Source organism: Canis aureus, chromosome 1 (assembly GCF_053574225.1).
Source record: "Canis aureus isolate CA01 chromosome 1, VMU_Caureus_v.1.0, whole genome shotgun sequence".
Taxonomy (NCBI): domain Eukaryota; kingdom Metazoa; phylum Chordata; class Mammalia; order Carnivora; family Canidae; genus Canis; species Canis aureus.
Genome location: NC_135611.1, coordinates 46,806,861 through 46,878,949, shown reverse-complemented (window position 1 = coordinate 46,878,949; position 72,089 = coordinate 46,806,861). Strand labels below are relative to the sequence as shown.

The 72,089-nt window shown below is 39.4% G+C and overlaps 2 long non-coding RNA genes across 9 annotated transcripts in view; one reads left to right on the top strand and one right to left on the bottom strand.

Moving 5' to 3' along the window:
• The window catches only part of LOC144314259 (uncharacterized), a 6,660-nt gene extending 4,462 nt beyond the window's left edge, over window positions 1–2,198 (top strand). Inside the window, exon 2 of the long non-coding RNA XR_013380083.1 lies at window positions 1–2,198. This exon is cut by the window's left edge and continues 1,900 nt beyond it. This is a non-coding gene — a long non-coding RNA (uncharacterized LOC144314259).
• Window positions 2,199–18,799: 16,601 nt separating this feature from the next.
• On the bottom strand, window positions 18,800–51,098 carry LOC144314199 (uncharacterized). 8 transcript variants are annotated; one of them, XR_013380031.1, is made up of 5 exons: window positions 50,949–51,098; window positions 41,407–41,505; window positions 26,807–26,861; window positions 21,483–21,664; window positions 18,800–19,218 (listed from the first exon to the last, which is right to left on the bottom strand). It is a non-coding gene; the product is annotated as an uncharacterized LOC144314199 (long non-coding RNA). The 8 variants fall into 8 exon arrangements; XR_013380018.1 differs by having other exon boundaries at window positions 21,483–21,623; XR_013380030.1 differs by having other exon boundaries at window positions 18,800–19,215; window positions 21,483–21,623.
• Between the last annotated feature and the right edge of the window lie 20,991 nt (window positions 51,099–72,089).

Here is a 72,089-nt window from a genome sequence, read left to right as displayed (position 1 = left end):
ACTTAGTTTTTAAACACACCTTCTCAAGAAAACAAAATAAAAGCCTCTCAGAGTTTCATTTAAAAATCCATGGCTTCATAGACAAAAACAGGGACTGTCAGGGGTCTGTTAGAAAGTGATGAAACAGGTTCACATTTCACAAAAAAAGCACAGTTTGAACCAGAGGTGATAATTCTGTTGTATCACTTGCCTCAATTATCCTATATGGCCACGCTACCATTATTGTTTCCTTTGATGAAATAAGGCCCTTCAGAAAGTAACAGGTACATTTTTCCCGACGAAGTCCTTATTTTTACACCTCTTGTGTAATTTCAAACAATGATGACAACTTTAATAAGTCGCTCCGACCGCAAACCAACGGAGGTGAAGACCCGAAAGCTGGCAAATGGCCACCGTGCCCCTGCCGCCACCGTCCCACCCACGGCTTGCCCTGAGCCCTCCTGTTTAGCCAGAAGATTACCCGTTATTTTCTTAAACACTCCATTTTGGCGACAAAAAGGTTTGGTTTGTTTTGGGTTTGGGTTTTTTTTTTTTAACTATATGAAAATACTAATATTTAAATACTCCTTTTGAAGAAGTTTTGGGCTCCGAATAAAAGACTCTTCAACTTGCCCACTTCAAGAGGATTGAGCCAGATGGTAGTTGAAGAATGCCACAGCTCTGTTCTTTTTGCCTCATCGTCGTCGTAGCCCATCATTCTGTTTGCTTTCAGATTAGTCCCCTTTTACTATTCTGGTTATTTATTCGATAACTGAAACTATCACGATTCACTAACCATCATATTCCTCAGTATTCTTTATGTAATTTGGAAGCAATTTAGAATAAAGCCCTGTCAAGGTTTTACAAATAAGAACTATTAGAGAATAAGGCTTTGGATACTTGCTTTCCTTTTAGATTTATGAGAAATGCGATGAATGGAGCTAATGGGATTTCCCTACTGATCTTGGGCAGGGACTTTAAAAAGCACTAAACAATTGTCCTTTTCACTTCTCTGATTTAGATGTTAGCAGTGAATAACTGAGTAAACGCAAGATATGGGACATAGCATTTGATTTGAAACAACTATGCAAATTAACAGTGGTCCAAAAGTTTAGGAGGCAAACAATTAGAATTTCTTTTCAATTAGAATTTGAGAAAAAATCTAGGCAAAAATACTTTAAATAAATTTGGGGACTCTGACGGATAGTAGCACCATTGTACTTAGTAAGAACAGTATAGCATGGATAATAAACCTGGATGGGAATAAACTACACTTATTTCACAAATTTATCTTGAACCTACTTTGTGACATGCTTTGAGAATAAGAAGATAATTATTATTATCTTGGCCCTGTCCTCAATAGGGGAGACAAACGCAAGGCTGCCCTGAAATATCATAGAGGGTTTGGCTAATAAAGAAGCAAGCTCAGACTTCCCCACCCAACAACATTCCCTGCAGCTATGCCTTGTTGGCAGCCACCAGCCAGGCACCTCGCCCTAATCCTCAATCTGGCACAGTTCAGACATAACACTGGGAACCCACCACCACCACTGTTGGGGCTAGACTTCCAGAACCTTAAATCAAATTTACCATTAAGGTACTAACAATTTCTCTCTCAAGTCCTTAAAAACATAGTAACTTCAGTGAAATACATTAAAAAACACCTTATTGGCATTTTAGAACGTTGTACTTTTTGTCTTACATTTGACCATCCACATTTTGAATGCTGTGTAATAAATATTTTTACTACAGCCTAGATTAGAGATTTTCTGTTACTTTTAGACAGATATGTGCATGATGACATTTCTTTCATTTTATTCCCATCAAAATCTTATTGGGCACCTACAGGTGGGCACCTACAGGTGCATTTCAATACTCTCTCCTTCTACAATTATGTCATGTCACATAATCATCTGTATGGCCTCTATCACTGATAACCTGCTGTGTGGATAAAGACACTTTATAGATAGCTCCACTATAGTTCTTTTAAGTAACTACTTGAGAAGTAAACCTATTTGAGATCATGTATAATAATCAAGAATACAAAGGTAAGTCATTTGGAGAGCAAAACACCTTAATTTTCTGGAAAGAAAGATTTTAGTGACTTCTCTGAGGCCTTTCTGGGTCTTTCTCATATGTGATTAATTGCTTCATAGTACACATAAACTTAGAAAGTAAAACTACTCTTCAAGCACAATAAATTACAAACAACTCGTGCATTGATGTAGTACATGTGTGATTATTTTTTAATTTTATTTGTTTGAGAGGGGGGACGTGGGGGACAAGCGGACTCCTCACTGAATGCTGAATCCCACACGGACTCCATCCTGCAACCCTGCTATCCAGAGATCATGACCTGAGTGGAAACCACGAGTTGGACACTCAAGTAACTGAGCCACCCAGGAGCCCCAATGCATGTGTGATTTTTATTCTACCCATTGCTTTGTCCCCAGTCCATTAAGACAGTCAGTGGGCACCTTTAAGGGTAAATTATTGACAATTGCCTGATTGTTCTGGTAAGGGACAAAGGACGTGGTTATGTGCATCCCTACACAAAATGACAATTTCATTAAGAAATTTGCTTATCAGTGCATTCCTCTAAAAACATCCGAGTTGTTAAGCATAAATCTTTTTTTTCCTCTCTCCCTAAGTTAAAGGAAATTTTCACATTGTGGTGTGTTGCTGTAGGCCTTAAAATTCAATGGGCCATCCTTGACATCTACTCTGACCCTCAGATGTCTCCTCTCTCAAGCCACACTTCTCTCTGGTGCTGGTGACCTGCTTTCTCAAGGACCTGTGTGTTAAGTTTTCCCTCCTCCCAAAGTGTAACTCACAAGGAGCAGCTGGGAAGGTGGCCTCTTGGCTCAGCCCCATTCATTCAGCAAGTAACTGCCAAGTGCCTACTCTGCACGGGCCCAGTGCTAAGCTCCGCAGCCATCGCAGTGGGGTGGGGTGCAGAGAAGGAAAGGGGGGACTTCCCACATTGAGTGAACCTGCTAGACAAGTGATCACACTAATGAACGTATCATTGCACAGAGATAACACGCTCTGAGGAAAGATACAGAGTTATGGGAAGGCAGTAAACGAAGAAGTCTGACCAAGGCAGGGCAAAGATGGCTTGGGCTGAAAACTGCAAGGTGGGAGAAAACCAGAGAAAGAAGGGAAAGGGCATCCCAGACACCAGGAGGCCAGTGGGGTAGACAGCAGACTGGGTGCCTCTGTGCAGGTTCCGGCAGCCCAGGTTGGTCGGAGCTTGTACTCCAAGATCAGGGCTCTAAGTAAGTGTAGCATGTGAGCAGTGGGCTGACATGACTGCATCCAGTCACAGAACCCACTGACTGCTGGGAAGAGGTGGAGCCAGAGCAGAAAGGATGTGGAATAGGGGACTGTCTCAAGTCCAGGCTCACCTCTCAGGATGGGGAAGCTTGACCACCTTCATTTCTTTAGGCTCCCAATGGATTATGATAAGAAGAAATACTAAGGATCATAAAAATGCATTTATTTTAATGTTTACAATTTTGTAAGTTTTATTTTTTTGAAAGACCGAGTAAGCGGGAGAGAGAGCACACATGACCAGGGACAGAGGGAGAGGGAGAAGCAAACTCCCCCCGTTGAGTAGAGAGCCTGACGCGGGGCTTGATCCCAGGACCCCAGGATCATGACCCAAGCCTAAGGCAGACAGACACTCAACCGACTGAGCCACCCAGGCACCCCTTAATGTTTACATTTTTTTAAATGTAATGTAGTCAGCCTCTAAAACACAATGCAATATCCTGATGCGCTTTTTTACACTTAGAATAATTCTAGGACTCATTTTTAATTAATTCATAGTGCCCTACAGCCGAGTGATCTGTTGATAGACTACAAGTTTAAAAACAATTTGATGAAACTCTTTTCATCTAGTCATTGTATCTCTAGGAATAAATGTATAACTTTACTTGGCGACAACACCAAAGGCGAAATTGGAGACTGTAAATGGCTCTCTGGGTTATCTGTCATGATGAAGCACAGTCCAAGTGAGAGATGAGAGATGGTGAAGTTGGATAAAGACAGGAGGGACCATGGGGATGGAGATAAGTGAACTGACCCCAACGGGTCCCCCCACTTAAGAATGTGCAGATTGTTCACTGCTCAAGGGCAACCAGCCAAGGAGATGAGTGAGGGCTGCAGTCCAGCCAGAATCTTACTTGCCACTCATTGAGTCCTGGCACGGGACTGAGTCCACTAGAGGATGGGATGTTTTTTTCCAATTCACATGAAGCATAAATGCATGCTTGCAGTGGGCCTCCATGGGACAGATGGTGAGGAGAGGCATGGGAAGACTTGGTAATAGTTCAGATGTGTTTGTGAGGTGATGGGAGGCTCAGGGCCTTCTCTCTCACCACTTTTTCCTCCACCTACCCCTTCCTGGCCCAGTGTATGAAGCAGCTGGGAACCCCAGCTTGTATCCCCACCATCCAGTCCACTCCTGTCCCTCTATCCTACCCTAATTTTCTCTATACCACTCCCTGCCCTCCCCACCCCTGCACTGCTCAGATAAGCCAACATTTCTCATCATGGAATCTCAGACCTAGAGACAGCGCAGAGTTTTGAAAATCCATGCAGTGCTAAGATTTTGTGGCCTGAGAGCCTTCTCTCGTTTCTAGGAATTTGTGAGATTGAGATGATCCTTGGAAAACTCTTTGAAACAAATGAACCAGGTGAGTCAAGACTTCCCCTTCCCAGGGCCTCCTGTTTGCACAGCATCAGCGGGTGCCATGCTTGTTGCCCTCCATCTAACGGACGCCTTCGTGCAGTATGACTGTTTGTTCCCTGGAATTGTGCAGTGTGGCTCCCCTGATCGTCTCTATTTGCCAGAGGCCAAGGCTATCATTTGTAGTCCTTGAAAGGAGGTGCAGGAAGAAAACAGGATCCCAGGTTGGGAAATGGCCATGCCCAGGCCCAGGCAGTCTCCTTGTTTTGTGTGGATTTGGCTTTCTGCCTCCTTTCCACAGCTGCAAACCTTGGGGCAGCCACCTCGCATACCTGAAGGAGGAAAAGGAGACGCAAGCCCTGGGGTGAGGGCAGTGTTTAGAGCAACACGCATGCCCTCCCTTCTTCTCACTCACTTCCCTATCTAAGGATAGGGCATCAATCTAGAAAAGGGAAAACCTCAGGCAGAAATAGTTGCATGTATGTATGTATGTATTTATTTATTTATTATTTATTTTTAGAAATAGTTGTATTTAAATCAACAAACCCAGCCACTTCTAAGCTGCTTTGAGTTTTATAGTTACTATTGCTAAACATGTATTGTGTCTATACTGTGCCCTGCACTTCACATAGATACAGCAGAGAAGCAAGTGCCCTTACCCAACATCTGTTCTCTTTACCCAAAGCCCCAATTTATAACTGGGCACATGACCACCTGTTTAAAAAAAAGAAGAAGTCTACATTTCCCAGATGCCTTGGAGATAGGTGTGTCACTCTGTTTAACGGGAGCTCTGATGCTGGCTCAGTTACCATCTGCCTTCAGACTTGGTTTATGAAAGAGAAAAACTTCTATCTTCTTCAAAATAACTGATGTTTTTTGCTTTGTTTGGGATTTTTTTCTTTTTTTCTCTTCCCTTTTTTTCTTTTTAAGTAGGAAACAAAATCTAAACCTGATCTAGTGCATATGATTTCTCATACAATTCTCCTACTTCGAGAGCTCAGTAAAGCACACACACCTTGATTTCATCCTGCAGAAAACACAGGAAATAACAGTGCCTACTTCACCGGGCTTCTGAGGATTAAATAATGTTTGCAAAGCTCTGAGCACAGTGCCTGGCAAAAGGGAGGGGTCAGATATTATTATTTTATTAAGCCCTTTATGTCTCACTGGCTAGGTTATCAGCTAGGTTATCAGTCCCCACCTTCAAGTTTCTCTTCTACCTTCTACCATATTCAGAACAATCCAGGACCCACAGTGGGCTCTTAGCACTTAATTGTTGAAAAAACTCTGGGGTTGAACACAAACATCTAAATAAAATTATTCACATGCGTTTTCAAATTAATTGTTTCTTTCAACGCAGAGAACTAATGTAGCTTAAGGAACAATACCTTTATGTGGCTAGTCATTTTGAATCTTTTTTTTTTAATTATTTTATTTGAGAGAGAGAGAAAGCATGAGTAGGAGAGAGAAAGAGGAAGAAGCATATTTCCCACTGAGCAGGGAGCCTGATGCCATGAGGGGCTCAAATCCCAGGACCCTGAAATCATGACCCGAGCCAAAGGCAGACCCCTAACCAACTGAGCCACCCAGGGACTCCTTTTTTAAATCTTTTTTTTAAGTTTTGTGGCTAGTCCATAAAGGAAGGACTCCTAACTTCTTTTCTCTTTTCTTTTCTTTCTTTTTCTTTCTTCTTTCTTTCTTTCTTTCTTTCTTTCTTTCTTTCTTTCTTTCTTTTTCTTTTTCTTTTTCTTTCTTTTCTTTCTTTTTGTTTCAAAGGTGTAGGAAGTTTTTCTTAAAAGGTCAAGTTGACCTATTATGGTAATACAAGTTGTAAGCTATATTCAGAGGGCTACCACTCTGAGAAACTGATTTCCCAACTTCCTCTCTAGGTAAGACTTCATTACCCTTGCAGGCTAAAAGAGTACCACATGGGTGGGACACCTGGGTGGCTCAGTGGCTGACCATCTGCCTTCAGCTCAGGTCGTGATCCCAGGCTCTTCAGATGAATCCCGCATCGGGCTCCCCTCGAGGAGCCTGCTTCTGCCTCTGCTTCTGTCTCTGCCTCTCTCTGTGTGTGTCTCTCATGAATAAATGAATAAAATCTTTTAAAAAAATAAAGGAGTATCACATGAGCATGAGATTTGTAACTAGAGAGAGTTGCCTTGAATATGTTTAATGCTTGAGTCCATCACAGTAAGTCTCAGTCTATACTAGTTTAGCATGGTACTTGTTTATAAACAACATGATTATTAGCGCTGATTCTGTGAGATTGGTTTCCCACTGACCTCAACAGAAACAATGCAAATATTCACCCTTTTTTAAAGCATAGTAAAACTCCTGTGGTTTTTGAAGCCAGACCAAGAACACATGTAGAAAAGCCCATGGATTATTTTAAGTGAACTTATTTTTTTATCTCATTAACTTTGCACCATATGCTGTTTATTTTTTATATCCTGCATATGCTGAAAAATGAAAATAGAGCAGGCCACTGTGCTTCATTTGGGGCACATAATTACGAGGATGACATACACAAACTGGGAAGTTCAGAGAAAAACAAAGACAATTAAGAGGACTTTTTAAGATGACTTTAAAGGATTTTTAAAGCTCTATATGTTCCTTAACTAAGCAACCCAGGAGGCAAGCAGGAAAACTGCTTCCCAGCACATGAAAGGAGTGTTACCTCGGGGTAACAGCTTCCCGATCTGGAGAAAGAAGTTAGACTCACATCACAGTGCCGTATTTTATGGGCTGGGCAAATTTTGGCAATTTACTTAACTTTTTGGGTAGCAGAATGTACATGAGACACTAATAAATATTTGGGGGCACCTGGGTGGCACAGTGATTGAGCATCTGCTTTTGGCTCAGGGTGTGATCCCGGGGTCCTGGGATCGAGTCCTGCATCAGGCTCCCTGTAGGGAGCCTGCTTCTCCCTCTGCCTATCTCTCTACCTCTCTCTGTGTGTGTCTCTCATTAATAAATAAATAAAATCTTTAAAAAAAAAAACTAGATATCTATCTTGCATGTTTTCATGGGTTTTTCTTTTTGGGGGGTTTTGGGGGTAAGAATTAAATGAGAAAGTATATATATATATATAGTATATATATATAGTATATATATATACTATATATATATAGTATTTGACATGTTGCCTGGAATTAAATAGGTAAGTAGGGCGTGAGTGTGTGCTTAATTTCTAAATAGAATAGGTATCTGTCATGTGATTTCAGGAAAACCAGGTATACTCCACTCAATCCGGAACATTTCTTCTGCTACCTAATTAACATTTCTCCATTAAAAATTTATGGATTTATTCCTTTCTTTAAAGGCTCCATGCCCTAACAAAATGCAAATATGCTTCTACCACCTAATACCTGAAGATTTGTCAGCCATTCACACCATATTATGAATATATTTTGAATACATTCCTGAAGGCCTGCTTTGTTTTTTGTGTGTTTTTAATTTTTATTTAATTTTTATTTTTCTTGAAGGCCTGCTTTGATGCAGAAGAAGAGGAAAGGAGAACCAGGCCAACAGGACCAGAGAGAGGATGAGCTGAGGCAGGACCCAGTACAGTGAATGGGAAGGCTGTGAGGCTGGGGGAAAATTCTGTTTACAGCACAGCAGAGCACCCCCTTGTAAACAGCCCCACCTATTCACAAGCTAAAAGTATGGAAAGGAAAAAAACATTGAAAAGGTTTTCTTTCCATCCTGACAGTTCAGGCTTCTGGGTCCTCATCCCATTTCCTACAGGCTGGAATCTCAGGATTTGTCATCCCTAGCTCTGTTACAGTTAATCCATGGTAGATGAAGGTTAATCCAAGGTAGAGACTACGTGAGGAAGAGAGAGGGGCGTGCAGTTTGGAGGTGCTTTTCCAGCCAAGTCATTCCATGATTCTGTGGCTAGATGGGGCATGATTCTGTGGTGTGAAGCATTTCTACTTCGGAGGTGATAATGAAGCACAGTGAACCTCTCCACTACCGAAGAAAATTGCTAGTACTGAGGCTGGAGCGAGGGCAGAAGTGAAGGAGACTGCTGGCCTCCAGGACCCCCATCCTGCCTGTGGGCCCTGTGGGACCCTTTTCTGGTGTTTTTTGGTTTTTTAAGGAATTCATTTACTTATTCATGAGAAACACAAAGAGAGAGGCGTAGACATAGGCAGAGAGAGAAGCAGGCTCCCTGTGAAGAACCTGATGCAGAACTCGATCCCAGGACCCCAGGATGATGCCCTGAGCCAAAGGCAGACGCTCAACCACTAAGCCACCCAGTCACCTCCCTTTGGGACCCTCTGGTTGTGATAACAAAGAATGGGGGTGCACAGGGTTAAAATGTACCTCATCTGGGGTGGTTGCAATGGAGAAGAGGACAAAGAAGAAAGAAACTGGGGTGGAAGGGAAAGAGGGACAGGAACATTATTAGGGAGACTTCTAGAGACAGCCCAACACACTGTTACTAAAAACCTCAGTGGGTCTGGGGGAAAAAATAATGCTGCAAATTATAATTTATCCTTTGACACATTTATCATTAACTAGGCTAGACCATCTTACTAAGGTGAGATCATTCATGGAAGTTATAAAAATTTTAGGTTCAAGGTTAAAGGTGTAGAATGACCTTCCTTGCTGACCTTCCATAGGTAAGTTCCCTGGACAGTTGATCTGCCTGCCTCCACTTTCTTTCATAAGTCCTGCTGTATTATGATTTTTTTATGTCACCTGGCCACTGGAAAAAGTTCACCTATGATTCCTAATGGCCTTTTTCTTTCTAGGAAAACTCTTGAGTTTTTTCTTGGCTTTCCTCTGCTTCAGTCTTTTGGAAATACATATTGAAATCTGAAGTGTGGTGTCCTATGATTTCCATTCTACACCTGTTTATTGGTGCCAGGGTGAGAGGTCTATTTAGACCAGCTAAGCTCTTCTAAATACCAAGCAGGAACAAAAAACCTCAGGAGTGTGGGTGCAATGGGACATGGCATGGACACAAGGCCCCAAAGCAGTACATATTGGCAGAGACTTCAACTTCCTTCTCTACAAAAGGAGGCAAGTGAACCAGTTGGTGACTACTTTGATGGCTCTTCAGATCTCAAAATTAGCTTTTTCTTTCTCTGACTTCCCTAAGACTGCTCGAGCCTGAAACTTCCCCATGCTTCCTTCACCAGTGTCTCCTCCTCCTAGCCACCAGCCCCTGACCCCTGAGGGTGCTCCTGCTCCCCTGCAGGGCCCTGTCCCTGTGGCCAGCCAGCTCATCATGGGGACCCTGGGGACAGCCCTGCCCGGTCACAATGGTGTCCTCTCTGCTCTGACCTACTATTGCCAGTTTCTCAACTATTCACAGTTGCTCACTGTGCCTTTGTGTAGCCATTCCTTGAATGTCCAGCCACTTCTTCCAGTGTCTGGCCCCCTCCATTACTAATTCCTTACTCCCACTGGGCTCTCTCTCTCATTCCTCTTGGACTTTGCATTTACCACCTTCTGTACTCTTTCCCACTGCTTCATCAAAAGCTACTGTCTTTCAAAATTGAGTTCAATGTCACTCCCTTTGTGAAAATTTCCTGGTCCCAATTTTCACATCCATAGTGGAATAGTCACCTCTGAGCTACAAAATGAACTCATGGACATCACTACTTTAACCCTTAGTATGTTGTAAATATTTGTCAATGTTTATGTCTCCACCCCTAGATTGAGTGCTCCAGGAGGGCACCCCACAGTTCTGTATATCCAGGACCTAACATGGGTCCTCGTCCTCTGTTAGCATTAGTTGGATAAATAAATCATCTCTGCAGTCAGAGTGCTAACAGGGTCACATCCCCTTCCTCTGAAGATGGCACTAGCTCCTCTGATGCTTCCTGAACAGTCACAAAGTCCCTCTGCATGAGAATGTATCCTTAGTAATCAACCCATTATTCTGAGGAAATGAAGCAGAATCGTTGTCTGCTTGACAAGCATTCTTGTCAGATATGGGCAGCGAGTTCAGAAGATCACCTGATAGAACCAACCATATTATCCCAAAGGAAGTGCCAGCCACTCCTGTTCATCTGAATGCACTTTCTGGTGGTCGATACAAAATGAGAAAGTGAGACAGCCTCCCTTCCCTTCTGCAACAGGGAGTGCATCAACATTCTGCTCGTGGAGCTAGGGAACATCCTTCAGCATGACCTCCTCAGGGTCCCTACTTAACAAATGGGGAATTTTGCCTTTAGTCATTATAAAAGAAAAGTTCCCCACTCCATGTAACAAGACTCAAAGACTTAGCAACAGCCATCATCATGGATGCTTCAGTGATTTTCAGCTATCTGTGGGGACATATGTCTGGAACAACATGGGGAAAACAAGATTTTTGTGGAAAAAACCATCCATATAATTTTAAACTAGCATGAGAAAAGACTTTGTGGCCACCCTATAGACAATTTTTTAAAGATGCTATAACTAAAATACATTGTTGCCAAATCTTTCTCACTATACTTTCAAAGAGCTTGGGATTATTAAAATGACTAGATATAGTTATTCACTATTTCTTTATACTATAAAAAATTAGTATGACTGATCTAAAACTAAGCTCATCATAGTTCAATTGAGATATATTTTCCAAAAAAAAAAAAATAGAGAGAGAGATAGAGAGATGTACTTTCTGGATACTTCGGTTTAACTTCTCATTTTTTGCTCTTAGGTGGCATGCAATCTTGGCATTGTATTACTCTGTCAGGATCCTATTTAATTTCTTTGTTTTGAAAAGTTTTAAATTTACAAATTTTGGAATATACCACATATTTAATTTTCTCAGATATGTGTTAATTTGATTCCTGGCAGCCCCCATATGAAACTTCCCCGCTGAAAGTAGCTAAAAGTTGAGCAGCAGGTGTCTCATAGGGAACAGGAACATTTTCTCCAGCGCAGAGAGGCAGGAGTTCCAGGGCACCTGGGACTGTGTTTCATCTGTTCTAGTTGTAACCACCAAGAATGTCCTTTATGTTCATAAAAACACTTCATGCTTCTCCAGGGGTTTACTCAAAGCCATTTTTAATGATCTGAGCATACATGAAAAAGATGTATCCTTCTATATCAACACTTACTAAATTTACTGAAATTTATTGAAAATAGCCTGAGCCACTCCTCCACAGACTCAAGGCTGGGCTCTCATGGTTATTCTTGCTCTGAGTCTGTGAGCTATACTTCACATAAGTCTTTAAAACTTCTTTCCGTGGCATCCTACGTGTCACAGGCAATATTTGTGAGGCAGCGGCTGGCGGGCTCCTGGTGGTCAGGAAACGGGCAGGGAGATGTTTTAGTCAAGGCCAGGAGGTCAGCCTGAGGTTGGTGGAGGGAGACCCAGGAGGTGTTGGCAATGCAGAAGCTGGAGGGTTCCCAGGAGCCAGGACATCAGTCAGGATTCTAAATTCTTCATCTTACCTACACCAGCCAGTTTAATTCATTACATCCAGAATGCTTCAGGTTTTGGAATACATAACTAAGCCCGTATAGCTAAACACAAAATATTTGGGCCTATGGTGATTAAAGGGGAAAAAAAGAAGGAAGGAATAGGAACATTCCAAATAATGAAGCATTACTTAGTGGGGCCTTTAATAAAAGTCCAATTCACCCTTCGTTGGACTTCAAAATTACAACCTTCCCACCAGCTTGGTAACAATCTAAAAGTCTGACAGCATGCTGTGCTGGTGAGGCTGTGGGGGAACAGGAATTCTCATATATTGTTAGGGTTAGCAGAAAATGGAAGTTCTTTTGGAAAGGTTTGATAATAATGAACAAAACCATCAATGAACTTACCCTTTAACCAGCCACCGTACTTCTAAGCATCTATGCTATTGGTACCTTGTAAAAGTACAGATGACAACCATCTGGGATCGTGCCTTGTGACATTGTAAGAGCAAACGATTAGAAACAACCCAAGTGTTCAGCACTAATAGGGCCTTTACTCCAAATAACTCGGGACTTCCACACAGCAGAGTACCATGCAGCCATAAAAGAAGACAAAGATTTCCATCTTTTGGTGTAGAGAAATCTGCAGGACATATTGTCAAGTAAAAAATAAAATAAAACAAAATATATAGTGTGCTATCTTTTGTATAACAGGCAGGGGGAGTAAGAATATGTTTACATAGTTGTTTACATTCTTGAAAAGAAACACTGCAAGGATAACTATCTGTAGGGGGTGGTTATCTATAGGGGGTGGAGGAGGACAGAATGGAGAGGACAGTGGAAGCGAGACTTCCTGTGAAAATCTTTCCATAGAGTTTTGGTTTTTGATTCAAAAATGTATGTTCAAAAGTAAATAAAACTAGAGTTGAAAAAATTCCATTCATCTTCCCCAGCTGGTGTAGCTCCCTCTGGCTCAAGGACCAATCATCACCTACTTGGGAGTGGAGTGGTAGATTTCAAGAGCCACGGCCAGATGCTTTAGACAGGACATCAGTTCCCCTCTGCTGCTGTCCTCTAGGTCTATGCTGGACCTTGTAACTGAGGTCAGGTGGCATTTTACACACCACATGCTAACCACATGCTTGTCTTGTTTTCCTGGGATTGGGCTCAGCCATTGAATCCTATTATTCCATCCTTCTGAGTTGGGGGCTCCACTTTGCTCCTACCGCTAAAGCAGGTTTATCCCTTCACCCTCCCTTGGCACTGAGTCTGGTCTCTCAAATCTTGGCTGCCTGCTATGGCCTTGGTACTCACTGATGACTATATTTGACGCTGCCTGCCTATCTGGATTGTCAAATATGAGTTTCCTTCTTATTGAACATCCCCTGACGCCTGACACCCACCACCTACCAGAAGTACTGGGGGAACTATAGAAATCTAAATTCTAAAATCTCTAGCTGGTCCACATTTTAGGGAAGGCCCATGACCATTGGCCATGTTCTCTGGAACCTCCTGGGTGAAGCTCAAAATGCTGCACCTCTCCTAATTTCCCAGGCTGAATTTGGTTCTGTAGCTTCTGCCCAAGTCAGCAGATGAGTCAAATTCCAGGGCTGGACACTGCCAGGCTGTTCTAGTACACTGTAGTTACACCTTTCATGCACAACTAAGCCACAACATAGGAGCCACTTCCTTCCTTCTCCCAGATCAGGACTACCAATAATTTGGGAATGGAAAATGCTAGATTTATAAAAAAACATTATTTATGTTTGATTAGACTTTACTAGGTTCCGTTCTTTTTTCCATCTCTTTTCTTCTTTCTTCTTTTTTAAAAATAAACTAAAAAAAATAATTTCTAAGGTATTAGGAAAGTTATTTATGAAAGAGATGTTTATATTCCATTGAAAGTTCCTTTGTAGAAATAGTCTTACACATTTCATAACAGTGGCAATCTTCTGTTCTATACAAAATTTGTTTAATTTTAATTTTTTTAAGATTTTATTTTTAAGTAAGCTTTACACCCAAAGCAGGGTTCGAACCAACAACCCCGAGATCAAGAGTCTCATGCTCTACCAACTAAGCCAGGCAGGCACTTCCAGAATTTGTTTTCATAAAATTTATTATAAAGGCTTTCGAAGGAAGCATGGGCTCTGAGGGAAATGTTCAAATAATACACTGAGTGATTTTTTATGTGACCTTTGTGGGGAATAATTTAGATTTTTTAAAACCTTCAAATTAAGAATATTTCAGTTTATCCATATTGGCAAATCATTTAGGGAAAAACATTATTGGAGTCTAAATAATTTAGAATTACTGATCATTTGAATAGGTACAAGACTAAAACTAAATATATTCATTGACAAAGAGAATCAAAAATCATCCGGCACGGACACACCCACACCCTCCTCAATCTCCCTCAAATACACATACAACATTCTCACACCTCAAGACACATCGCACATCCCCAGATATACCCAGAAACAAACATACACAAATATCATTAGGAAATTGAAACCATGGACATTTCAAAAGTTATCAGTCCAACAATCTCAAGGATATTTGAACTTCATCATAACTAAAGATTAAGGAATTGAGATTGAGGAGGATTGAGGAGTTGAGTCAGGAGGGAGAAATATCTTCCTGTTCAGAAGCATAAAAGAACTAATATTTGTTTATTATAGAACATAGGGCCTTTCCTGACACCATTTGTTGTTCCATTTATTGCATTTACTTGAAGAAATAAAACAGCATTAAAAATATTCAAGCTTTAGGGGCACCTGGCTGGTTCAGTCAGTAGAGCATGAAACTCTTGTTCTTGGGGTTATGAGTTCAAGCCTCACACTGAATGTGGAGATTACTTAAAAATAAAAACCTTCATAAAAAATATTCAAGGGGCACCTAGGTGACTCAGTTGGTTGCGCATCTGGTTTTTTATTTCAGCTCAGGTCATGATCTCAGTGTTGTGGGACTGAGCCCCATGTTGGGCTGTGAACTCAGTGTGGGGTCTGCTTCAGATTCTCTCTCTCTCCCTCTGCCCCTCCCCAACCCACGCTCTCTCTTCTAAATATATCTTTTTTTTAAATGCATTAAAAAATATTTAAGTTTTAGACAACTTTAAATTTGTTTTCCTCATTTAATCTGAATTGGTGATGCTTTCTAAAGACAAACATAAAATAATTTTAGAACTTTGTGCAACTTTCCCCCTACTTAACATAGATAGTTGAAAGTAAAATAATTTTTGAGCTGTACAGTAGTAAAATGATATCCTAACCCAATTTTCATTTCAAAATTAAAATCACCTTATAATATTTTCAAATAATCAATATATTACATAGTCATTGTATGAAGTCCAGGCAATAAAAGGCTTTAATAGAAAATCAAAATCAGGGGCAGCCTGGGTGGCTCAGGGCCTCCTGATCCTGCAGGCCCGGGATCGAGTCCCACATCCAGCTCCCAGCATGGAGCCTGCTTCTCCCTCTGTGGCTGTCACACTCTCTCTCTGTGTCTGTGTTTCTCATGAATAAATAACATCTTTTAAAAAAATAAAAAGAAAAGAAAAATCACCCGTAATTACACTTAATGGAGAGCATTTATTTAAATGTTGCAGGGATGCCTAGTGGCACAGTCAGTTAAGTGTCTGACTCTTGGTTTCCACTCGGACGGTGATCTCAAGATCGTGAGACGGAGCCCGGCACCATGCTCCGAGCTCAGCACAGTCTAAGGCCTCTTTCTCACTTTCCTTCTGCTCCTCCCCCCAAGTCTAAAATATATAGAATCTTTTTTTTTTTTTTTTTTAAATATGGAGGTAGGGATCCCTGGGTGGCGCAGCGGTTTGGCGCCTGCCTTTGGCCCAGGGCGCGATCCTGGAGACTCGGGATCTAATCCCACGTCGGGCTCCCGGTGCATGGAGCCTGCTTCTTCCTCTGCCTGTGTCTCTGCCTCTCTCACTCTCTCTGTGTGACTATCATAAATAAATAAAAATTAAAATAAATAAATAAATAAATAAATATGGAGGTAAATTTGGGGGTAAATCAAGACTTCTTCTACCACTTCTGGTTCTAGCAACATGAAAAGGCTGATGTGGACACTCTCTAGGATAAAATATAATAAACAAAATAAATTACTGCTACACAGATAAATTACATTTTTAAAAATAGATAATTGAGTCAAGAAGGAAGAAAGGGGAATTCTCTGGTAGCTGGAATTATAAAGTTGGGCTGATGGAACCAGCACCTAGAGAATGGAGGTTGTGATATAAACCTCATATGAAGACAAAAGACATGGCCTTGGGTCCACTCAAGATGAATATCTGGAATTAGGAGGGTGAATTAAGGAAAAGCTCTTGCAAAGTTGCTTAGTCCATAAAAATGGCACTAACAAGAAGTCCAATGAGGAAAAAGAGCAAGGCATCTTGTAATAGTCAAGGCTTTGAGTCTGAAAGAAAAAGAAACATCTCTTCTGAGATAAGAAATTAAACCATGCCTGAGTGTAGGATTGAATTTTATGCTAGTCTTTTAGGACAAGAATTCTCAGCTGACACACTAACAAAAAGTTGGGCAAGAAAAACAAATTTGCTCAAGGCCCATGAAAACTCTAGGACCCTTGCAGAACCAAAAATTAATCCACATATCAGGACAAATCTACAATCTCCCACAGAAAGGACCATCACTGCTTAAGATGAACTCACAATAAAAAATTACAAACCATGTGAGGATATGAGGATGAATCAAAAGGTTCAATAATCAACAAATCATAGAACTATTGATAATTGAACACTCTTAAAAGGTACTAGAAACATTACTATGTTTAAGATTATTAAAGAGGTAAAAGAAGGAATTGAAATAATGGAACAAGAAGACAATATGAACAGAGAATAAACAGATTTGAGCCAGGACCAAATTATACTCTTGGAAATAAAAGATTAATTCATTCAAATTAACAACTCAATGAATAAATCATGTAAAATGGTCAACTGAAAAACAGACCTGAATAAACCACCTGTAATACAACACAGAGATAACAAGAGAACAAGAGACTTTCTGAGACATGGAAGACAGAATGAGAAGTTCTAATACATACTTCTAAAAGAAATTTGTAGAGACATTCACAGCGATAATGGGAGAAGAAAAATACTGTTATAATTCACATGTTGTATGGTTGTTTTATGTAGTAAACCCAAAATTATCCACACAGAAATTATTAGCATTGGTAAGAGTGTTAATGATATAGACACAAAATCAATATACATCTTTCTGGAAATTTTCATGTTTTCTATTTTCAATTTAATCCTCCTAAAGTTAGTGAAAAGCATCTCCTTGTCTTTTTTACCCCTGTTCCATCTAAACTTGTGACACCTTTATCAATTTCATGATATTTATCTATGCCTTTTCTCTCTCTTGAGTAGTCACACCAGAGTTTATCTATTTTGTTAATCTTTTCAAAGAACAATATTTTGTTTTTCTTGAGTCTATTATTTAACATGATTTCTGTTTAATCAATTTATTATTTATACAATGGCTATTTAATTGGTTTCTGCTCTTTTGTTTGTTTGTTTGTTTCTGCTCTTTATAGTGTTTTTTATTCTACTTCCTTTGTGTGGGTTTTCTTTCCCTGTTATTCTTCTTTAACTTTCAAACTTGGAAACATAGCTATTTAGTTTTCAACCTTTAAGTATTGAGGTTACATATTTTTCTCAGAGTACCATTTTCCTCTATCCAACAATATGTCTTTTGTATAATAAGTGAGATGGGAGAAAAGAACATATACATATAAAAATAAACACTGATAAGGTACATAATTAGAACTTACACCCTTTCACCATATCATGTACAAAAATCAACTCTAGATGAATTCATGAACTATATATAAAATACAAAACTATAAACATTTAGAAGTCAATATGGGAGAATACTTTTATGATATCAAGGATATAAACATTTTCTTATACAAGAAATAAAAACTGAAAGCCACAGAGGAAAAATTGACAAATTTGGCTACATTTAAAATAACTATATCCATTTTATCAAAAGCCACCATAATGAGAATGAAGCGATCAGCCACAGACTAGAAGGAGATTTGCTAAATATATTTTTATATACAATATATACTTGTTAAATATGTTAACTATCAAGGGATTAGTATCCTGACTATGTAAAGAATTCTTATAAATTAATGAGCAAAAACAAACCAATTTTTTTAAAAAGACCAAAGGAACTGCACAAGCATTTTATAAAAAATATAAATGGCAATAAACGTATAAAATGTCACTCAGTCTTATTACCAATCAGAAAAACACAAATTAATTCTATTATGAAGAACCATTACATATCCAAAAAATTGGCAAATATTCAAGCCTAAAACTATCAGGCATCAGCAGCAATGTGCAACAAGGCAATTTGTCATATAGTACTGATGGGAATGTAAATTAGTACAGTCATTTTGGAAACCAATTTTGCTTTATGAAGATATCCATACACTATGACCTAGCAATTCCACCCGTAAGTATAAACTCTAGAGAAACTATCCATTTGCAGGAGGTGTTTATGAAAATGCTTAAAGTAGCTTTATGCCTACTAGTAAAAAACTAGAAATAAGCCAATGTCCATTAACAGTTAAGATGGGTAAAATGTGGATGATGGAATACAATACAGTAAGATTAGGAATAAATTATAGCTATCTTCAACAACTTAGTAAAATCTAAGGAACATAATTTTGAGTGGAAAAAACAAATTGAAAAATAGATTCACCATTAGTCCACTGATTAAGTTTTAAAACATGCATAACAATTTATTTTTCTTGTAAAACTACTAAGAAAACGAACAAGTGATAAATCGTAAATTTAGGATAAGAGTGGCCTCTGAAGGGAGAGGAAATGAGTAGGGTCATTAGCAGACATTCACGGGAAGAATCACTAAAAGATGTATTTGAGTAAGAAGGAAAAAAGACCAGAAAAGATATGAGAAACACAGAGGAGAGGTAAGCAAAGAAACTGGCAAACCTTTTTGTAAAACTAAAAAAATGGGTAGGGGTGCCTGGGTGTCTCAGTCGGTTAAGTGTTCAACTCTTGATTTCAGTTCAGGTCATGATCTCAGGGTCGTTGAGATTGAGCCAGCATCAAGCTCTGTGCTTGGTGTACAGCTTGCTTAAGGTTCTCTCTCTCCTCTTCCTCTGCCTCACCCCTACTAAAAAAATTAAAATTAAAATTAAAATTAAAAAAACAGAGGCGGACCCATGTTTTGTGGCACCTAAAGCTTGCATAATTTGGGGAACACATTTTAAGAAAGGAATACTAAAGTATTAATAGAAAATTAGGTACACAGTTTACATTTCTGGGATGCCTGGCTGCTTGGGTCAGTGAAGGATCTGACTCTTGATCTTGGGGTTGAGTTCCAGACCCATGTTGGGTGTAGAGATTACTTAAAATATTTATTTTTTGTGTTTTTTTTAACCAGTTTTTAAATGTTATTTAAATTCAATTAATTAACATATAATGTATTACCAGTTTCAGAAGTAGAGCTCAGTGATTCATCAGTCTTATATAACATCCAGTGCTCATCACATCACGTGCCCTCCTTAATGCCTATCACCCAGTTACCCCATCCCCCACTCCTCTTACCTCTAGCAACCCCCAGTTTGTTTCCTATATTAAGAGTCTTTTATGGTTTGTCTCCCTTTCTGATTTTGTCTTGTTTTATTTTTTCCTCTCTTCCCTATGATCCTCCATTTTGCTTCTTAAATTTCATATAACTGAGATCATATGACACTGTCTACTCAGACTTATTTGGCTTAGCATAATACACTCTAGTTCTAGCCACATGGTTGCAAATGGCAAGATTTCACTTTTTTGATGGCTGAGTAATTAATATTCATATATATATACCATATATATATACACTATACATATATATATACACACACACACACACACACACACACGCACATACATACCACATCTACTTTATCCATTTATCTGTCAATGGACATCTGGGCTCTTTCCATAGTTTGGCTATTGTGGACATTGTTGCTATAAGCATTAGGATACAGGTGCCCCTTTGGATCACTACATTTGTATCATGGGGTAAATACCAAGTAGTGCAATTGCTGGGTCATAGGATAGCTCTATTTTCAACTTTCTGAGGAACCTCCATACTATCTTCCAGAGTGGCTGCACCACCTTGCATTCCCACCAACGGTATAAGAGGGTTCCCCTTTCTCTGCATCCTCACCAACATCTGTTGTTTCCTGACTTGTTAATTTTAGCCATTCTGACTGGTGTGAGGTGGTATCTCATTGTGGTTTTGATTTGTATTTCCCTGATGCTGACTGATGTTGAGCATGTTTTCATGTGTCTGTTGGTCATAAAATAAAATCTAAAAAAAGGGATGCCTGGGTGGCTCAGGGCCTGATCCCAGGGTCCTAGGATCAAGTCACACATCAGGTTCCTTGCAAGAAGCCTGCTTTTCCCTCTGCCTATGTCTCTGCCTCTCTCTGTGTGTCTCTCAGGAATAAATAGATAAAATCTTTTTTAAAAAATCTTTTTAAAAAAAGTTTACATTTCCTTAGAATGAGAACAGAAATCACAACAAATAAAAATTTAAATAGCAGAACATGGTGGGGAAGAAAGAGAGGGAGGCAAACCATAAAACAGACTCTTGGCTATAGAGAACAAACTGGGGGTTGTTGGAGGGAAGATGGGTGGGGGATGGGCTAGATGGGTGATGGGGATGAAGGAGGGCACTTGTGATGAGCACTGGTGTTGTATGTAAGTGATGAATCACTAAACTCTACACCTGAAACTAGTATTATGCTGTATTTTAAAATTATACTGTGTGTTAACTAATTGTAATTTAAACAAAAACTTGAAACAAACAAATAAATAAATTGCAGCTACATGCTACAAAAACTCACAAAATCCAGGAATGTAATACAATCTTTAATTATTTTTGTTATAATTTCACCTCTTCTATAATACATTTCATTCTGTACATTTTTTGACTGCATACTCTTTGCTCATCTCTTAATGTGACAAGGACTTTTAAATATTGTCCTATGTAAAGAGGATGAAAGACACATCAGTCTTCTAACACAGTTGGCCAAAATTTATTCTTTTTTAAAAAAAAAAAGTCAGTCATAGTTTAGAAAAATTTATTTTAGCTTCACATTCATTATTGGTAATGGAGGAAGGCTTCAGATAACTCCAGCCCTTTGATCTCACTGTCAGAGCAAGCTGTTCAGGTCGGCTGGCTTTCACCACACCTAGCATCCCTCCCACCCCTACCTTGCCAGGGCAGTTCTCAGCAGTGGTGTGTGCCAAGTCACATGACCCTCAAGCTAAGAGCCAAGCAGTGTCGTAGTCAGATTCTTCTCACTGAGGAAGATTCTGATGTTCCATGGGACCCACGGAGTGCAGGCTTCCATTGGGAACTGTTGTCCAATGTCCACCCACCTCTCCTGCAGCTCCAAGACCACCACTAGGATGAGAAATGACCTCCAGACCAGCAAGACTACATTCTTCCACTATCTTGGGGTGTTGCTTCTTCCTGGTTTCATAGCCTGGGGAGGGTCCATCAAGTTAAGAGTCCTGCAGCTGAAATATTAGCTTCATGGGAAATCAGCATTTAGCAGGAACTACAGAAAATAATATTAACAAGAACAGCAGTAATAGTAATAATTGTTAGAGAAACAATTACTTCCCACTCATATATCCATTGAAAGAAATTCTACTCTCATCTCCACAGTGCTAACATAAGAACACTCATAACTTCTTTCTGCTTACTTAACCATTCCACCCAAAGGCAGGAGAATGGGAAAGTTTAGGAGGCACAGCTCACCATGCTTGGCTCAGCCCCGCTATTCTCTCTCCTTTCAGATCTGCCTGCCTCCACAGAAGGAACATTCTGGTCTGCCTGGGTCCAGGTGGTGAATAACCAGCCTTATTAGGGAGACCTGCTGTTGTCTCACTGTGCCATGGGGGGCTAAGTCCATCTAATTCAGGAATAAAGTATCAGCAAGTCCATCTGGCCACAGATCTAAAATCATTTTCTCTATCAGCTTTATCTGAAATAAAGCTAATATTATATTTCTCATCTTCCACCTCTAATTCCTGCCTTTCTCCCCCTCTTTCTCCATATTGGTTCTGAATTTCAAAGAGGAAGAGAAGTGCTATGTGTGGGATACTCTACAACTCTAATAATGAAGGCTAATTTGGGGATATTTTTAAAAATAGGCGCCACCAGGGGCATTTGGGTGGCTCAGTTGGTTAAGCATCTGTTTGCCTTTGTCTCAGGTCATGATCTCCAAGGTTTTGGGATCAAGCCCCTCATTGGGCTCCCTGCTTAGCGGGGAGCCTGCTTCTTCCTCTCCTCCCTGCTCATGCTGTCTTGCTATCTCTGTCTCTCTCTCAAATAAATAAAATCTTAAAAAACAAAACAAATGAAACTAATAAACTAGACAACAATAACATGGGAGAAGAGAGAACAGAGCTATTAATTAAATGTAGTCTTTCTTGGGCAGCCCCGGTGGCTCAGCGATTTAGTGCCACCTTCGGCCTAGGGCATGATCCTGGAGACCGGGGATCGAGTCCCATGTCGGGTTCCCGCATGAGCCTGTTTCTCCCTCTGCCTGTGTCTCTGCCTCTCTCTCTGTGTGTCTCTCATGAATAAATAAATAAAATTTAATAAATAAATGTAGTCTTTCTTAAGTCAAATGCAGCATATTCAAAATTTAAGGGTAGCCTCTAACAGAAATAAAATATGTATCTTTTAGAACACTGAAGAAGGAAAAGGGAACAAAATCAATCCAACTGGAATCAGTAAAAACCCAAACAACAAGAAAAAAAATGTTAAATAGCACACATAAGATGGTGGAGATAAATCCATCAGTAATCCTAATAAGTGGAAACATTAAATTCAGCTGTTAAATAGCAGAAATTATCTGAATTGAAATACAAATCCTATATGTATGCTCTTTGCAAGCATAAAAGGGAAGAATGCCCAAAATGCGAAGTAAAATTATGGAAAAAATACACCAAATATTAAACAAATGAAGGCAAAAAAGCAGTATTAATCAGATGAAATAAAATTTAAGGAAATAGGGGAACTTAGCTGGCTCAGGTGTTAGAGCATGCAACTTTTTTTAAAAAAGATTTTATTTATTTATTCATGAGAGACACACACACACACAGAGGCACAGACACAGCCAAAGGGAGAAGAAGGCCTCATACAGGGAGCCTGACGTGGGACTGGATCCCAGGACTCCAGGATCACACCCTGGGCCAAAGGCAGCGTTAAACCACTGAGCCACCCGGGCTGTCCTAGAGCATGCAACTCTTGATCTCAGGGTTATACGTTTAAACTCCACACTGGGTATAGAGATTACTTAAAAATAAAATCTTTAATAGAAAATACTTTAAGGCAATAGTATTAGGTATTAGAAAGGGCTACCATTGGGTGCCTGGCCAGCTCAGTTGGTAGAGCATGGGACTCTTGATCTTAGGATCATGAGTCCAAGCCCCACGTTGGACATGGAAGCTACTTAAAAAATGGGAGAGCCTATCATTAACAATAAAAAGAACAACCACCAAAAAAATATAATAATGCTGACTTGCATGCCCCCAAAAATATAGCCTTAAAATATTTATAAAGATAAATAATGATATATATACTAAAGAAATTATTAAATCCCCCATCATGGTAGGTATTTTTTTTTAAGATTTTATTTATTTATTTGAGAGAGAGAAAAAACACAAGTGGAAGGAGGGGCTGATAGACAAGCAGGCTCCCTGCTAAGCAGGGAGCCTGACCTGGGGTTCAATGCCAGGACCCCAAGATCATGACCTAAGCATGATAGGTATTTTTAACACATCTCTCGGAAACTGATATAGAAAGCTTACAATTAATTAGGAAGTATAAAATGTCTTGAACAACACAATTAATAAGCTAGCTCTAATGAACATATACAGAATCCTGCCCCCAATAATTATGGAAAACCGATAATTACTAGAAAGTGACACAATCCAGTCACAACAAATACCAAAGAATTCATTTCATACACAGCACATTTCATAGCACAATGCACCATCATCAGAAATTTAAAAACCAACAAATTTAGAAATCCTATCACTTTAAAAACTAAAAAGCACTTTAAGACAGATTGATCGATCAATCAATAGATGAAATATATGAAAGGGCAACTAGATAGATACAGAAAAGATGATAGAATCATACCATAAAAACAATTTCATGACCTGCTCTGTCATTTAATAATATATTGGGCATCTCTTTCCATGTTAATAACTGTAGAGCCAAAAAAAAAAAAAAAAACTGTAGAGCCATACCATCAGTTTAACGATGATATAGCACATCGTTGTCTGAATGAACCATAACTTATTTGTTGTTGAACCATTTATGAGTCAATATTTTGGTTATATGGAAGAGAATGCAGCTTGTCCCCTAAAACCCATCGTTCTCTTCTTCCTTAGTGACAAGACTCCTAGTTTTTAGCTGGTAGGTGCTGTCTGGAATAAAGGCTGATTTCCCAGTTTGCTTTGCTCTTAGGTGTGGCCATGTGACCCAACTGAAATGTCATGCTCAACTTCCAGGACATATCCTTAAAGAAAAGAACTGTGCTTTTCTTCCTTCTTATTGTCCTAGGGTATCTTCATACACTATTTCCTGTGTGTATGGATGAAATGCTTGGAGATCAAAGAGCTATTTTGGATCACAAGGTGGAATTCTCATCTTAAGAGATTGTAGACAAGATAGAATGAACCTGCGTCACTGTTAATCATGGAGTTGCAGTATCAGCCATGGATTGTTTTATCTTAAGACTTTCATTTATATGGCAAGAAAATAAATATCTACCTCATTTAAGCTTTATTATTTGGGATTTTCCAAATAACACGTTTTCCCAAATATTTTGGTGTAATGATCAGCTGCTATAAGCATTCCTTTGTGCCTATATTTCCCTACTTTTTTTTTAAAGATTTTATTTATTCATGAGAGACACACAGAGAGAGAGAGGCAAAGACACAGGCAGAGGGAGAAGCAGGCTCCCTGTGGGGAGTCCAATGTGGGACTCAATCCCGGGACCCTGGGATCATGACCTGAGCTAAAGGCTGATGCTCAACCACTGAGCCGCCCAGGTGTCCCTTCCCTACTTCTTCCAATAGAATGTGTAAGTCATGGGATATATCCTTTTATTTTTTAAAGATTTATTTATTTATTTTAGAGAAAGAGAGGAAGGGGGGCAGAAGGAGAGAGGGAGTCTCAAATAGACCACTTTCTGAGCATGGAGCTGGATGTAGGGCTCTGTGTCACCACCCTGAGATCAGAACCTGAGCTGAAATCAAGAGTTGGACGCTTACTGACTGAGCTACTTAGGCACCTCAGGATATATAGCCTATTAAAGGTTTTTCGGATATATTGCCAAATCTCATTCATTTTCACTTTGCCAATCAGATGGGCCGAAAATATGATTTTTGGATTACTAGAATGGTTAAACTTTAAAAAAAATTGTTTACCATTTGTGTTTATTCCATGTTGTTTTTTTAAGTTCCTTACCCATTATTCTATCAAAGCATTCTCTTACATTAGATTTTAGAAGACTAAATATTGGGTACTTAAGCCTTTGTCTGCCTTATATATTATAAATATTTTCTTTGGTCACTTCACTATCGTTAAATATTAATTGTGGTATTTTTATGTGGAATTTTTAAAATTTATCAAGACTTCATTTTCTATCTTTGGTATCATTTTTAGAAAGTTCTCTCTTCTCTCAGACTGTAGAAAAATGATATCCACTAATAGCCTATGATATCCACTAACACTTTTATGTATTGTTTTAGTTTTATTTAACTTATTTAGAAATTATTAATCCATCTGGTATTTATTTTGTTATATTATAGGGATCCAAATGTTTATTTTCCCAAGTGATTAACCAAACATTTCCCCCTTTATTAAACAGGTCATCCTTTATCCCCTGATACAAAATGCCATTTCTAGGAAGAACTAAATTCTCCTTGCATACAAGGATCACTTTTGAACTTTCAGTTATGTTCTATTAATCTATATATCTATTTCTTTACCAGTGCCATAACTTTACTCTAGCTTTTAAATATTTGTATAATAACTGATATGGTAAATCCTCCCTAATAAATTTTTTTAAATTTCTCAAAATGAACTTTATGCTTTTTTAATGCTCTGACAAAACAACAAAAACAAATTCTATTAAAGCTGGGACTTATATTTGAATTTCATTATAGTTTTAGATTGATTTGCAATTAGTTGACCCTTTTTCATTATTGACTCAATATGATATTGATATGACCCACCGATAGGATATTTTTTATTTTTTTTCTAAAAGATTGTATTTATTTGTTCATGCGAGACACAGAGAGAGAAAGGTAGAGAAACAGGCAGAGGAAGAAGCAGGATCCCTTCAAGGAGCCCAATGCAGAACTCGATCCCGAATCCTAGGATCACACCTGGAGCCAAAGGCAGACACCCAACTGCTGAGCCACCCAGGTGTCCCAATATTTTTTATTTTCAAAGGAAGTCACTTTGGTCTTTTTCTAAGATGTTATCAGACCCTTGAAAGGTCATGAAGCCTCTTGTATGAGAGTAAGAGAGTCATAAAACCAGGCTTTGCCTCCAATGTGCTAATATTCCACTAAAGATCATTAACATTGCATTGAATTGATATGAAGTCATGTAAAACAGAAATAAAACTCTCCAGAACTTTATTATTATAAATACACTGCCCTGTACTTACATCTCTCAAAGCTGGCTAGAATGACAAATGACAGTAAGACCAGAGTGGGATTGATCTGGAATGGTAAAAAAAAGAGAGTAAAAGGCATTGCAGATAGAAGTAGCATTTGGATGGGGCAAGGCAAATTATGAAGCAGATTCACATGTGTTCTAGGCTAGCAAAGATAATATGAATGCACAATATTTTTTATATTTTTATTTGTTTTTATTTAAGTTTGATTTGCCAGTATATAGTATAACACCCAGTGCTCATGCCATCAAGTGCCCTCCTCAGTGCCCGTCACCTAGTTATCCCAACCCCCTGTCCACCTCCCCTTCCACAACCCTTTGTTTCTGAGTTAGGAGTCTCTCATGGTTTGTCTCCCTAATTTTTCCCACTCAGTTCCCTTCCTTTCCCTTATAATCCCTTTTACTATTTCTTATATTCCATGTATGAGTGAAACCGCATGATGATTGTCCTCTGATTGACTTATTTTTTTAAAAGGGAAATTAGGGAGAAGGGACCAATTGTTAGAAACCCTTTTCAACATGGATCAGCAATATGGATTTTACCTGAGTAAAATTTTTGACTTATTATAGTTTTTGAAAATGGGTCTGAAAAATCAAAATGGTGCTTAAGAAAGATCATCCTTGCTGCAATGAGCACACAAGTGTGGAGTAGGAAGGTGATTAACAGACTCTTACGGGAAGTGGTACAGTAATTTATTTCGGAATGTAATTTATTTACTCAATTTTTTATAGGTTATTAGTCATTATGTGCCTAGCATTGTGTTAGCATTAAAATGATTTTGTTTGCACCCCAACATCTATTTTTACAAGGCCTTCATGACAGACGTCTAATAACACCACTTATGAGGAGGGAGACATTCCCCAGGTACTTCTGTACTTTGTTCAACAGAAATTTAACTGCCCAAGTGGATGTGTGATTGATGTTATTCAATGATTAATGCAGCAAACTCCCTACTTTATCCTCTGCAGCAGAAATCTCCATTTAACCCCCTGGGATATGTAAGTGCCTCATTTCTTAAGAAACTACAGTGAGATTAGGAAGAAGGGAAGGCTTCACAAAGCAATTAGGACGAGGGCAGTTGAATCTATCCTCCTCCTTATTGAAAAGCAGCTTCGACCAAGGTACTGCCTTTCTAAAATAAACTTTAACCTCCAAAGGAGTTTGCAAGAAAATTTGATAGGAATATAAGAGGAATAAATAAAACAACCTTTAGGACAGGCTGGTTTTTTTTTTTTCTTTCAGTGCCTTGAGTCTTCTCATCTGTTTTTTTTTTTCTTTCAGTTCCATGAGTCCAACAGCAGAAAATCTCCCTGAAATAAGCATTTCTAAGTGCATCAGAGTTGCTTTCCAGTCTGCAAAAGCCACTTTCCTGTAGCATGAATATTTTATTTTTTTCTCATCATGTAACTGACATCTACATGATGTGAAGCAAAATACTTTTGGTTCTTGTCACTGCTATTTACAACTGGAAGAGTTATCTGGAATTGGATCCATCCTGCAAAAGAGCTTCAAAAATAGGTGCCTCATCTTGTGCCTTTAATTCCTCTCCACTTGCCCTTCATCTTCATTAATAGCAATGAAATGAGACAGTATGAGAAAAGATGAAAAAGTGCTACATATAAGTATGGGCTGGTGTTTTTCATTTTGTTTTGTAAATAAATGTACATTTAACTTTTGTTTTTAAAGCCCTCTTCCCTCTTGGACCTGGTGTGCCCATGTTTGTAAGCATCTTCTTCTGACTTCAGGGGCACCTTAATCTCCTTTAGTCAACTATCTTCTTTAAGATCTTATTTATTTAAGACAGAGAGAGAGAGAGAGAGAGAACATGACCATGAGCGGGGGGAAGTGGAGGGGAGAAACAAAGGCAGAGGGAGAAGCAGACTCCCTGCTGAGCAGGAAGCCCAATACAGGGCTCCATCCCCAGGACCCTGGGATCAAGACCTGAGCGGAAGGCAGACGGCTGAAAGAAGAAAGCAAAGCAAAGTAGTAATGTGGGACAGAATAATAAACAGATAAAAAGTTCCTCTACTTTCCCACTTCCCTGTGGTTTTTAGGCAAATGGGATTATATTATATATGTTCTCTAACTTGCTGTTTTTGCACAAAACAATTTACCTTGGACTTCTTTCTAGGAGCATATATAACTCATATCCTTCCTATGAACATTTGCATGCAAGCAGAGATGTACCCTAACATATAAAAGAACCAGATTCTCATGGACGGATCTTTGGTGGGCTTTTGGCTATTTACAAAAAATATGACAATGATTATTTTTGTTCACATGTATAAAAACTATAAATGTCTAAATGGAATTAGAAGATCAAAAGATGTATAATTTACATTTAAAAGCAAAATTTTCATGTTAAAATTTAATACATCCCGCCAAATGGCTCTCAAAAAAGGTTGTATCACTAAATTTACACTCCTATTGATGCTACCTGAGACTGCAGATTTCTCAAGCCCAAAACAATATTTTCATCCCTGGCAATATGAAAGAAAAAAATTCACTTCTCAGTTTTAGAAGTTTGCATTTGTTCAATTATAACTGAACTTGAACTTTGCATACAGTTAGCAATCAGTTTTTCCACTTCAAATAAACTGTTGTTTTTAAGATTTTCTTTTTTTTTTTTAATTTTTATTTATTTATGATAGTCACACAGAGAGAGAGAGAGAGAGAGAGGGGCAGAGACACAGGCTGAGGGAGAAGCAGGCTCCATGCACCGGGAGCCTGACGTGGGACACGATCCCAGGTCTCCAGGATCACGCCCTGGGCCAAAGGCAGGCGCCAAACCGCTGCGCCACCCAGGGATCCCTAAACTGTTGTTTTTAAATTGACTTGTTTACCTTTGTATCAATATGTAAGAACATTCAGCATTAAGGAAATTAACACCTTGGCTTATGTATTATATTTTTCTAAAACTGTATAATAAACATTCTACTTTAAAAGGATATTCCAAGTTTTATAAGCAGACCCCTTATTCAGGGCGAATTTGATTTAAAATCATTTCTGTTTAACTCTCGCACTAGGGAAACTGGATTTAATCAATTTTTCCAGCGAAAGTGCATTCTCCTATTTTATTTAATCTTAAAATAGTTGTTCAATGTAACTTTAATACAGTCATTACCTCAAAAATAGATTTATGTTTCACAAAGAATCAAAAATTAGGAAAGAACAATGAAAAGTCAAATAATGATAACCATCTTCATGTCTCATGAAGTCTTTTTTAAAGTTTTACTTACTTATTTGAGAGAGAGAGAATGAGAGACAGCACAAGTGGGAGGGGGAGGGAGAGGGAGAGAAAATCTCAAGCAGACTCCACACTGAGCACAGAGCCCGACACAGGGCTCAATCCCACTACCCTGCCATCAGGACCTGAGGTGAAACGAAGAGACAGATGCTTAACCACTGTACCACCCAGGCACCCCTCATGAAACCTTTAGAATAAAATAAATTGAGAATATAAAGCATAGGGGTGCCTGGGTGGCTCAGTGGTCAGGTGTCTGCCTTTGGCTCAGGTCGTGATCCCAGGGTCCTGGAATTGAGTCCCACACTGGGCTCCCCGAGGGGAGCCTGCTTCTGCCTATGTCTCTGCCTCTCACTCTGTCTCTCATGAATAAATAAAATCTTTTTAGGGCAGCCCCGGTGGTGCAGTGGTTTAACACCGCCTGCAGCCCAGGGCGTGATCCTGGAGACCCTGGATCAAGTCCCACATCAGGCTCTCTGCATGGAGCCTGCTTCTCCCTCTGCCTGTGTCTCTGTCTCTCATTCTCTCTCTGTGTCTCTATGAATAAATAAATAAAATCTAAAAAAAAAAAAAAAGGAAAATCTTTTTAAAAAGAATATAAAGCATAGAACATTTATGAGGATTTCCAGCCTTGCTTGGGAAGTGTCCTTAATTACTTTGCCAATTTTTTTTTTTCAGTATCCTTCCTACTGCAATTCTCTCTTTGGAGGATGTATCCCAGATTCTCTTTATCCGTGTCTCCTCCCTTTCATAAATTAGCACACCTATCCTTGGTAATTATGTATTTTCTGAGGGAAATAACACTTGACTTAAAAGTTAATCATTGTTAGATTCCATACACAATATTATAGGAACATCATTGTCCAGAACTCGGACCACCAGGCAAGCAGTCTATCAGCAACTGTCTTTCTACCTTACTTAACTAATGCTCATCAAAGTGCTATCTCTGGAAATTCTGGCATAGTGATGTTGAATGAAGTAGTCTAAACACTAAAGGCTGTTTTGTATAAAATGAAATTCTTTATTTTTTGTCAATTTCTGAGAATCATGTCAGTCTACAATTTAACCCCTAAAATCTATGAACTTGTGACTCAAGCATTTTATACAAAGATAACTATTTACCTATGTGTACAAACCACTGTTTCAAGTTCCAAGTAGTTTTTGATGCTGAATGGTTTATTTGTTTATCAGTCAACTGATTGATTTTATGATGTAAGAAATACATTACTCCTTGGATGAAAGAGTCTATTAAATTGCAGGCATTGTAATAAACCGACTAAATTAAAATCTGATAAAATTAAAGGGAGGTAGAGAAAATAATGTGCTGGTGGTTAACATTTTTAGTTTATTTTTAAATACAATGAAATGAGGGTTGTTATTGAAAACATTTCATTGAACACTTTTATTTATAATATAAAATATTATTGTTATTTTATTGATATTTGTTTTTCTATTTTTTTATTTTGTTTTTGTTTCTGTTTGGGCAAGGGAGATCAGTGCATTTTATTTTTGTTTTGTCTAAGTAAAGGAAAAAAGACAAAACATATCAGAAGACAGGCAGACTTTCAGCCCACGGATTATCTGGAGGTGGTGACATATACAGACCTTCCCATTCATTACACCAATATTTACTGAACACCTACTGAGATTAATTTGGGTAAGAACTGAATTAAAAGCTTTTGAAATCTGAGTCAAGGGCTCAGGTAATTCACTGAGCTTAGAAACTCCTCAGAAATCCCAAGTCACTGGGGTTTTAATCCAAAGTTTCTGTCTACCCCAAAATAAATTCAAATTTTAGTTATGCTATGTTAATAACAATTGTGGAAATATAATCAATATGTCATTAGATGATTGCATTTCTTTAAAAATTACTTTATATTACATCTTAATGTATTCACAAGATAAAGATGGTTTAGGGGGAAATGTCAGTACTACTAGTTTAATAAAGCATTTACTTTTACATGTAACAGAATTATTATCGATTGTAACCCTCATTGCTCTCTGAGAATAAATTCTTGCAGCAGGAGGGCTGGCAGTTTACTGGGTGTTGGCATAAGCTAGGGCACTGGGGTGACTGAATTGCCCTGCTTGATAGGCAAGGTGGGTAGCAAATAGGATTACTTCAGGGGAAATGCTGGGGACAGGAGTATTGAGTGAATCTCCAGCTGAGACTGTGTTGCAGAGCATATCTTTATAAGGTAAATCCCAATAGCTGAGGACTGTGGGGCAGGGGTGGGGTAAGAGATGTTCAGTGGGATTGTGGGTTTGAACTTTGCATCAGGTGGGATGCAACCTTTTATGATGCTACCACAAATCTTTAAGGATTGTGGACTATTTCTTGTGGAAGCCAGTGAATAGAAGGAGTTGATGTCAAGATCAGCTCCAAGTAAAAACAATGCAATATAGATGAAAAGCAGAGGAGATGCCTCAGTAACATATACTGAAAAATAAAAATTAAAATAACAGAATTATATGTCAAATGCTTTGCCATTTGGTTGTGCCTGGGGTTGTTATTAGGCCCGGGCAACACTTCTCAAGGCACAGAGGCCTGCCTCTCTGGAATTACAATCAGAATTCTCGACAAACACACTCAGAGATTAAATCTTTCCAAAGCAGACCTCTATGGGTGGTTTATTAAAAGAACTTACACACACATAATCCTCCACAGAATTTTAAGTCTTAAGGGAGCTGAAAGCCAACATTATCATGGTTTATAAGTCAATTGAGAAAATTTTTTCTTATGCAAAACATGTTAGAAATTCTTATAAGTCTATTTAATTTCCATAGATTTTAAAGGAAAAACAAGTGTTTCTATGTGGTCTCTGCTCCATTATCACATATTTCAGGGCTATTCACACCATTCTATTCTTAATCATTTAAACAACAAATCTATTATAGCATGTGTCTGATACTTAATAATGGTGAGAGAAGACTGTCTTCAAGCTTCTCAATCCCTAATGTCGGTAACTTTCCCCTGCAAGACTGTGCTCACTGTGAATGCCCAAATGAAGTCTCTACAGGCTTCCAGAAGAAATAAAATCAGTTGGTAAGAAATGTCTGACTCCAGCAGTACTTTTTTCACAGATTGGTAGGTGATTTGCATGCTAGTCAAGGATGTTGCAAATGCCTCCCTGATTTATATCACCAAGACAGAGAAATTAGATGATGACAGAATGTGTGTGAAAGTTCTTTGTAAAGTAGCAACAAAATATAGTTCTCTAGTATCAAAGACAGACACAACTAACAAGACAGTCTCAGGAATAACCATGAGGCAAAGGAAAAGTATTTGCTTATGAAACCAGAATTATAAATAATGAGGTACAACTATACACTAAATGCCATAAAGATTCATTTTCTTGTATACATTGAGATGCTGAATTTTTTTTTTTTTTTTGAGAGAAAGAGAGAGCACATGTGCATGCACATAGAGGGAGGGGCAGGGGTAGAAAGAAAATCTTGAACAGACTCCATATTCAGTGTGGAGCCTGACGTGGACTCGATCTCATGACCTGAGAGGTTATTATCATGACCTAAGGCAAAATCAAGAGTAGGATGCTCAATCAACTGAGCCACCCAGGTGCCCCATAATTTTAAGAGATTCAATGCATGTGTTGATATAGTTTGTGTCATTCAGAGTCCTTTTATTGATAGTGTATGGTCATTTTCATTTTCCTAGCAGCTATTGTTTTTTATTAATTTCTAATTTTACTGCATTATGATCAGAGCACATGTACTGTATGAAACCAATTTTTTTTATTGAGATTTCTTTTGTGGGAAGTATTGGAATTGTTGGATTTTTTTCAAACTAGGTAGACACTTGTTTTTGCTTTTCCTTCTTGAGAATCAGTGTATTTCTTCCATGTTTAGATTCTAATATTTCATTATAGAAAATTGTCATTAACTTTTTGAATATTGCCCGTCTCCCATTTGCTCCTCTCTCCCTGAGACACAGCAGGTGCTTGTTGGACCTTCTCGTTGTGTCTTCCACACCCTGAACCATTCTTTCATCTCTTCCACCTCTTTCTCTGTGTTCTTCATTCAAGGTGGTTTCCTCAACTATATCTTCCAATTTGCTAATTTTCTCTTTCAATGTGTCTAATATGCTAATTTAACTCATTCAGTGGGATTGTAATGACTGTAATTTCCATTGCTAAATATTCCATTTGTTTCTTTCCAGATCTGCCTATTCTTTCTTTCTATGACATCATGTGGTTTTGTTACATATTCAATTCTTTTTAAAGATCTCTTTGCTTATTCCTTTTATTTTAGAGTGTCTGATTTTTGTTCTTCCATCTGTAGTTGTTTTGGTGCAAAGTCTCTTGATTTTTGCCTCTAATAATTCTCCTCTAAGATGGCATTCCTTATGTACTTTGTAACATTTTGCTGTTGTGGTTGTGAATTCATCTTCAGGGGGGGGTTCAGCTGTTTTTCTGGGAGAGGTTTCTGTTATGGACTAAACCATGCCCCCCACCCCCAACTCATATGTTGTAGCCCTAACCCCCAATGGGACTGTATTTAGACATACAACCTTTAAAGCACTGATTTTTTAAAGATTTTTTTAAGTAACCTCTGTACCCAAAATGGGCTCTAACTCACAACGCCAAGATCAAGAGTTGCATGCTCCACCAACTGAGCCAGCCAGGTGCCTCTTAAAGAGGTGATTAAATAAGGTAATAAGGGTAATCTGATAGACTCATGATGTCCTTATAAGACAGAAGCACTGGGGTGACTCAGTAAAGCATTTGACTCCTGATTTTGGCTTAGGTCATGATCTCAGGGTGGTTAGATCAAGGTCTACATCGGGCCCCATGCTGGTTGTGGAGCCTGTTTAAGATTTTCTCTCTCTCATGGGCACCTGGGTGGCTCAGTCAGCTAAGTGCCTGCCTTTGGCTCAGGTCATGATCCTGGGGTCCTGGGTCGAGCCCCACAATGGGCTCTGTGCTCAGTGGGGAGCCTGCTTCTCCCTCTCCCTCTGCTTGCACTCTGTCAAGTAAATAAATAAAATCTTCAAAAAAATTTTTTCTCTCTGCCCCCCCTCCTCAAAAAAAAAAAAAATAGTGCAAGAGACATTGAGGTGATATGCACACACAGAGGAAAGGCCATGTGAGGATGTGGCAGGAAGGCAGCTGTTTGCAAGCCAAGCAGAGAGGCTTCAGGAGAAAGTAAACCTGCTAATATCTTGATCTTGGACTTCTAGCCTCATTCTGCTGCTTAAGACACGCAGTCTGTGGCATTTTGTTATGGTGTCTTAGCTGACTGACTAGTTCCTGACCCACCGGATGTGAAAGTGATCTTACAGAAAGGGGGTTCTGCTTCTGTCAGATTCCTAAGGACTCCCAAGGCTCTGGATGTAGTTTTATGTGAATTTATTGGCTTAGAGAGTGCTCTCCAAGAAAATGGACTTACGGCTAGCTTTCTAAACAAATAATATAAATTCAATCCTCTCAGGATACGGCCTAGGATGGGATCAGTTTTTCTCAAATGATGTCCCTTCCCTGGCCTTTGCCTACTCTTGGGCTCAAATATAGCAAACGTCTTTGCTCTTTCCTTTGGCCAATGAATGGAATTTTGCTAGTTCTCCTGAGGCTCCGGGCTCTCTGCAAGGGACGGGCTTCAGCCTCCCTGCCCAGTGAGTCTAAAGCTTTATCTCCTGCCTCCAGCTCTCCCTCCTCCTCTGCCCATCCTCATCCCCAAGGGCATTTACCCAAGGCTAAAACCCCCAGAGGTCCCTGCAGCATTGGCCTGTATTTTTGGCTTTGGCTTTGGCTTCTTGCTTTGTTTCTGACATCTGGGCAGTTTGTTGTTCCATTTTATTCATCACTTTCATGAATTTGTACTGGAAATAGTAATATAAGCAAGTCTTTTCATGTCACATTTGTCTGCCATGTTCACTTTCTAGTGAGTACTAGAAGGTGTAGATTTTTTTTCTAACATGCTAGAAGTATATTTGTCTTTGTGAAGTAGGACTAAATTTGTCTTCGTAGAGTAAGATTATATGAGTTAGTCAGAAAATTCATCACAACTATTTTTTTTAAAAGGTTGTATTTTGGGTAGGAGAATATATTGATTTTAGAATGAGTAGCCTTCAAAACTGTGATGGCATTATCACCAGGGACCGTATTTCCAGACTTGACATCAGTGTGATACGCACACACACCTGCAGCTTTAGAGAAAACAAATGTAAAAAGGTATATATAAGTTGAAAAGCAACAAAAAAGTCTTCACCTTTGTGCTCATGTTATAATTACGAAGTCACCACCATCTCACCAGCCTTTAGTACACTACTATAGACCTAACAATGCCTCCCAAAATTCACATGTTGAATCCCTACCCCAATGTGATGGTATTTGGCCTTTGGGAGGTACTTAGGGCTAGATGAGGTAGGGCATTATAAGGTTAGCTCCCTCAGAAGGAAATCAGTAGCTTTATAAGAAGGGGAAGACAGAGAGACCACCCTCTCCCTCTCAGGCACTCGAAGACACAAGGAGAAGGCTACTTGCAAACCAGAGAGAAGGCCCCTCCTTACCAGGAACTGAATCAGCTGGCACTTGGATCTTGCATTTCCCAGCCCCAGAATTGAGGAATAAATGTCTATTGTTTAAGCCATTCAGGCCATGCTATTTTGTTATAGCAGCCTGAGCAGACTAATACCTCCAAATACTGTTCATTTAGTTGGAATTCATTTTCCTACCCTCTCCTTATGGTGTCCCTACATACTTACCAGATAAGTAATAAATGTAGCTTGTGATTACCCAAATTCAGAATATTTACTGTGAAGTCAAGTTTCTGAAACCCATTTAAAGCTCTTCTCACTACGATGTATTCTTAATTATTTGAATTCTCCCTCTTATTCAGCTATCTGAGGTCTGATGAAGATTAATGTATTCAAGAGCCCACAACACCAGACTTCATGCTGGGAGGTGTCAGATGATCTTACCAGTATGTAACCACCAATAAACAGCATGTCCTGGGGAAAGGCTAAATGGGTGAAATGTGCATGCTGTCAGGTGCTTGCAGCGTTAAGTGTTCTCTTAACAACCTGGTTTGTGGGAAGAGGAAGAAGTACAATGTGCGCTCTCTCTCTTTTTTTTTTAGAGAGAGAACAGAGCGCATGCATGTGCTCGTGAGCTGTCCGGAGGGGCAAAGGGAGAGGAAGAGAGAATCTTAAGCAGGTTCCACGCCCAGCACAGAGCCCTATTTGGGAATCAATCTCACAACCCTGAGATCATGACCTGAGCTAAAATCAAGAGACTGGATGCTCAACCAACTGGGCCACCCTAGTGCCCCAGCACAATGCTCTCTCTTACTAAGGTATCATGAATTCAAGTTGAGAAGTCTATCGTATGAACAGAATAGGTCCATGTAGCCATCTAATAACAATGACTACCAGGAAGAGGAGTATTGAAGGAGGCTATGAATGAAGCTCCAAAAGGAACCAGGAGACTTTCTGCCTTTCTGCCTGTTCCATTATAGCTTCAACCTTACCAGTAATTCAAGTTGTCCTTAAAGGAGTCCTTGGGTGGAGTATGTGACTCTTTTTATTTAAGACTTATTGAGAGAGAGAGAGAGAGTACATGAGTGGTGAGAGGGGCAGAGGGAGAAAGAGAATCATCTAGCAGACTCCCGCCTGAGCAAGGAGTTCCACATGGGGCTGGGTCTCACAGCCCTGAGATCACGACCTGAGCCAAAAATCAAGAGTTGGCCACTTAATTGACTGAGCCACCCAGGCACAGAGCATGCAACTCTGGATCTCAGGGTTGTGAGTTCAAGCCCCATGTTGGGTGTAGAGCTTACTTTAAAAAAAAAAAGTCATAAAGGAGTCCCTGAAGCTTTAAATAGATCTGTTCTCTCCATTTCCATTTGCAAAGCAAATGACTTGGTTTTGTTATCCCAATTGCCATTCAATTTCCTGAAATGATGGCAAAATAAGTTACACTGTAATTGTCTGGATTTCTTTGTAAAAGAGTTATCGGCAGCCTGCCTTCTCCAAGAGGGGTCCTGAGTCGGCAGCACAGGTATCTCCTGGGAGCTTCTCCAATGAAGCATCTCAGGCCCCACTGAGGAGCTCTGAATCAGAATCCACAACTTATCAAGATCTCAGGACGAGGCAAAAGCACATTGGAGTTTGAGAAGCTCTGGTTTATTGTTTTGTTCTCTCCACCTAAAATAAAGTTACCTTTTTTGACTCATTAATAACACCTAGGGAACAAGATGAAAGTTTCCCTAGAAACATACCTAATGTGGCATTTTGCTATTCTATTAATAATTAGGAATCATAGTAGGGTCTCTTTCTCCACATATAAGAAAACCTAATATTTAAGTCTATAAGTGACTCAAAAAAATTGTCTCCATTTTGATTTAGTATGAATGCGGTCTTGCTCACAACTGCTAAATTGGAAGCAAAGAACTGCTTCCTTTCAGGTTAATGGGTTTTCCCTCATCAAGCTGTCCTTCTTTCATGTAATCTAGACTTGCCTCCACTTATTTATTTTTTTATAACTGTTCTTCTTTTTAATAGGATTATGCATCCTCCCAATATTAACAGCAATTAGACTCACCTCATGGCACGTCATGCCAACTCAATCTGCGACTGTCAGAGCAGGATGATCTTACTCTTGTCTCAGTAACAAACTCTGACAACCAAGACAAAGCAGCAGGCAACATACATGAAGAGAATTAACAATAAAGGATCACAGATGACAAGAACTTCTCAAACATGATGGCTGCCTCTGCCTGTTCTAACCACGTGGAAATAATGGCGTTCACTCTGCTAGGACCCAGAACACAGACACAGTCTGAAACCATATATTTTTCAGAAAAGTTTTTAAAGAAGACTCTCCAAAAAAAAAAAAAAAAAAGACGACTCTTTTAAAAGCCTTAGAAACATTAACATTCTCTTCCCAAATCTAATCTATTTAATTTTATTGGAAAACATTTACATAGCTCATCAGCAGACTCTCTAGTATTGAGTAATATTTAGCATGCTGTAATCACAGGAAGGAGAGATTTAGATTAAATGCTGCTTTTTATTACTATTCAATCATCATAAGTTGTTCCAATTTTTATCTTTTTAGTCAACAGATTTCAAAGGTGGGAAAATATCTTCATTTGCAGACATACCTGTATTTATCTCCTATTATATTTTCCATTAGTGTCTACATGAGATTTATTTTCAGTGATTCCCAACAAAGTAAAGGTGGATCTTCTAACCCCAGATGTTAATAATATAGCCAAATGCACTCTATCTCTTAGAGATGTTATGAGAATAAATCAGATAATATTTACAGGGGAATTTGACCTCACTAGAGGTAGTATATAAATGAAATGTGGGGAGAAAAAAAGCCTTTAAAGAAAAATTTCATTCAATGGTAGCCAGATTAACTTGACTGTACCAAATTATGTTCCAAGTAAATAAAACAAGCCTACTAATAATGGTTCTGCTGGTTGTGAAGAAATGCCAAATACTAACCGCCAATTTCCAGGTCTAGCCAAATCCTCATGCATCGGTTTGGATATACCATAAATGGAGCTCCCTGTCTATTTCTGTATCTCTATATTTATTATACTTGGGATACTGGTAAAAACCAGTTGGAGCTTATGTTGGAGTGGATTATCCTAAAATTATTTTAAACCTCCTTCTACACTTAATAACATATAAGGACTGTTAATAAAGCATTGATGTAAATAGAAATATAAGGGCCTCTGTAACACATATATATCCAGACAAACTATTTTTACATTTGTATTATCTAGAATCAAAAAGAGCTTTTAGCAGGACAATGGGCAAAGAAGAAATCATACTACTCCAGATCAAAAGGCCAAGTTTTCCTTAGAGTTACAAGGCAATTGTCAATTAAGTCTTAGAATTATTTGTGGGGCAGAGGAAAGCCCCTCAGCCCCAGATATTTCTCAAACATCCTGCCAAAATGACCCAAATTCTACCATCTTAAATGCTTCTGAGTTTAGGGAAATGACTCCACATTCATAGGAAAAGACAAAAATAAAAATTCATAGAAAAAGACAAAATTAAAAAGATAAAAAAGGCATGCAATAATGTAATAAACCAACACTTACTGTATACCTACCATGTGCCAGGCACTATTTTCAGTGCGTGGCCAGATCCCTATCATTTAATTCCCACTTCAGCCCTATAAAATAGGTAGTATTATTATCCCAGTGGTATAGATGTGGAAACAGTCACACAGAGGTTAAGAAAACTTGCTCAAGATGACACAGGCTACAAATGGCATACATATCTGGACTCCCACTCTGGCAGCCTGCCTCTAGGGTCCATGCTGGGAACCAATATGTTTTCCTACAAGTGTAGGAGGTAGCACCACACAATACATTACTGGTATTTTAAAACATTATTTATTTATTTCAGTAATCTCTCTCCCCAAACTCACAATCCCAAGCACGCTCCCCTGACTGAGCCAACTAGGTGCCCCTAAATTACTGTCTTTTTTTTTTTTTCAGTTCACTCTTTATTTGATGTGTGGTCACTCCTTCCCCTCCAACCTCGCCCCCCCCAGCCCATAAATACTAGAGGAGCTGCACCAGAAGAGGACACGAGGCTGAGTGGAAATTACTGTCTTAAAACAAAACAAACAATATTTTGCAATGAGTGAAATAAAGAAAAACGTGAAAGTTGAAAATGTTTAGATTGTGTTTAGGCCAACTGTTGCATTTTCTCAGGAAAGCCAAAATTTTAATGTTAGGGCACGCTTCACCTTTCCATTTTGAACAGAAGACTCCTGAATAGCAAGCACTCACTGTACCATCTTTTTGTGTTGAAACTGTTCACCAAGAATGCAGTACTAGATAATGTGCCAAAAGTAGACACTCAGGTGGAAATGAGAAATGCAACACGGAAATGAATTTAAAGACATAAATATCAGAGGAGCTCTGATTACATACTGTGAGTAACTGGTATCTGTAACGTGACTACTAACTTCTGTAGTAAGAGGCTACCACGGATCTTTAAATGCATAACAGCTTCTTGAGACATACAAGGTAAAAAAAAGGCCTTTAAAATTGTTGTCCAATGTCAGAAGTATGTGCTGCACATGTTTTCTTGTTTTGTTTTAGCCCATAAAACACACAGTTTTAAAAAAGAGATGAACTGATATTCTGGTTTCCCTGCTTCTAACAGAACACCGTAATATGGTTAAGTACAAACCTTTCCATAGCAACAGACATTGTGTATCAGACATGAACCCTATGTATCTCCCTTGAAGAAAGCTTTAAGGTTATAACAGACAAATTCAAAATAAAGCCTATGATCCCATCACCCTGAAGCCTGCTTCCCCAATGAGCTCAAGAAAGGATTCATTGACAAATGACTCACCATGGCTTCCTATAGCTCATTTCTTTGCCTTCCTTTTTCTTTAAATGGCACTTCAGCCTTAATAGTTACAAAGGTTTCAAGAGAGAAGACTAGCGCCACCTGAAAAAGAGAGGCCAAAAATCCAATACAATCATGGTTTGCAGAAGTTCATGGGGGGTAGTGGTTTCTCTACCTTGAGACCAAAGGCATTTCATTCCTGCCACCCTTCACTGCTTTATTTAGTGCTTTTCCACTCTATGAGCATTATGTGAACACTGATGCCTGGTTAGTTCTAATTCTAAAATCTGTATTTTGCATAAGGGAAAAGGTAACTTTGGGGAAGAGATCTTGAAATGTTTTCCTAAGTATGGATAAAAAACATGCTATGAAGCCACTGAGAGTAGTGGCCAAAGAAAGTGCAAACTGGGCTCATAAGGATATCATTGCATATGCAAACTATAATTACACTCCCCAAACACTTGCCCGGGTAGAGTGGGTGCCTCCATTTGCTCACCCCAATTAGGCAGGAGGCACTGCCTAGGGCCGGAGAGTAATCTACCCACTATTGTTTTGGTGTGGAGAGAAGTGAATGCTCTGTGCAGCTAACATTGTGCTTTGTTTTTAACATGCAGAACTAGGCTTGCAGACGCTATTGATTGTGCTTAGGAGAGAGGAAGTTAATGATATGTTGTGAGTTTATGTACTATATTTCATCCCTATTCAGGTTTAAACAGCATCCTCCTCCAAATCTTCTCCTCTAAAGGTTGCAGGCTGAAAAGTGAAACAGATGGTCCAGTTTTATATTTCTTTTCCTTTAGAATTTCTTATGCAGCTCAGGGACCTTGGTCTTCTGGGATCTCAAATTATATTTCAGCCCATTATACATATATCAGTTTTGATACTGAGATGGTACGTAAGAATTATTCAAAATCCACATGGCCGCAGCCTTGGCTGTTTCTTAGTGTGCCATGTGCTGTTCATTTTAATTGAAAATATTCTAAAAGCAAGATTGATGTGTTTTCTATCCCCCTAAAATAGAAGTGGGTTCTGGGCTCATAATTGAGCACTCATAAGCCCCCTCTCCTTATTACCATGCCCTCTCTAATTTGTGCCTCTGTTTGTACAATATAAATGGCCTTTAACGGCCCTTCACTCATACAATGGTCTCACTAACCCAAAGAAAATTAGTAGCAGGCAAAAGCCTATTTTTACTGACACAGAGACAAAAATGCTAATTACCTTAAAATATTCTCAAGTGTATATCTTTGGCATCCTTCCAGGCAAGGCTCAAAAGTTTTTTTTTTCCCCTGTTATTTACTAGTCATAGGGAAAGTTGTTTTTGTTTTATATTCAGGTTCACATAAGTAGGTTTATATTTATAATTAGAAATCTTTTATTTGGGGTCCAGTGTACCGGTGATAGGTGAAGCATTTGGTTTGCTTTCAACTTACTCATGGGTACACTTGAGAGAGTTGCCCGTTTTCATAATTATGTTTTGCACTATTTTTGTTAAGGCACTCAGAGACATTTGCAGAAAAATTATAACACCTAGAATTTTTAATTTAACATATTAACTACCACAAAATATTAACGTTTCCCCAGAATCTCTCTTAATCTTTCTCCGAAAATTAAATTTGTTTGTCCATGTTTACTATCTGCAGCACTCCTTTCTTTCCAAGATGGTTTTGAAACTGAAACCTGGGGGATCCCTGGGTGGCGCAGTGGTTTGGCGCCTGCCTTTGGCCCCGGGCGCGATCGAATCCCACATCAGGCTCCCGGTGCATGGAGCCTGCTTCTCCCTCTGCCTGTGTCTCTGCCTCTCTCTTTCTCTCTCTCTCTCTCTCTCTGTGTGACTATCATAAATAAATAAAGAAAAAAAAATAAAACTGAAACCTTTGATATACAAAATAAGTAATAATCAAGAAAATTAAATGCAACTTACTAAATTATAGTATCAGGTGTGCTGATGTGATACTGACATACAAATGATGAACTTTTTCATCATTTATGTGACAAATACTCATTGAGGATATATTATTTTCAGAATATCTTGCTAGGTCTGGCTATGTTTTTATAAAAAATATAAATAAGGTGGAAGTGCTCTTCTTTTTGAGGAAGTTTCAAAATCAAGTTTTGGGAAAAAATGTATTAGTACTAAAACTTAAGTAACAGTACAGAAGTACAGTAACATTGGAAGGCAGCAGGATATAAGAGACCACACGTTGGTGGAAGGGGAAATGATAATTAATGGCAAAAAACAAGTAGGGTCTAGCTCAATAATAAGCAATCAACTCAGTTTTTAAAAATAGGCAGAAGATTTGAATAGAGATTTCCAAAAAAATAAGATCTAATGACAAGCACATGAAAAGATGCTCAACATCATTAATCATTAGGGATATGAGCTATCACTACACACCCTCCAGGATGGCTATCATCAAAAAGACAGACAATATCAAGTGTTGGCATGGATATGGTGGAGACATTGGAACCGCTGTATATTGCTGATGGAAATATAAAGTGTTACGGCCACTTTGGATAACAGATTGGCAGTTTCTTAAAAACTAAAACATCAACTTACCATAAACTGCAACAATTCACTCCTAGGAATCTACTCAAGGGATAGAAAACATAAGTCCAAACAAAGCTGCATATGTGAAAGTTCAGAGCAGCATTTTTCATAAGAGTCAGATACTCAAAACAACACAAATGTCAGTCAGCTGATGAACAAAATGTGGTGCCCCCACACCATGGGATACTATTCAGCAATAACAAGGAAACAAGTACTGATACACGTTACAACATAGATGAATTGCAAAAACATAAGATAAATGCAAGAAGCCAGATGCAAAGACTCCATTTATAGGAAATGTCCAGAAAAGGCAAATTTATAGGCACATCAGAGATTTCTTGGGGCTGGAATAAGAAAAGGGATTAATTGCACAAGAGCCTACGGAAGCTTACTGGGGTCACGGAAATGTTCTCAAACTGGATTCTAGTGATGGTTGCATGACCATTTACATTTACTAAATATCAATCAGTGTGTGCTTACAATGAGTGGTTTTTATGGTACATAAATTGTACTTCAATAAATCTATTAAAGAAAAAAAACAGTTTAAGTGTCATATGTTTTCATAAGAGTGGGTGAAAGCCATAATCTGAATTTTTCATCTCTGCTTCGATGCTGAAATGTAACATGAATGTGTACCTGTGACAGTAAATGGGAAGAGTTCTTCACAGTTTGCAACGTCCCTTACAAGTTTCGGATTTATTTGCTCTTCACACCAATCCTGTGAGGCACAGGGAGCAAGTATTACATGATCTACAATAAGCACTATTCTTTTTCCTTTTAGCTTTGCCCTGGGGAAGCTTCAAATACTGTATCAATTACATAATTTAAAAGTCAAGGCCTATTATTTATTTATTTATTTATTTATTTATTTATTTATTTATGTTTATTTATTCACGAGAGACACACAGAGAGAGAGGCAGAGACACAGGCAGAGGGAGAAGCAGGCTCCCTCTGGGGAGTCTGATGCGGGACTAGATCCCAGGACCCAGGGATCATGGACCTGAGCTGAAGGCAGCCACTCAACCACAGAACCACCCAGGTGCCCCAAGGCCATCCTATTTACAACATAATCTGAATAAACCAGATAACAAACAGGATCGCAACCCTAAATCCTCCAGATGCTTTTACAAAGACAAGTTTCTTCCATTTGCCAAACAATCCTGAACCACAGGGAAGCCCCCACCTGGAGGCTCAGTATACTGGCTGTTGACAGGCTTGGCCCGCCCCCTTGTCCAGCTGCCTCACTGCAGCCTGGGGTGCTTGTTCACTCTGAAGCATTTGCATCTACAAATATTGAAATGCATGTAATATAATTGTATATACAATTAGGCACACAACGGCTAACATTTACAGGAGCTAATATTCCCTGGCAGAAGCAGAGCTGCCAAAAAAGCAAAAATGGAAACCAGTGTATTGATTTGGTTCATAGCAAACCCTTCTGTAGGATTTCTCTTGAAAGCTCAGAAGGAACTAAACAAACAAATCCAACTTAGCCTGAAGCAGAGAATGACATGTTTAAGAAATGTGACTTATAAACAAAATGTCCAATTATGGAATTGAAAATGTATACGGCATATGCACAAATAGGCTTAGATGAGTTAAAACCACCCAAAGCTCCCTTATTTTAATAATATGTTATGCGACACAGGCCACACTCAGTGGTCTGCAGTCAGTGCAAGATTTCGAGCTCTGGTCTATGAGGTCAGCCTCTGTGATGAGGCCTCCCCCTGCCGCCCACTGCTCAAGGAGTTATGTGTGGAAGGAGCTCTCAGTGTGGACCAGGCCCAGAGTCATCTCCACATCAAAGTTTCAGCTTGCCCGTCCCAGCCTCGCATTAGCTGACTTGGTGTATGCTACGCAAGGCCCTTACTTTCCAAAGAAGGCTCGAAGGCTTTCTGTACCTTGGTGTCCTTTGTCTCCCCACGTGAGCTCCTGAAATCCTTTCACAGTGACTTGTGTTGCTTAAGGATGTTTTCAGGATGTGTGATCTAACACAAACTGTGCTTCTTGACTATGACTTAAACAGGCTACCAATGTACAAATAATTGATTTCAGTCGATAGCTCATTTTGGTATTTTTAAGTTGTAAAAATTTCACATTAATTTATACAATGCATTACACAGGGTAATGGAAAAAAAGCATGCGATTCGGGGCCAAGACACTTGTGCTGGGGTCTGGAATGCACCCCTATAATCCAGGTGACTTGCAGGACCTCAGTGTTCTCAGCTGCCAACAAATCATCTTTGGATAAAAGAGCCTTTAAAGTTCTAATCATAATTTGACAATCATTTCTTGAGATGCTACTGTTACTCTACAACGTAGAAATAGTTATCTAAATAATTTCATTGAAGTCATATGTATTTTTGCCTTAACATGCCTTCTGGCCTTTTCTGAACGGACAGGACAAAACACCTGAGAATTTGAAACTCACAGGCACAGAATCCATTTGCACTAGGATAAAATGCCACAAAAAGTTGCGGTTTGAGGGTAAGAATGATAAAGTCCAGGAACCAGATATTAATTGAATGGTACTTCACAAACATACACACACAAATAAATGCTTATATACAGGTGCAAGGAAGAGGTATGTCATCTCAAACAGGGCTTTTATTTATTTTCTTTTTAATGAGTCTTAGAACACTACGTTGGCTTTCACACTCCCTTATGCCCTACTGTTCCTCAAAAGTGCTTTTGTGACCCTGACGAGAGTTGAAAGGCCTAACTTATTCCTCCATTGCCCCCTCAACACCTTTGTCCTTATTTATTTACTTGTCTTCTACTTAGTGTTTTGTTTGAGAAAGAGTACCTGGATAAACATCATCTGAAAACCACCATATTATACAACATAAAAGATTTCTGCGTTAAGTGCTGTATTTTCTAAAAAGTGTTATACATACCACTTAAAATATAAGTCATCTTACAAGTTGTTTCAGCAAAAACTAAAGGCTGGAAAGTAATTTTTCATTTATAATTTTAGAGAAGACTATAAATGACATGCTATATTTCATTTTGGAGTCCCTGTGCAAATCATTAAATACTTTAATAACTATACAAATATTAATATATAATACAAAGGATCTTCTAAATTGTGGCACAATCATAACTCTGGATTGATGTGGTGCTAAATGGGAAAATCCTGTTTAGACAGTTGTAGGAGAAGAGGGTATTCAATAAAACAAGTTTGATAGTCTTATCATAAAACTGGTATTTGGTGCAATTAAATCTTTGCCAAAAAGAATTTTGGGAAAAGGAACAGTCAGGAACATGGAGTGCCACCCCCACTGCCCTCCATGACCAGTTCATCCATCTCTTCTATGAATGGTCGCTTGGTCTGCTGGTTATGACAAGTTCTTTTGGCACTATGATTTCAGTAATTAAAAGCTGGTTGTCACATAATTTTTTAAGGACATGTCAATCCGAAGGGTGTCCTTCGGATTTGAGTGATATAGTCAAAACAAACAGTCTGCACACATCTAAGCTGATTCTAAAGAGAGCAATTAATGGCTTTCTGTTTTCCATATCTTTATGTGGAATCATATTTTGTCCCAATTCCCTAACATTTTTAGATTTCCAGAGAAAGAGTTGTTCCAGTCCTAAAGAAAAGACTACCCCACTTTGAATATCATTGACTTTTCTAATTTGTCTAATTGACCCAGAGCACATAACAAAAAAGTAAAAACAAAACATAATCTTAGGGTCATTTCCCCATGATTTTGAATCTATATACCACCCAGACAAGTTCTTTGTTACTGAGAGACTTTATAAGAAATAAATTATTTCAGCCAAAGGATTTTCTCATTTCTGTTCCCCGAGAGTCTGTATTTTTCCCATAATAATAGATGGATTTAGATTCCTCTGTAAAATGCTTTAGGGACTACTGAGATATAAAAATGACCACTATATTGGAATAAAGTAGAAAGGGGTGATTTTCTTTTTACAGAACACCCTCCAGTAAATAACAGGAAGTGGAAGAGCAGCTGGTGTCACCACGAAGCTCACTGGAGAATGTCTTGGAGAGTCATGAGGAATGGAGTCATTTCTCAGCTGTTTGTAAACCCCATGGAGATGACAGCATGATACGCTCATCAATTTGGGCTTGTATATCTTTTGGGTCTGACTTCCAGGAGGTTTAGATCATGGTACAAAGCAGAGTGGGGAAGATTTCCTTTCTCTTTGACAGGTGGCTCACTTTCTCTTTTTGTTTTCTTCCTGCAAAATAGCTTCTGCTTTTTCTAGGTCCCGGACTATTCAAAAGGCAGGCACTAATGAACACCAACAAGCTCATTCCATAGGGAGCCGATACTTCCACAGTTCACACTCCCATCTACTTTTGTCCTTGTTATTATGGGAACCTGATTTCAGTGGGCAGACAGATCTTCCAGAACAGGATTTGGAATGATTGTGGGGCCATCCCCAGGCTTTGGAACAAAGCCACCTGAAGTCCCCATCCTGTCTCAATGCACACAAATGTCCCGGGGTCTCTGAGTTCACCCTGGGGAGAACAGTCTAGCACAGCCTGAAAATTTATACCAAATGGGATCCCTGCAGCCAGGTTTCAAAAGCATGTTGGTGGCTACAGCAGCAGATTTGCAAGTAAACAGGCTCGGGGGAAAAATGGGAATTCTTGACTATCCCCACCACCACCATTGTTCGTAAGAGTCTTAGAAAGAATGATTCTGTTGGAAATGTAAAAACATTAGAGAGTTGGGGCAAAAATATGATTCCACATAATGATAAGGAAAACAGAGAACAGTCAGAATTAACTGCTCCCTTTCTGATCAACTTAGGTGGTACAGAATGTTCGTTTTGATTACATTCTATCACTTTAATTGAATCCTAAGGACTCAATTCGAATTGGTGGCAGGGCTCTGAAGCATTACCTCTCTTCCAACCCTAGCTAGCTAGGGTACTCAAGATGGTGATAGTGGTGGAGGTGGGGAGGTAGGGGGGTGAAGAGGTATCCTAAGCCAGCAGCCCATAGGACTGAACACCAGGACAAGAACTGAACGGCCAGGACAAAACACCTGAGAATTTGAAACTCACAGGCACAGAATCCATTTGCACTAGCATAAAATGCCACAAAAAGTTGCCGTTTGAAGGTAAGAATGATAAAGTCCAGGAACCAGATATTAATTGAATGGTACTTCACAAACATACACACACAAATAAATGCTTATATACAGGTGCAAGGAAGAGGTATGTCACCTCAAACAGGGCTTTTATTTATTTTCTTTTTTTTTTTTTTAAGATTTTATTTATTTATTCATGAGAGACACAGATTGAGAGAGAGCACAGACACAGGCAGAGGGAGAAGCAGACTCTATGCAGGGAGCCTGATGTGGGACTCGATCCTGGGCCACCAAGATCATACCCTGGGCCGAAGGCAGCGCTAAACCACTGAGCCACCTGGGCTGCCCCTTATTTATTTTCTTTTTAATGAGTCTTACAACACTATACTGGCTTTCACACTCCCTTATGCCCTACTGTTCCTCAAAAGTGCTTCCTTCTCCTTAAAGGCCAGCCGGATTCTTAGCTGGGAAGCCCTGAGTTCTGGGACTTTCACCACCAAGGCAGGTCGACTCCACCCAGCTGTGGCGGCAAACCTGCAGGGCTGCTCCAGAAAGACAGGCACATGCCGCACAGAAGAAGAAAGATCCACAAACAACCCCAGGTTCCCTCCACCCAGGTCTTGTTACACCTGGTTTCTCAACAGCAGATTGCTTAGCCAACCTTAATAAGCTCAGAGGAACTGCCAGGGCAGGAGGCCGGATTCCAACTACCTTTGCCCTAATTTATTGAGGGCTTTAAAAGCAGAAAATAAAACTTTGAACTCAACTCATCTGAAGCTTTATGATTCAGGTGTCCCACTTGCCTTTAGGGGCACCAAAGATCACTGAAGTTTAAAGAGACACAAAAACTTCTGCGAGCTGCAGAACAGAAAAGCGTGTCCGGACCCGACCCAGCTGGTTCTCGTAGCACATTAACTTGGCAGGAGGAGCACAAGTCCTGGCTCTGCCCTGTTCCTTTTCTGATGGATAGCATCTCCCGGCCCTACGTCTCCCTTTAATCCTCCCTCCTCGACAGACTTTCAGCGTCTAGAAAGAAGTGACCCTGTGGCCCAGGGAGCAAAAGCAAGAAGGAGAAAACGTAGGGAAAAAAAAGGAAATGAAAACAGCTTCTGAGAAATGGTTGCAGAGAAAACGAAGGCAAGGGTGAAGTTATTTCCATTCACATAGTATGAAAACCTGGGCGTTTAAGGAGCTGGTCCTGCAAGGAGCTGGTCGGTGTGACTTTACACCAACAACAGTCTATCAAGGCCTTTTCCTTCTCTGCCTGGCCGGTTTGGTTTTAAGATTTATTTTAGGGAGGGGGGAAGGGCAAGGGGCTAGAGAGGATCTCAAGCTCACCCCCTCCCGCCCCCCAGCCCTGAATCTCAGAACCCAGAGATCACGACCTGAGCCCCAATCAAGAGTGGGAAGCTTAACCCACTTAGCCACCCAGGCGGCCCCTGGGCAGGTATTAATAGCCACCCCATGGGGCTGCGTGAGGCCTGAGCCAGCCAATTTTTGTGGCTGTGCCCAGTCTGGGGCGCTGTCAGGTAGGTGATGAATTTAATTCTGAAACCGAGACCCCATAATTATTCAACAGAAAGCCATATAGCGTAATTTAGAAAATTTTTTACACTCGATGTGGCCTCTTTTCGTTACCGGGAGAGCCAGGCCCCATAGGAAGGAGCCACTGTTGGCCTAGCCTCGGTCAGGTGGACTTCTCTCCTTCGCCCCAGGAGGTCGAAGCTTCCAGGGTGCTCCAGAGGCCCACCTGGCTCCTCTCCCCGGGGAGAGAGGCCTGCAGCGAGGGCCGCCTTCAGCCCATCCTGCCCGCGGAACTGGGCCGCGAGCCCGCCCCTGGGGCAGGAGGGGCACTCGCTGGGATCGCTACAGCCCCGGCGAGCGTGCGCGCTGGGGTGGGGGCGGGCTCCGGGTTTGGAAATTACCGAGGTTCCTCCGGGGTCCGGGTTAGCCACGCAGAACTAGTGCACGTGCACGGAGGCCCTCGGAGGCGCCGGCGATGCGGGCGGTGCGCGCAGGCTCCGCGGGGGCCGGGCCGGCCGGGCCCGGGGCTGCAGTCGCTCCTCCCCAGCGCCCGCTCGGGCCCGCAGCGCGCGGCCGGGGAGGGCGGGGCGGGGCGGAGGGGTCCCCGCGGCCGGCGGCCCCGCCCTCCGCCCCCCCCCGCCCCCCCCCCCCGGGAAGCGTCTAGAACGCAGGCAGCGGCTTGTGAACGCGGGCGGCGCTCCCCGAGGGTGAGCGCTGGGTAAACAAGGTCTGCGAGTTACAGGAACCCCCCACGGTGGCTTCTTGGGGAGAAGGAAAGTCTTTGGGGCTGGGAACCCGCGGACCGCCAGCCCCCAGCCCCCAGCCCCCTCCCCGCTGTACATCTTTGTGAATTTCTGGGTTGTGTAACCTTTGGAGCCTCTCCCTTCGGCCTGCCTGCCTGATGATCCTTTCCGCCCTCGTAACCCTCCACTTCCCACACGCTGGAACCGCTGAGGTCATGTGGTCAGGAGGTACAATTTCCCAGTTTTTCAAACGAGAGCTTTTAACCCAGAGACTGTGGTGCATGGCTACAGGGCGAGATGAGCGCTTCTCCAGACTGTGCAGCCTTCGGGACAGAACGTGGGTCGCTTTGATTTGGGCCGAGCCGGGTCCTCACCCCAGGGTGTAGCCACTTGGGACAGGTCACCCCTTATTTCTCCTGGAGGAGACAGCTGTGTTTCACCAGGGGTAAAATGATTTATGTGCACAATTTAAATAGTGTTTTGGAGCTCCGAGGCATGCAAAATGCAGCATAACTGGAAGGTACAGTATACTTAAGGGAAAATGTGGAATGCACTGAATGTTTTCTTTTCCTTCTTTTAAAGCTAGTTTAAATCTATTTCACTGACGAAACTGTTTAACCATGTGCAAATGTGTCACTCTGCCCTCTGACAAAGTCGGCCAGGGTTGGGAGGATCGGCCTCAGCAAGGCTGGGAGCGTGGCTTAGTCATGCAGGGCCTGCTCTGAGCCACATAGTTTCCTCTAAATCCAGAATTTGCTGAAAGAATGAAATGACTGCAACTTTTTACGGATTCAGCCTTTCTTTACCCTCTTCTTTTAAATACGTATGTTTCAGGGAGAGGGGGCATATATGTTTTAATTATTCTCCCAGTAGAGAGAGTTTGGGTTTTAAACGAAATTGGGTGATAATTGTCATTGAGTACTCTCATGAAAAATCCTTTGTTTTTGCAGGAATTAAATGTTCTGGTTTGGAAATCTTGGTTTTGCCAAAATAAAGATGTAAAAGTATTTTAAAAAATTAGTCCAACTGGAACCCCCACCCCTTGCCAGTGCCACACGTGCGCGCGCGCGCGCACACACACACACAAACACACACACACTAAATTAGCCCAAATGTCCATGATTGCGCCTCCAAATAATTAAATTTCTAGATGAACTTAATTTAAAATTTTTCTTATATGAGTATATTCTGAATCATTTCAGGCACACGCACAGGCAAATCCCATAGAGTTGTATAACAACAAACACCTGTACTCTAGTACTCAGTCCAAGAGATAGAGCATTACAGGTGTACTTGCAGTCCCTAACTGCCCCCATCCATGTGTTCCCCCAACACATTTCCCTTCCTCACATTCCACAGATAAACTTTACCCTGCATTTGGTGTTTGTCATTCCCATACATTAAAAACATTTTTCGTACACATGCATATATACATAAATTATATATAGTCAACATGCATAATGTTATTTCGTGTGGTTTTAATCTTTATATAAACAATATCATACTCCACCTACATTTCTGCCATTTTTAGATCACTCCACATTGTATTTTTGTGATATGCCCACCTTGATTACTGTAGCTCTGTTTCCTTCTTTTTAACTGTTGCCTAGATATTCACCAGGTAGATATATCTGTGCTTCTGTTGATGGATATAGGTTGTTTCTACTTTTTCTCTATTATAAGCAATGTTGCTATGAACCTTCTTATAAATGTCTCCTTGAGCACAGGTGAAGACTTTCACCCAAGAGTGGAAATATTTCAGGACTGTAAGTGTGCAATCTGTGACTTTATTAGATGCTGCCTAATTGTGCTCTAGAGGCACTAGTTTCACATTTTCACTGTAGAAAATACATATTATAGATGAGAAGAAAAAAAGGAAAAATCATTTTCCATCTCTCCATTCAAAGAAAATCACTTTTAACTTTTTAAAAAAGGGTGAATTTTAAGGGCACCTGGCTGGCTCAGTGGGTAGAGCATGCAACTCTTGATCTTGGGGTTGTGAGTTCAATCCTAACTGGTTGTGGAGCCTACTTAAAGATAAATAAAAATAAAATCTCTAAGACATAGAAAAAGATTTTTTTTTTGGTATATAAACTTTCAAGTTTATTCTTTGATATATATTTAAATATATGTATAAACACCTTATATATACATATGTGTATATACATATAAGTGTATGGATAAGATATATATATATTTGTATATACTTAAAGTTTCCTATATACATGTGTACATACATATAAAGGTACGGATAGTGTATATATATATATATATATATATACACATATATATATATTTGTATATATTTAAAGTTTGGGAATCCTGTATTTTTAAAGTTTATATAGTAAGCATTTCACCAGGTCACTAAATATTCATTTAAAAACGTGATTTTAATGGCTATAAATTAGTTCATTGTAGGAATCATTCTTCGTTTTGGGTTTTTTTTTTCATTCCTTGTTTTATATAATTATTCATGTGTTAAACATTTAGAGAGTACTTTCTTGACAAAAAGTGCCGTGATGAAGTACAAAGTGGTTATAAACAAAAATATTTTTTTATTTGCGTTTTATGGTAGTTTTTATGGCTTAATCAGTCTTCTTGCTGGACTAGCTAAAATCTTTAAGAATAAAATAAAATCCTTTAACTAATTTTAATTTTTAAAAATTCTTTTCATGCTAATACAACTTTTTCCTTTCCCTGGCTGCATAGCACTCTGGTAAAGAAATGTAGCACTATTGGGGCTCGTGGGTGGCTCAGTGAATCAGGTATCCCACTCTTGATTTCAGCTCAGATCATGATCTCAGGGTCATGAAATCGAGCCCCGCATGCATCTCTTAGCTCAGTGTGGAGTCTGCTTGAGATTGATTCTGTCTCCTTCTTCCTCTGCCTCTCTCTTCATTTGTGTGTGTGCATACTCTAAATAAATAAATAAGTAAATAAATAAATAAATCTTAAAAAAAAAAGAAATGTAGCATTATTTAGTGAGCCATTTTGCAGTGGATGGGCATTTGGGCTGTCTCAAGTGTTTGCTGTTAGGGAGCTGCTGTGTGAATGTCTCTGCTGTTTTGTCGGAGAGCTTCCCTGGAGCCTCAATCACCAGTAGCCAGTGATGTGACTGGACAAGTCGCTTTACCCTTCTGAGTCTCAACTTATATCATCTGCAAAATGGAGCCAACAGAGGTAATAACTAACATTTATTGAAGGCTTATGACAAGGCAGCGACTACTTTAAGTACTTTGCATGAATTACCACATTAAATACTCACATCTCTTATCAAGTACATACCACCATTACTCCCATTTCACAGATAATTAAACTGACATTTAAATAATTAAACCAGATTACAATTAATGAGGGGCAGAACTGTGATTCAAATTTGCAGACTCTGCCCCTAGAGCCTGCCCCCTACTTTGTAACACAGACTTTGTCATATTTGCCTTTTCTTTCTCCCTCTCTAGAATTTTTTTTTTTTTTTTTTGCTGAACCATTTTAAGGTTGTAGACATCTTGACATATCACCCCTAAAGACACTTCCATGCTCTTACCAATTTAAATGTATGAGAGTTTCTGTACTTTTACATCCTCATCAACACTTGGTATTGTAAGACTACAAATTTTTGCTAATCTGATGGGGTGTGAAATGGTGTCTCATTGTGGTTTTAATGTGCATTTTCCTGATTATTTATGAGGTCGAACTTAGGAGACCATTCCTTTTCTTCCCCCCCTTTTATGTGAAATGCCCATTCATTTCTAGTACTCATTTAAAAAATTGGTTTGTTTGTCTTAAAAGCTTTTCCTTTTAAAGATGGAATCTGGCATGACAAATTCTTATTGTAACCTCTAGTTACTCAATGGCTTGGCATCACAAATAAATGGCCCATGGAGAATGAAGCTGAAAATAGAGGAATGCTTTTCTAAAAGCGGTGGCTTGGAAATTTGGGTTTCAAAGGTAGAAATGAAACATACGGCTTCATGCTGAATAGCAAAATATACCAATACTTATGAAATTTCCCAAGGTAAGTAACAGAAATAGAAGCAGTGCTATATTTAAGTAAGAGAGATGAGTTGAGTTCCGTGTCCTATTTCCCACCTGTCCTATTTCCAGGCGCTGAAGTCTAAGTTATGAGGATGGTTGGTGGAATGAGTTCCAAGTACGTCTGCCTTTGTACCTGTCCTTTAGACAGTGAGTGGACTTCAGTCATTAGTGCTTCAAGTCACTCCATTCCACCAGTACTGAGCGTGGAAAATCAATAGTAGGATCGTTTAATAATGCTCCAAAGACTTGAAAAGAGCCTGTTAAGAGAGGTTTAAACCAAAATAAAGGAACTTCAGAGTAAGGTGTTCCTGTGTTTGTTGTTATTTTCCTTTGGCTTCAAGAGAATTATTTGTAGCTATGTACCCCCGTTGCTAGAATGGAATTCGGCCCGGGCTGTTAATCCAGATTTTTCAGATAGGACAGAAGATAAGGTGTATTGGCTTATTCATGAGGCAGTGTAAGAAAATTTGAAAAGAAAATAAAGTATGATTAATCACTTTTCAGCATACAAATTGTTAAGATTTGTGCTTTCAAGTACAAATCACTTTGCAGTGATTTATAGCATTTTCTGTTTCTTATCTAAATGACTATGGAAAGTGGAACTCTTCTTATAGATGGGGTGAAATACACTATTTACTGCCCTGTATCTCATTATCTTCACGTCTCGGATGTTAGTTCTATGATTGCAAATGCAGGATATTTAGAAATAGAAGCTATTGTGTTTCATTGCTATTGGATCTATTTCAGATAATAAGTTTCCCTAAAGAATGACTTTATATTGTACCGTGATTGGGATGGGTGTATATAGTTTCATCAAAATTACGTGTATATTTTATATATTTAAAATCATACATTTGTATTTGTATAATTATATATTTAGAAGTGTATATGTTAAATATGCATATGTTATAATATGTAAATTATACCCCAATACAAAAAGAGAATTGGAGGAGAAAGTGACATTTCAGAATCACCCTTTCGGCTGGAGTGGTGAGATCATATTGTCTGGTAGTCCTCGAAGTATTCATGGGATCCTCCTGGAGTCAGGGCTGGACGGGTTCAAGATGTCACGTCCAGTGGTCTTTGTGTCTGCATGAAAATCTTTGTCATCATTTTGAGAAGACAGAATAGCAGGGCTGTATTTTTAGCTGCCATAAACTTAACAATAAACATGGACAGTTTTTCCCACTGATACTGTCCCCATGGCCTGCTTGCATTCAGAAGCGTTCTATCCCACTTTCCCTTAAATCTGGTCTAGGTAGGGAAGGCTGACTATCTGGAAAATTATGGGAAGAGGAAATGTAGAAAGCTCTCACATCTGAAATGTATTCCAGTTCTCTTTGCATCCATTTCTTTGCCTTCCTGAGAAACAGGGACCAAGTAGGTAAAGTAGATGAGTGGTTTACACAGTTTTACATCTGATCTCCTACTCCTTTCCTCCCCCTCCCCTTCTATCCCCTTCTCCTCTTTTTTCCTGACTAGCATTGGGTGGAGGAGACTTCTGAGCTTGAGTCTTACTGAATTGGAGCCACCCCAAGGGCCCTTTAGTATTTACAGTTTTCACCCAGATTTTTGCATACCAACATATTGGAAAACCAGTGGTATAGTGTACCATTTTCCCTTCAGAAAGATTTTATCGGTCAGATTATCCTTATTTGTAAGTATTGTGAGGAAACAGGATCTTCTAAAATATGTATACTGACTTCTATCAAATGTCAAAAAATACATAGCCACATGACCCTTCCTTCATATCAGTCTCTTCCTGTATGAGTTAGAGCTGTTTTCTCTCCCAGCAGATTTCTGCAGTTAGAATGCTAAGAATGTCAATGCCAGTAACTGAGGACAAACCACTATCAAATCATCCTTCTCATGATCCTGCCGATCCTGCTCATTCCTGCTTCATCTGTTTCTCTGTACTTGTTAATTTGTTGAGGGGTCAACTTCTTTTTTTTAAGTTTTATTTTATTTTATTATTATTTTTAAAGATTTTATTTATTTGAGAGAGCACGAGCAAGGGGAGGGACAGGGCGGGGGAGGGGGGCCAAGCAGACTCCCCACTGAGCAGGAAGCCCAGTGATGCAGGGCTCCATCCCAGGATCCCAAGATCATGACCTGAGTGGAAGTCAGATGCATAACTGACTGAGCCACTCAAACACCCTTCAGTTTTATTTTTATTTAAGTAATCCCTCCACCCAACGTAGGGCTCAAACTAGTGACCCTGAGGTCAAGAATCAGACATTCTTCTGACTGAGCCAGCAAGGTGCCCAGAGGGACAAGTTCTTGTGCTGCTTGTTTGTGTAGAATTATTCTTGCATTGAGTAGCTCAGCGTTTTTCTTCCTTCTTTCCCTTCCTTTTTGTTTCTTCCACAGTATAGAAAAAATACAACAACACATGAAGATATGTTGAAGCCACTTTGTACCTGCTTTCAGTTCCACTCTCCAAACCCTCTGGAGGTAGCCACTATTCCAAAATTGGTGACTATCTTTCCTATCTTGTTTTTCTACTTTTTGTTCATATATCTGTCCATTAACAATATTTAATGTTAATTCGTGTTCTTTTTAAAAAGTATTTTATTTATTTATTTATGAGAGAGAGAGAGGGAGAGAGGCAGAGACAGAGGCAGAGGGAGAAGCAGGCTCCCTGAGGGGAACCCAATGTGGGACTTGATCCCTGGGACCCTGGATCACGCCCTGAGCAGAAGGCAGCTGCTCAACCACAGAGCCACTCAAGTGCCCCATATTGATTCATAAAAAAAAAAAAAAAAATACTGGCAGCCCAGGTGGTTCAGTGGTTTAGCACTGCCTTTGGCCCAGGGCATGATCCTGGAGTCCCAGGATCGAGTCCCATGTCAGGCTCCCTGCATGGAGCCTGCTTCTCCCTCTGCCTATGTCTGTCTGTGTGTGTGTGTGTGTGTGTGTCTGTGTCTGTGTTTCTCATGAATAAATAAATAAAATCTTTAAAAACATATATATGTATATAATGTATGTGTATTACTCAACATTAAGTTTTTAGATTTTCTGTTTATTATTTATTTAAATTTGTCTTTATTTAAATTTGTTTTTCCCTCCATCCCCTCCCCACTATCCTGCCTTTTAATGGCATTGTCAGTTCTTTTTTGATTTTTTAAAAAATATTTTATTTATTTATTTATTTATTTATTTATTTATTTATTTATTTATTTATTTGAGAGAGCAAGAGGATAAGCAGAGGGAGAGGGAGAAGAAAGCTCCCCACTGAGCAGGCACCCATGACCTAAGCTGAAGGCAGACGTTTCACTAGCTAAGCCACCCAGGGATTCCCTTTTTTTCTTTTAATTTCCCTCTATTCTCCTCTTTTGGCGTTGAAATTATATTCCTATACTTTTTACTACTTGTTCTCAAGAAAATCTTAACAGAATGTAAAGTTAATCAATATATCTGTTCTCCTTTGAACTGACACAGGACCTTGGGATCCTTAAACTCTAATAGTAGCCTAAACTCAAATCTCCCATCTTTGCAGTGTCCCATGGTATTGTGTACTGGTATCTTAGTGTTACTTTATTTTTAAAGTCCTCTCAAATTAATGATCAGCATTTATTTACAGTAAGTCATTATTCAGTTTTGACAATATATTTACCAATTTCTTTATTCACCCTTATGTTTTGCCCTCCACTTCTTCCTTCCAGATTCAATTATTTTTGTTACTGAAGTAAACCCTATAGTAGATCTTTTAAAAAGTTTTTCTTTTGAGTGGTAAATTTTGGTCAAAATTTTTACCATTTGAATGGTAAATTTTCAAACTGCATTGTTTTGAAATGTTTATGTCACTCTCAGCCTAGAATAAAAATTTAGCTGGGTATAGAATTCTAGGATGAGAATTCTTTCCCCTGTGGAGCATCAGGATGCTGTTCATTTCCACAGATATCTATGGTGACTGAAGACAAATTTCATGATGGTTCAATTGAATAATTTTTACTTTTTGTTTTTAGAATATTTGCTTTTTTAAAAAAGATTTTATTTATTTATTCATGAGAGAGGCAGAGACATGGGTAAAGGGAGAAGAGGCTCTTTGTGGGGAGCCCAATGTGGGATTTGATCGCAGAACCCTAGGATCACCTGAGCCAAATTCAACCACTGAGCCACCCAGGTGCCCTAGAACATTTGTGTTTTAAAGACTTTTCTTCTTATCATTGACATTCTGAAGTTTCACCACAGTAAATTCAATTTTGAATTAAAAAAAAAAAATGTAGTGCTAAGGTGTTTGTATGCTTCTGAAATCTGAAGACTCACTTATGTTTTACTTAGTTCTGGCAAATTCTCAGCTGTTATTTTCTGAAGTATCATCTCTTCTTCCTTTTCTACCCTTTGCTCTGGCATTTCCATTTGGTATATATTCAACCTTCTTGATCTATTTTCAATGGCTCTTAACTATAACTTCATAGTTTCTCTGTCCTACATTCTGAGAAGTTTCCTCAAATCTGTCTTCTGATTTATGGATTCTTTCTTCATGTTTGTCTTAACTATTCCTTACCCTCCTCACTGAGGTTTTTTTTTTTTTGTTTTAAGGATTTATTTGTTTGTTTATTAGAGAAAGAGAGAGCGAGCAGGTGGGAGGAGGGACAGAGGGAGAGAATCTTCAAACGGACATCCCACTAAGCAGGGAGCTTGATTCAGGGCTTGATCCCATAACTCATGAGCTCATGACCTGAGCCCAAACCAAGAGTTGAATGCCTAACAGACTGAGCCACCCAGGCATCCCACCCTGTTTATTGAGTTTTTATGTATTTTTTATTTTTTTCAATATTTTATTTATTTATTCATGAGACACACAGAGAGAGAGAGAGAGAGACAGAGACAGGCAGAGGAAAAAGCAGGCTCCATTCAGGGAGTCCGATGTGGAACTCGATCCCCGGTCTCCAGGATCACACCCTGGGCTGAAAGCGGCGCTAAACTGCTGAGCCCACCAGGCTGCCCTGTTTATTGAGTTTTTAATTTTGGTGACTATGTTTTTCATTTATAGAGACTGAATTTTGTTTTTTCCAAGTTTTGAGGGTTTTTTAAAATTGTTTTTTTCTTCATTATAGTTTGCGTGCTTTTGTTTATATCTTCAGCTATGTTATAGTTATTTCATGGTCACTTTGAAAGCAAAGTGTTCTTTTATATCAGATCTCAGAATGCTGATTCTTCCCTCTGCTATATCTGTTGATTCATCTCGTGGCAGCATATTCTTTCATGGACCTTTTAATTTTTAACTGTGGACTTCTCTTTAATTCTTCCCCCTTCCTTGGAGATGTAATAGTGTTCCCATGGAGTGAGAACATATTTTTACTGCTGGGGCTCTGGAGGTTTCAAATATCCTGGCGTACTTTTTAATTTAATTTAATTTCTCAATTAGGATTCCTGGGTCAAGCAAGGAGTATAAATTTGGACACATCTACCACTCCCCACCACCACATACATTTATCTCAGGCCTGGAGTTTCCATTTCTCAAAGCTGTTTTTCTACCATCCAAGTTTCCAGACATATAATATGTCATTTAGGGACGCAACCAAGACTGGCTATAGTAACCTAACTCAGAAGGGTTTTATTTTTCTAACACAATAGGAAGTTTGGAAGTAGTTAGAGAAAGGAAGAAATTCTTGCAGCCATGTTTTTTTCCTCAAGCTCCCTGTATCTCCCTCTGCCTCCAATCTTAAGCAGTGACTTCTGCTTGTTTCTTAGAGGCAAGGTGGCTTTTCCATTTCAAGCCTCACAAGCCATGGCCCAGGTGGGACAGGGAGAAGAAACAAGCGAGAAGGGATGGTCCCCAGATCAGGAAAAACAGACTTTCCCAGAAATCCCTGCCTGCTGCTGCTTACGTCATGTTGGCTAGAACTATATCACATGGTCACCCCCAGCCTCAAAGGACGCGGGCTGCTTGGCTGTGCTTAACACTTTACCTTTGATGTTTCTCTTCATTTATGTCACTTGGAGATTTCCTTCCCTCTCTTCTCCAACATGGCTGCTAAAACACATTTTTATTAGTTTTAAATCCAGAATTTGTACGCATTTGCTTAGGTTGTTGTGTTGCCTAAAGAGTCATTCACTTGTCTCCAAGATACAAGATTCATTCATTTATCCATTCATTCATTCATTCAATGAACAGATACTGAGCACCTGAAATGGTAGAACAGATTTGACTTTAGTGCGGCTGCTAAAATGTGTACCCATTTCCCCACTCTGAGTACATTTGGAAGTTCGGATAGCATAGGCTCTGCTCTATTTCTCCAGCTTCGAATATCCACACTAGGGGGTCCTTCCCAGAGAAACATTGCACTTGGCTTAGAAAGCAATTCTGAGAGCTGTAGCTGGGGACACAATGCTCAAAATACATAGAAGAGGGAGGGGGCAAACTGTCTCAGTTATTTTTTAGCCTTTAATTAGTCACCCTGATTATTTGCCCCACTGTCCATGTAAGGTCTCCATACCTGCCGAGCCTAGAGTCTCCCTGGGAAGAGTGGCTTTCAGCTCCAAAGCAGCCCTCACTGGTGCTGGTTTCAATTTGTGGTTTCCTTCGGCTTATCCATTAGTAGGAATCCATCTGCTTTCTTGTCTTTCATGAATTTGTAAAGTTTTCTAATTGGCCGTTGGCACCTTTACTTGTTTAAGGATTATTATGGAAGCATTAGTTTTTGTGTATCATCATTTCAGTGGGATTTGGAGAAATAGGCTAAGTAAATGTTTATATGTAACTTGCAACCTTGAACCAGAAGCTCCAGATATGTGGTCATGTATCCTATTTGCTCAGTAGTAAGCCTGGCACTAGGAAAGACAAGAGAATACAGTATAATATCTAATTCTTTGTAACAGTAGTGTGCTGCAGCCAGCTTGCACTCACTTGCAAGACCAATTGTTAAAATTTTAGGAATTATATGGATTGGCTGACTTTGTTTTGATATCTGGAAATTGACCATGGTAGGAATATTTATACCACTGAAGTCAGCAAATGCTGAATGAACAGTATGAACCAGCTCCATGAGAGGTGGTTGTTAAACATTTATCAGCACACCCCTAGTCTTTACTCTTGGGCAGCATGAGATAAGACATATAGTGAAGAAAAAGTGAGTCTAACTAAGCTAGCCACCTAGTATAAAACAGAGTAGGACAGACACTTCAACTACTGAGGAATTCAGATAGCACAAATCATAGATAGCTGACTGTCATAGTTGAGAAAGCTTGACAACACAACATCAGTACAAACAGCATTGCTGCTCTTGGCAAGGTAAAAGGGTGGGCTCCGAAGCTAGAGTATGAATTCTAGCTCTTTCCCTTACCGCTGTATGACCTTGAAGAGTTACTACGTCTCTGTAGTAGGCATAATGACGGTCAACATTTATTGAATCCTTATTATGTGTAGGCAGTGTGCTAGTGCTTTCCATAGGTGGTCTTAATCCTTACTTTGATCATCAAAATGTTGCCTACCTTGAAGGGCTATTCTGAGTATTCAGTGAGATAATTCATGTAGAGAGTGTGGCATAGTAAAATCTCCAGAGCATTAGTTTCTTATTGGCAAATTTCTCATAGAAGATGAGCATTTTCTGCATGTAGATTTTTCCTACTGGGCCTAGAAAGATGGGTGAGATTTGGTTACATGAAGAGACGAGCAGAGGGCATTTCAGTCAAAGGAGCATAGAGAAAAAGCAAATAGGAGTACGGGAACTCGTTCTGATGTAGCCTGAGGGAAGTGGAAGTTGTACTTTGAAGAGTAGTTAACACACTTGAATGAGTCAAATAGAGATAGATTGTGTAAAGTCTTGTGTTCTAAGTAGAGAACTCTATATTTCATGTGATAGGAAATAGGGAGCCATTGTAAGTTCTTGAAAGAGCAGAGAAGTGATTAAAATAGGGCTTTAGGAATAGGATTCTATCAGACAGGGGCTTATGCAAAATAAATTGGAGAGGGCCAAGGAACTGAGACGTGAGGAGGCAGACATGGGTAAGAAAAAGCCAGGTCTGAGACAGTTCAAGAGAAAAATTCATACGACAAAGAATTTTGTAAAAAGAAGAATCAGATAATTTTATAAGTGAATAAGCTGGAAATACATAGTCAAAATATTTGTAAGGGCAGTCTGAACCAGAAATGAAGAAAAATATGGGAGCATTCTTTCATTATCCCCATTTCCCATCACCCCTCAAACCCCTCAAATTTAAAAGTAAGAATATATATATATATATATATATATATATATATATATATGTATAAGTAGAACGTTTGTGTGTGTGTGTGCGCACTCACGTGCACGTGTGTTCTGCATTTCATGTGGTTTTTGGTACTTTCTCTTAATTAGATTAAATTAATGTGAATACACTTTTTGAAAGTCTGTTTAGTTTTATAACTGAATATCATGGCATCTGTAGTTAATTCTGTTTTCCTAAATACCCACAGAGTGATGTTAACTGATTTTATTATGGTTTGGAGCTATAATTTTTTTCTTAACTCCTGTGGAGGGTGACAAAAGTGGGCAGGACATGCTACTGTGTATGTACAGGGAGCACGTTAGCAAATGTTAGTGTGCTCCTGTCAGCCGGACTTGATCCCCTTGTGCAGATGTCATGCACGGACACCCAGACCTTGCCTCACTCTTGTCTTTGTGTTACATCCAGCAGGGACACAGAGAGCTGTGTGTGGCCCCAGACCAGCCAGACTTCTGCTACATCATTCTGGTAATAAACAGCCTTGACAAAGGCCTCTGGTGACCTTCATGTGGCTAAACTCAATGGAGATTTCTTAGTCCTCATCTTTTTCAAGTTCTGAGGAGCCTTGACAATCACTTCCTTCTTTTGAAAAAAAGGCTTTTCTTATGACTTTGGAGGCATCATATTCTCTTGATTCTCCTTCCTCTTCTCTGGCTAATCCTTCTTAATAAGAGTAAGCCCGTCCCCAGATGTTACATTTTGGAGCTTCTAAACATTTAATCCTAAAAATCAATCTCAAACTCAATCTGTGTGTGTGTGTGTGTGTGTGTGTGTGTGTGTGTGTATGTGTATATGGTATGTGGTATACCATACCATACAGTGGTATGTGTGTGTGTGTATATATGGTTTTTGTTTTGTTTTGTTTTTTACTCTTTACTCTGTATCTAGCAAACTCACTGCTGCCCATGATTACTCCCATCTATACACCAGTGGTTTCTAAGTTTGTATCTCTAACCTGAACTTTGGGTTCTAGACCTGTAGCCAGCTGTATCAGTTGGCAGCCTTAAGGGTGCTTCAGGTTAGATATGCTCTAAACTAACCTCATGATCTTTCCCTTAAGTATTGTCCTCCTCTACTTATATCCATTTCTTTATAAGCCATTAGTATCCATCTGAAACGTAGCCAGAAACATAGGCATCGCCCCCGATATATTGATTTCTCCAACCCCCTCTCCTACCAAGGATCGAAATCTATCACTAAGCTCTGAAAATTTTATCTTCTAGATAGCTTTTGGCTATACCTACATCTTTGTATCTCTGTGTTCACCATTGTCCAATTTATTGCTGTCCTTTGCTTGGATTAATGTAATGATGGCTTAACTTGTTTTCCAGAATCTACTTTGGTTTCTTTTCAGTCTACTCTCTGAGTAGTAGTTGCTCATCTTTCCAAAACACAAATTTGGTCATGTTCCCTCAGGCCCCATAAAAGCCTTTGTATCTGTCAGAGTAAGTTAGGTAATCCTGTTGTAACAAACAACCCCAGAAATCTCCTTAGCTTTCAACAACAGCAGTTATTGCTCATTCACAGCATGTCTGTTGCTTTGCTCCATGGACATTTCACTTTGGAATTCAAGCTGATGGAGTAGCCCCTGTATATAACATTGCTGGTCATGGTAGCAATGACATGACTGAAGAGGAAGTGTAACCCACATGCTGGCTCTGAAAGCTTCTGCCTAGAAGGGACACATACTACGGTTGCCCACATTTCATTGGCCATAGCAGGTCACAAAGTCTTCTCTGAGTTCAGTAGGAATGAATGCAATCTTCCTACAGGGAGGAACACTGGAGGAAGTAAAGTCAGAATATTTGACGACCGGGAATTTACCACAATTCACCATTCCCTTCAGTGACTTCCTATTGTTTCAAGGATGAAATCCAAAACCTTACCAGACCTGCAAGACTCCTGGTGATGTTCTCTGCCTTGAACTCCCCAGCTTTACCTGTCACCTCTCTATCTCTCATTCTCTAAGCTCTACCACACTATTCTTTCCTTCTTTGACCACACACTCTCTCTTTTAGGATCCCTGAGCATGCTGATGATCCCTCTCTCTATTCTTTTGCCTGTCCTCCTCTTCATCCTTTATTCCGCAGAAAAGCCTTCCCTGGATCTCCAGACTAGCTCCGGTTCCGTTGTCATATGCTTACGTGAAATGACATTCTTTCTCTTCAAAGCTCACTTATTTGAGCTTTTAATTATAAATCCATTAGTGTGACTAGGTGATGAATGTTTGTCTTCTCTGCCTTGGCTCTGGGTTCAATGAGAGTAAGAACCATGTCTGGTTTTGCTCATCATTATATAGACAGGAGGCATCACAATGCTTTAAACTTAGTAAATCTTCAGTATAAGTTGACTGAATGAATGAAAAAGGAAGAAATTGAAATGCCTAGAAGAACCATATGAAGAATTGAATGTACTTGATTTGGGGAAGAGAATACTCACATGGGAGGAGCTGAAAAGCTATATACGTATGGAGGGCCTCCACAGAAAAGTGAGAATTGATTTTTTAAAAAGATTTTTTAAAACTTATTTGAGAGAGAGCGTGAACAAGTGGGGGGAGAGGCAGAGGAACAAGCAGACTATCCGTTGAGCAGGGAGCCCGATGCGGGGCTCGATCCCAGGATCAAGATCATGACCTGAGCTAAAATCAGATACTTGACTGACTGAGCCATCCAGGTACCCTAAGAAGATTTATTTTTATTCCTTCAGAGAGTGTATCTAGACCAAAGTTTAAAAGTTATAGGGAATGAATCAAATTTCAGTTCACTGTAAGAATAGCTTTCTGATAACGTGAACATCAATACGAGAAATATTGTGTTCATTGTATTTGCTCAAGCAAATACTAGACTGGATGACCCGGTGTAGAAAATGTCAATAGACATTCTAAGCAGTAGTAGTAGAAGAGAGGCATATGTTTGATCTCTTCAAACTACAATAGTTCTACTTAATATTTTATTTAAAAACACAGAGATAGTAAACAAGGAAACAAGAAAACACAAGATATCAATTAGGAGGTGATATCATTGTGTCTCTAGACTGACATGGTCAATAAGCCATACTGCTGTTCCCGTCTTGGCCTGAAGTTGTTAAGACTTGTCACGGATCTTTACGTAGATCATCCCCAAACTATGCTTTCATCTGTAACTACTTAAATAAATTGATTATATACGTGTTTCTTTTAAAGGACCAAGGGAGTAGGCAAAGTTGTTTTTAAACATAAATAGCCTTAGAGAACTAAAAACTCCAACATATATAGGTAGCATGTAAACTGCAATATGTATATATCATATATGTAGCATACTTGACAAAAACAAAAAAACTCCCCTCTAGGGGCGCCTGGGGAGCTCAGACCATTAAGGGTGGGAGGGTCCGACTCTTCGTTTTCCACTCAAGTCTTGATCTTAGGGGCTGAGATTGAGCTCCAGTCAGGCTCCACGCTGAGCATGGAGTCTGCCTGGGGTTTCCCTCCCTCTCCTTCCCTCTCTGCCCCTCCCCTTGCACTCTCTCTCTCTTAAATAAATAAATCTTAATCAAACAAACCTCCTCTCTCCTACAATTTTATCAAAGTAACAGATGCAGGGCTTATTTCACATGGTAAAAAAAATACAATAGCATGGATAAGATGATAATATAATGTTATAATACATTCAATAGACGTAAATCAACATAATATAATTTATTTTTCAAACTATTAGTTCAGAAAGAGGGTCACACACTGGAGTAGTTAAAGGAGTCTTCTTAACGGAGGAGCACTTAGAGGAATTCCTAAAAATCAGGATAGATTGTTTGGTTGGATGGACAGGAAAAATTACAGCAAATATTCTAGATCTTCTGAGACAGTTTTGATTTCAAATATATCCATAGTCCAGGAAATATGGACTCTCATAAATGCTAGAGCAGGTGCCCTGCTTTGGGGATTGTAATGTGGTCAGTGTGGACACAAACAAGTGCATAGAAGCAAAATAGGAGGTGGCAAAGCAATAAATCCAGGGAATCACTCCTTAAACAGAGCCCAGAACGAGGGTGGGTGGAGCAGTAAGTATGCATCATCTCCCATCATCCAATCACTGCCTGTCTCCAGTTCTAATGCCCGCCCCCTACAGTAAACCCGTTTCACAGCCTGATGTCCCAGAGGGAGAAACATTTGCAACTGTTGGAAATGTGATAGAATAAGAAACATGCAATCCAGTACGTGCAATCGGCTGCCTAGATTGTGAAACAATAGTCATGGTTCTATTTGTTCAGTGACAGGATAAAAATTGCAAATCTTTCATAAGATAGAAACTCGAGAGAGTTCTGGAGCACATGGTTCCCACAGTGTGCCACCAGGTCACATTTTGCAACCCTGCTGCCCGCCCCCCACCCCTCCCTAGCCCCATTTATTAGCCAGTATTTGCTCTTGGAGCACAGAGTGGAGTGTTTGGGTGAGATTTTGCTCAAACACTGTAGGTTTCTTGATTTTTCTTTGCTATTATAATGGAGAGCAATAAGGTAGAAAAAGGGAAGCTGGGACTCAGAGTCGATAGAATAAATAGAGCAAATAGAATTTTACATTTATTTTTTTGTTTTGCTTTCCAGGCTATGAATAAAATGCTTATAAACAAGGAAAAAGTGCTCATAGGATACATAAAATGTAAATAACATTAGTTCATTCAGAGGAAGAATCTCCTTAGGAGAAGAGCACTTCATAATTTTTAACTTTTCTTGGGTCTTAGGTCCAAGTTTCATCACAATAGTTAAAAATTGCTGTACTTTTTGGGGCCCCTGGGTGGCTCAGTTGTTAAGTGTCTCCCTCTTCCTCTGCCCCTCCCCCACTCATTCTCTTTCCCTCCCTCTCTCAAATAAATAAATAAATAAATAAATAAAATCTTTTTAAAAATTGCTGTACTTTTTATACAATAGGAGGGTTCATGAACAGCTACATAAAAATCTGAATAGTCAGTCAAAATTCATTGTTTTAATGCTGTTTTTCAGTTTTTTGTTGATTCTTAAGTCTCTTCATTTTATTATTTTTACTTAATAGGAGTCTTGTTTTAATTAAGAAAATCCAAAGTCTGGTACAATCAAAAGGCCAAAGCAAGGGGACTGTCATCCTGACAGAGGGCTACTGCTTCCCATTACCCTCGTTATGCTAGGAAATGCCAGGCACCTCACTGTAGTCATAAATATGAGGTTTTCCTTCTTGGTCGTGTCTTATTTCACTTAAAGCCTCCCTTTTAGAATTTCCTAGGTTCCTATATTTCTCCTAAGTCTGTAATATTATCACTACATCCACACCAAATTAAAATAAAGATCTGTACAAGATCAAAGGAGCCTTGTTTCTTGTCTTCTTTCACCGCTGTTCCTGTCAGTTGATTCAGCTGTCAACTGTGGCCAGAGCAGCTCTGAACACATGGTCATCTAATTCATTAGCGTTTAGGCAGGGCCTCAATCTTGCCATTAGCACATTTAGTCAAACACATTTCTGAAACGCGTTTAAAAAACATCTTGTAGCATCGGTCTGTGCTCATAAAAAGATCAACCTGTAGGGTACATACACACAGCCAATATCTTAATGGATAAACCTGCTTATGAAGTGTATCTAGTTTTGTTTTTGATTTCGTGCCCTCTGAAATTGTCTTCAAATTGGTGAGAAAGGCAGATTCTCCAGGAGGAAGGGAAATGAGAAGCATCTGAGTGTAAGTAAATGACTTTACATGCTGACTTCGTATGAATTGTAGAAGTCAGTGATTTTTCCAGTGACCTCTCCAATTTGACTGTGGAGTCCAATGATTTTAAGAAGATGCTGTAGCAGGGGCACCTTGGTGGCTCAGTCAGTTAAGTGTCTGCTTTTTGGTGGCTCAGATCATCATCTGAGGGTTCTGGGATTGAGCTCCACATCTGGCTCCTTGATCAGCAGAGAGTCTCCCTCTGTCCCTCCCCACCCCACCATGCATGTACTCTCTCTCTCACAAATAAAATTTTTTAAAAAATATTTAAAAAAAACGAGAGAAGATGTTATAGCAATGGTGCTAGTGAAAATGGTGAACAAAGTAAATCTAACTGAAGATAATATGTTAATATAAACTCAAGTAGTTGAGTTTGGCCTAACCAAAGAATGCTTGTTATTCCTTTTTAGCTGCATGGAAGGCCACAATCAGGGCAATACATTTTGATGCATTATTAACTTTCTTCACAACTTTTTTCTTAATGAAAGATATATATATATTTATTTATTTATTTATTTATTTATTTATTTATTTCCATATTTATTTATAAAAGAGTAAGGGAGCCAGCGGGAGGAAGAGGAGGAGAGGGAGAGAATCTCAAGCAGGTGCTTGGCTGAATGTAGACTCTGATGCATAACCCTGAGATGATGAACTGAGCCGAAATCAAGAGTGAGTCACTCAAGGGACTGGGCCACCCACGCGCCTGTCACAACATTTTTTTTTTAACTCAGTTAATCGAGTTACTGATTCAAAGCCATTTATTGAGGGCCCATACTGTGCCAGACAATATGTACTGAATTAGTCTTCTCATTTTATAACACTTCCTCATCCTCCTTTTTCCTCTTTCTCTAAAACCTCTGAAATTTTCCTACTTGGATCTGACTTGAGCTTTTCCCTTAGTTTTTCTTCATCATATGGATGTGAAATTTTCCCAGAAAATCGATTCCCACCTGCTTCTTCCTTCTCAGAAAGGAACATCCTTCAACTGGAGAACTGGAAAGTATCCACTTATTTTAAATATAAATACAATTATGCAAATATATGACTATGTTGTTTCTTTAGTTATGAAATAATGAACTTGGTTGTCGACTTCTTTTGTCTGCATCCTTGCTTTTTTGGGAATTTCTGTTCATTTTGAGAACCATCTTTCTTGCATTCCTTACTGAACGGACTGACAAAGACAAAACAGCTTAGCTAAGAGCCAAATAATTTCAGCAACTCTGAAAACCTGCAGGAGAGCATGGCCAACAAAAAGCCTTCATCCTCTGTGTTTACACTGGTACTGATCTTAATGGCACGCTGTTAACTCAATGTAAAGCTGTGCTTTTAAAACAATTCAAGTTCAAGGGCATCCAATCAAGTTCCAGCCCTATAAAGTATTTGCAATAACAATCTAAACTGGCATATATGTTAAAGCTCACCCTGGGCAGCTTAAATTTACACGATTAGCCTGGGACTTGCTCATCATAGCACTGGGAAGCACAACCTCATGATCAAGTGCAATTCACATCTCACAATTCTAGGAATCGATGTACATGGATACACCGTTATATTATTATTAAATCCAATTGCTTTGCAATTAACCCAATATGACACCTATACAAATGATTCAAATAAAGAGCCTCATGTTTCACAGGAGACAATCAATAAAGTGAAATCACAGCTACTGACAATGCCAGCAATTTGGCTTGTTACTATAGTACTACATTTTTCTCTGGTCAAGGCTGATATTCCCCTTAGTGAATCACAGCTACCATAACTTTCAACTATTGGCAATGCCCGTGCCTCACTAAAGCATAACATTCAAACATGTTTGGCCATTCCTAGCCCATCTTAGCTGAGTCATGAAAAGTTACAATCAATCTGGGATGTACTAACTCATAAATTTTCCTTCTTTGCTCCCTAAATGGAATTAGGACTTCTTTCCCCAGAAAAGGCTCCTCAATGACAAAAAAGAAAACAGTTGCATTTGTTCTTAGACAAACACTCATTTTTATTCTTCCCCCTGCACAAATGTTTTACAATTAGATGTCTGAAAGCACAACCAAATTATAATAGCCCCTCTCTGTTATTATTACTGTTGTCACTATTATTCTGTAGCTTCATTATCTCCATTTTAATGAAGTATTTTACTTCACAGTTATAAGCCTGATCAAAACTAACCTTTTGCAAAAAATATCACAACCTTCTTATTATATCACCCTCTTTTGGCAGATCTGGCCAGCATGCTTTTCAGCCAGACAATTTGGTGTAGAGAATCAATTTCTTGAGAGCAGGGACAGTGAATTTCCTTTTGGAGAGCTAACAGAGTAGTGTGTAGACATTCAGTAGGTGTTTATTGACATCCTACTCAAGAACTGCCTTGTTAAGGCCTCATAACACTTTTAAGTGGACTGAACTTGACTTCATGGAGCACTCAGGACAGACACTAACCCCAAAATGTATCTTTTCCATGTCTCTCATTATACTTCCATGTCTCTCCCCCATCTACTCCTTTCCAAAGACCAGTCAAGTCAGGGTATGTTTCCATGAGGCCATTTTTATCTGCTGAAATGGAGGGACTAGAACATTGCATATGCAGAATGTCTCTCTTTCTTAACACACAGTGTGAATGATTGAAAACAATGACTTATTTAATACTCTAAGCAGAGTCTGTTCTCCATGAATCATACTGTATACATAACGGTGATGAAAATGTTCAGCTTGAAATTTCTCCCTGGCCTGGGAGGAAACCATGGGGGTGAATCATACTGGTAGTGATGACTGTCCTAAGGAAGCTAAATTGAGAAGCCACAGGTTAAAAAAAGGAGTGCAGAGTGAATCCCTACTAGGAATGCAATGGTCA